Source organism: Ranitomeya variabilis, chromosome 2 (genome assembly GCF_051348905.1).
Source record: "Ranitomeya variabilis isolate aRanVar5 chromosome 2, aRanVar5.hap1, whole genome shotgun sequence".
In the NCBI taxonomy this organism is placed as follows: Eukaryota; Metazoa; Chordata; class Amphibia; order Anura; family Dendrobatidae; genus Ranitomeya; species Ranitomeya variabilis.
The window spans coordinates 361,767,490-361,818,831 of NC_135233.1; the positions used below are offsets into that span (position 1 = coordinate 361,767,490).

General features: G+C 44.5%; 2 protein-coding genes across 5 annotated transcripts; both read right to left on the reverse strand.

Annotated features, from left to right (window-relative positions):
- Positions 1–2,875: 2,875 nt before the first annotated feature.
- Positions 2,876–17,276, reverse strand: B3GNT8 (UDP-GlcNAc:betaGal beta-1,3-N-acetylglucosaminyltransferase 8). Of its 3 annotated transcripts, XM_077285704.1 has the most exons (3): positions 17,160–17,276; positions 3,930–4,320; positions 2,876–3,854 (listed from the first exon to the last, which is right to left on the reverse strand). In XM_077285704.1, exons 1-3 carry the CDS (start codon positions 17,253–17,255, stop codon positions 3,106–3,108), a joined length of 1,236 nt encoding a protein of 411 aa, XP_077141819.1. In that variant the 5' UTR covers positions 17,256–17,276; the 3' UTR covers positions 2,876–3,105. The 3 variants fall into 3 exon arrangements, with proteins under 3 accessions (XP_077141819.1, XP_077141817.1, XP_077141820.1); XM_077285702.1 differs by having other exon boundaries at positions 2,876–4,320; XM_077285705.1 differs by lacking the exon at positions 17,160–17,276 and adding an exon at positions 15,781–15,838 and having other exon boundaries at positions 2,876–4,320.
- A 5,148-nt stretch (positions 17,277–22,424) lies between these two features.
- Positions 22,425–45,387, reverse strand: DMAC2 (distal membrane arm assembly component 2). 2 transcript variants are annotated; one of them, XR_013221358.1, is made up of 8 exons: positions 45,273–45,387; positions 43,052–43,233; positions 33,926–34,006; positions 33,321–33,460; positions 32,504–32,666; positions 29,895–30,089; positions 28,528–28,577; positions 22,425–23,056 (listed from the first exon to the last, which is right to left on the reverse strand). XR_013221358.1 is itself a non-coding variant. In XM_077285706.1 (7 exons), the coding sequence occupies exons 1-6, from the start codon at positions 45,288–45,290 to the stop codon at positions 29,924–29,926; spliced, it is 750 nt and encodes a 249-aa protein (XP_077141821.1). In that variant the 5' UTR covers positions 45,291–45,387; the 3' UTR covers positions 28,598–29,803; positions 29,895–29,923. The 2 variants fall into 2 exon arrangements, 1 of the variants encoding a protein (XP_077141821.1); XM_077285706.1 differs by lacking the exons at positions 22,425–23,056; positions 28,528–28,577 and adding an exon at positions 28,598–29,803.
- Between the last annotated feature and the right edge of the window lie 5,955 nt (positions 45,388–51,342).

The following is a 51,342-nucleotide window of genomic DNA, read 5'->3' on the forward strand; positions in this document are numbered from 1 at the left end:
ATCTAATGATGGGCTCCCTTCAAGATACCTTAGGTTTTAAGTGTGAACACTGAACCAACCGAGCCTTCGATGCAGATGTGAACAGTGCCTGATATATACACACAGACCATGTATACATATATACACACACGTTCTTATTAGTGATGAGCGGGCGTGCCGGGATAAGGTGTTATCTGAGCATGCTCGGGTGCTAGCCGAGTCTTTATTGTGCTTGAAAAATATGTTCGAGTCCCCATGGCTGTTCAACAGCCCGAACACATGCTGGGATTGCCCGTGTTTGTAGGGCATGTTGTGTGGCTAACAGTCGGGAACATCTTTCAAGAACCTTAGGCCAACTCAAGTAACGAGCACTTGCGCGCATCACTAAGCGTGACCAATGATTGGTGAATGAGCATTCGTATCGCGCCATAAGAACAGGCCGGCACGCATCTAATGAATATGCAAAACGCTTGTATGATTTCGGTGTAAACAGGTGCTGTGCAGTGGATGGGATGATACGGTACCGGCACAGAACCATCGTAGTAGTCTGAGGTTTGTCGGCCTAGCGGGCCAGTAATGAGTCACCGATTTGTGGTCGTTTAACAGCATGGAGCAACTTGTGTAAAAGGGGCTATGATGGGGGCAACTGCTCCACTGATGAAGGGGGGGACGCCACACCGTTATGGCAGCACACAATCGGTGGGTCCTGACCTGTCCTCCGTACACTGCCATCGCCGGCCGCGCACCTCTCCTTCCTCATCCGAATGGAAAGAGAACTGCTCCTTACATCCCCACTACTCAAGAAAGAAGCTTTTGCAAAAATATTTTCTGAAAAATATCAGCCAAGCTATGGTTCTATTTTCTGACGACCCTTTTCCTATTAAACGCCACCATCTTGATATCCTTCACTCGTCTAATCCTTCGTTCTGCAGCAGTAGTTCGTGCTTCTCGCTGTTCTGTAATTTCTTCCATGTGCAAATTAACCCTCTTCTGCCCATAACCATTAAATGAAGCAGTGAGATTTTCATAATAAGACGTGTCCATTACGTGCCGTCTACAGTCGCCATTTTTGCTTTCAGTCAATTACCGGTCCCACAACTATTCTCAATAATGGCCTCCTAATGGCTCATGAGTGCAGAATCCTCTGCTCCCTATGAGCTACCAGCTGGGGTGCGAGGAGCACTGCTGGGAGTTGTCATGCTTTTAACTCGTTCACCACAATACATCAAGGTTTACTAATATACGGTAATGGCTCGGATAGCACCGTAACATAGAAAAGTACATTAGATAGAAAAGGAGAAAATGGACAAAAAAAATAATTGATCTCTGCTCCGTTTCCTGTGACCACCGCCTGGTATTCACTTTGTTCAGTGATCTCCATTATCACAGTACGGTCACTGACTCCGGCTTATGTGCTATTGAAAAGCGTTAATGGAACAGCAGTGAGCATGTGCGACCACTAATATATATACACCCATATGGTGGTCGCACATGCTCACTACTGCTCTACCCTTTTGGTCCTTCATTCTCACTATCTGTGTTGGTTTCCAGAGTCCCATCAATCATTCCGTTTTTCATCATCCCTGTGACTCGGTTGTATACACTGCTCAAAAAAACATAAAGGGAACACTCAAACAATACAATGTAATTCCAGGTCAGTCACACTTCTGTGAAATCAACCTGTCCAGTTATGAAGCAACACCAAATGTGAATAAATTTCTCCTGCTGCTGTGCAAATGGTGCAGACAACAGGTAGAAATGATTGGCAATTAGCAAGACAATGCCTGTAAAGGAGTGGTTCTACAGGGGGTGACCACAGACCATTTCTTTGTTCTTATCCTTTTTGGCTGATGTTTTGGTCTCTAGCGTATGGTCATTGCTCTCACCCATAGAGGTACAGTAGCATGAGGCAGTGTCTACAACCCTCAGAAGTTGCTCAGGTAATGCATCTCATCTAGGATGGCACATCAATGCAAGCTGGGTAGCTATGTCTGTCAGCACAGTGTCCAGACATTGGAGCAGATACCAGGAGTCAGGCCAGTACACCAGAAGACGTGGAGGGGGCCGTAAGAGGGCAACAACCCAGTAGCATGACCGCTACCTCCTTTGTGCAAGGAGGAGCAGTGCCAGAGCCCTGCAAAATGACCTTCAGGAGGCCACTAACAACCATGTGTCTGCTCAAACTGTCAGAAACAGACTCCATGAGGGCCTGACGTCCACAAGTGGGTGTTGTGCTTACATTCCAGTCCCGTGCAGGGTAATTGGCATTTGCCAGAGAACACCAAGATTGGCAGATTCAACATCGGCGCCCTGTGCTCTTCATGGATGAGAGCAGGTTCACACTGAGTAGACGTGACAGAGTCTGGAGATACCATGGAGAACGTTCTGCTGCCTGCAACATCTTCCAGCATGACCGCTTTGGTAGTGGGTCAGTAATGGTGAGGGAGGCATTTCTTTGAAGCCCTCCATGTGCTCGCCAGAGGTACGCTGACTGCCATTAGATACCGGGATGAGATCCTCAGACCCATTGTGAGGCCATATGAAGATGTAATGGGCCCTGGGTTCCTTCTGATGCATGACAATTAGGGATGGTCGAATAGCTTCGGATAAGAGCTTAGCCGAATAGCTGCATCGGTAACCTGGATACCTGGGCGCTCCCGATAGTCAGCTGCATGTCTCGCAGCTGTGTGACAGTGACAACACATGCATGGAGAGCCCAACAAACAGCCGTGACACATGCCCTACATGGGGTTGGCGACAGCGAATCAGAAGAACTGTACTACATTTCTAATTATAGGTATTTGCGAATATTATTATTACACCTACTACATATTGGGATAGGATATGGGAATACCCCTTTAAAGGTGAGTTTGAAGTAATTTCAGAGGACAGTGCAGAATATTAAATATGTATTCATATATCTGAACACTCACAATAGATAAACCCTTATTATACATAACATATTATTTCCTATAAGGAGAACATACTGGCAGTTAAGTTTTGCACCGAACCATGCCCCAAAACATCAGAATAACAATGTGCCAAGTCACGGGCATTGACTTCGTCCTCAAAGGTCGAGGCAGAAGAATTGCGAGTGTAGTCTGGTGTAAAAATAAATCACCGGTATCAGCAAGGTTGAATCAGTGTTCCTTTAAAATCATCCCCCCACATCTTCAAAATCTCTTGGGGGCTTTTCTGATGTACTAAAAGGAATTTTTTGTCCACGCAGTTTGAGGATTTTGATTTCTTTGGCGTATTGAATGTCTTAAATCCAGGATGCCCAATTGGTTTCACCCCCAAAACCATAAAACACATTCCAGTGTAGACATCATCGATTGGAAATGGGAACACAAAATGGGACGCCAAGTAAAGCCATGGGGTGAGAGATCCGGAAAACACATACCCTCCTCCGCCAGCGTAGGGTGGATACATCCCCATATAGTAAGAAGTAGGTATGTAGTATTTACTTTGAGGGTCTCTGTAAGGTTTGGCAGATTTTACAACATGTCCCATATAGAGTGAGTGATGCCTATAACTGCTAAGTGATGAAAGAACGCGCATTATGCTGGCCGTCCGGACAAAAACATCATCATCACCTTTAAGTATGTATTTTGCTTTTGTACAATATGTCCTCGCCCACCCCAAAAACAACTGGTCCTTCAATGTCAAGTTGAAGAAGGTGTCTTCAAAGTCCCACTGAAGAAGATCATGAGAGAGGTTGTTTTCATATTCCAAGAGAGGTGACAGGTCAAGCACTGGCACTGTGCCCAAGAGGAAGACCAGTCTGACGTACTTCCCATCATAGCTCTTCTCGGCCCCCCAGGTTTCCCTTACGGCCTGTCTCTGTGCAAAGTTCTGTGGTGAAGACTTGATGGCTAGAAGAAGAAAAGTACTATTGAGTGGACATTTGTATGGCTGGTTAATTATCATTTTATGGTTTCGGCAATTACCCTGTGTGAGGAAAGTCTTTAATAGGTCTGAATACGGCTCCTGTGGTGATATCCATGCCATGGACCTACTGCATGTCCATGCCCATGGTCTCCGTAAGTCCAGGAGCTGAAGTTGCTTCATATTCCAGTAGGCCTCAGCAAAAGGTACCATTTTTTTCAAGTTCTGTGCCAAGGAATGAAGAGCTGCCAAGGTTGCCTTCTCGTCATCTTGTAAGGACTCCAACATTATCAGTGCGCTGTTGGAAGGTTCTTGAGAAATAGATGAAGGGGTAGAGAATTCGAAAGGAGGGGAACTCAAGTCAATGAAAATTTTGATGACAACAAGAGCAAGAAGGGCGATGACCGATATGCTGAACTTCCGGCATCTCACCATGGCTGAGCACTGCATGGGCTGAAAAAAATGTCACAAATATAAATCATTAGTCCGGTACTCTATATGCACGAGAAAAGGTCTCACCTTCATTTCATTATGTTATATAATACAAGGATCTCCAACCAGTGGTTCTCCCGACTATTGCGAAACTACAACTCACAGCATAGCATGGTAACATCTTCAGTCTCACAATATCTGGAGACTCATAGGTTTAAGACCACCAGGATATGCAATGTTTTTTAGAGAACAAGTCTGAGCTCACAGATTCTACTAATTTTGCCACAAGGAAAACCCTACCAGTGCTGATTGCGCATCAGAGACTTGGGTAGAGGAAATTTTGTAAAGATGTATTCTCATCTTATACAGGTCCTTCTCAAAAAATTAGCATATAGTGTAAAATTTCATTATTTACCATAATGTAATGATTACAATTAAACTTTCATATATTATAGATTCATTATCCACCAACTGAAATTTGTCAGGTCTTTTATTGTTTTAATACTGATGATTTTGGCATACAACTCCTGATAACCCAAAAAACCTGTCTCAATAAATTAGCATATCAAGAAAAGGTTCTCTAAACGACCTATTACCCTAATCTTCTGAATCAACTAATTAACTCTAAACACATGCTAAAGATACCTGAGGCTTTTAAAAACTCCCTGCCTGGTTCATTACTCAAAACCCCCATCATGGGTAAGACTAGCGACCTGACAGATGTCAAGAAGGCCATCATTGACACCCTCAAGCAAGAGGGTAAGACCCAGAAAGAAATTTCTCAACAAATAGGCTGTTCCCAGAGTGCTGTATCAAGGCACCTCAATGGTAAGTCTGTTGGAAGGAAACAATGTGGCAGAAAACGCTGTACAACGAGAAGAGGTGACCGGACCCTGAGGAAGATTGTGGAGAAGGATCGATTCCAGACCTTGGGGAACCTGAGGAAGCAGTGGACTGAGTCTGGTGTGGAAACATCCAGAGCCACCGTGCACAGGCGTGTGCAGGAAATGGGCTACAGGTGCCGCATTCCCCAGGTAAAGCCACTTTCGAACCATAAACAGCGGCAGAAGCGCCTGACCTGGGCTACAGAGAAGCAGCACTGGACTGTTGCTAAGTGGTCCCAAGTACTTTTTTCTGATGAAAGCAAATTTTGCATGTCATTCGGAAATCAAGGTGCCAGAGTCTGGAGGAAGACTGGGGAGAAGGTGTGAAGGAACAAATTATGAAAGGTCCTCCATTTTGTGCTAGATTCTCCATTTTTGTGTTTTTGACTCCATTTTCTTGTTGCTTAAAGATAAATTCTGTTATTTAATTAGGTAAAAGGTTACAGCTGCCATGAAGTAACTTTATCTTGTTGTTCACAAGCCTGGTATTGTTTATAATTGGTATAAAGACCTTGAGTCTTCTGTCTCGAGCCAGATAAGAGATTCGGGGGTGTATTACTATACAAGACTGAGGCATCTGTTAGAAAAACACATACTGTGCCAAAAAGACATGACCATATCTGTAGTTTCCATTTTTCCTGTATCCTCATGGGTTAAGTTTTTCCTGCATTCTTATAGGTTAAGAACTGTGAGCGTGTTCTTATGCTGATTGGTTGAAGTATAATTTCTGTGACAATGAAAACTCATATACAAAATAAACGGGGGCCAGAGATCAGCTCGATCCCCCATACAGAGACACACGTCTCCGTCTGGTCATTTTCAGTTGCCGGCAACACCTTGTATATTAATTTGGAAATCACTGGGTTAACCGTGAAGGATCACTTTAAATCCTCCCTCAACAGTTGGTGCCGAAAACCCGGGATCCAAGCAGGAACGCCTCTGCCCCCCCCGGTGGACAACAAGACAAAGGACCCTCGGACCGGACGCAGGCACTGGAAAATTGGGACTGATCATCCCCCACAACAACCACGGTAAGTTGGCAGTTATACTGTCCAGACTGACCGTTTGGTGTGGTTTTCCTGTGTTTGTTGCTGCAAAGAGGATCTGAGGTTTGTCCCCGGAGGTGGGATGATTTTTGGGTGGAATCATATAGAGGTGTAGTTCCGTTGGAAGCCCAGTGCTCGAACCGTACCTCATAAGGGACGGACACCCCGGATTGACCAGTGATGTAATTCTCTTTATAGTCAAAATATCCTGAATTCCTGATCACTGTTAGAATCAGGCGCGGTGAGGTGATCGAAGATTGGGTAGGATGCGTAACTCAGGAATATATTGATTTAAATATTTCCAGGGGTGTCCGGAGGGTTAAGTCTAAGACGCCCTCCTCCTTTCACTGAGTACCGCGTTTTTGGGTTGTCCCAGCGGGGGACAGAGAGAGACCCAGTGGAATAAAACCGTAAGGCCGTCGGTATTATGCACAACTAAGAAGGATATTTAGCTCTAAAGGAGAATCCGTTTTTGTGGAAGGAAAAGAAGTCTTTGAAGTTGTATTATGAATCTGATAGTTAGCCCCAAAAAAACGGGGAAAATATTCTCAATTATAGGTTTTTCTAAGGTGTTCTGGTATGTGAATTGTGCGATGAAGATTTTGTAGAAATTAATTAAGTCTAAGAACTACTGTATTTCGTTTGTGTTTGTCTTTGGAATATCCGATGGGCGGGGGGAGTTGAACAGCTGCGTTATGGGTTTCTTCTGTGCTGAGGAATGCTGTGATTTTTCTTATCTGTTTCTGAAAAGGGAGGGCGCGCGCTCGTAGCTGCGCTCTTGAGTCTGTGTTTTCTTGGTGTAGATTACGCGCTGATAATTTTGTGTTTTGTTTAAGGCGACAATATTGTTTGAAGTACAAAGAAATATAATCTGGAATTTAAAAGTGAAATCTAGTGTTTAGTTTTAGAAGGAAATTTGTAAGTGATTGGTAAAAGCAAGTTGAGTGGTTGATATATAGCAAATTGAGGATCAACAGAGAAAATGAATTCCGATTGTTTTTTTGCTACGTTGAAAAATGAAAGCTGTCTACTCCTATGATAAAGTCTGGATGTTTTGTGGTGCAGGAAGGTATTGAGAAAGCGTTTGAGAATAATGTGTCAGAAAGACAAATAATTAAAAATGATGATCTGGAACAGGGGGTCTCCCTGCTTGATGATAAGGTCCCTCCCCAGCCCCATGTCAATTCTCAGATCAAGAGCTTGTTTTAATTAGAGTAGATGACAGACCCAATAAATATACTCTTATAAAACCTATCCCTGTGGGACCTTTCCCTGAAGTTACTGCTCAGTTCGTAATCTCTCCCTCATGTCCGGTAAATTCACTGGGGGCAGATTTATTATCACAGTTCCGCTCCAGAATACAATTTCAAGATGATGGTCAGATGGTCCTTGCGTTATATAACTCCTATGCAGATGAATATAAAGAGATCTGTATCCTACATGCCCTTCCCACAGTTATGATGGTCCTGATAGGCCCAGATTCTCCCCCAATAATGCCTGTAGAACCAGTAAAAGTGTTTCTCAAACCTGGTGCCCCTTTTTCTAAAGTCCATCAATACCCTTTGAAATATGATCAGGAGCAGTGTCTCAAGGGGCAAATACAAACGTTACTCGATAATGGTGCCCTGATACCCTGTGTTTCCCCATGTAACACACCCTTGTTTCCCGTTAAGAAAAACACCCCACCCGGCCAACCCCCTGTGTACCGGCTGGTACAAGGTCTACAGGTATTTAATGCGGTTACTGTTCCAGAAACTCCGGTGGTGCCTAAGCCACATACTCTTTTGTCCCAGATATCTCAGGATGCTGCTTGGTTCACAGTTATTGACCTTGCCAATGTCTTCTTCAGCATTCCATTACACCCAGATTGCCAGTTTCTGTTTGCATTCACTTATCAGGGATGACAATTGACGCGGACAGCTATGCCACAAGGGGTCCAAAATAGTCCCAATCAGTTTGCAAAAAATATGGGAGAGTGTCTTTTACCCTGGCAGTTAGATCACCCCTATGTCACGCTGCTTCAGTATGTGGATAATCTTTTGTTGTGTGAACGGACAGAGCAGGAAGCCATTGTTGCCACTGTTAGTTTTCTCAAGTATCTGGCAGATCTGAACTGTCGGGTTTCGGCCTCGAAATTCTGCCTTGGTCAAGTGATATTTTTGGGTCACTGTCTCCTTCAGGGTGCCAGACACCTCACAAAAGAAAGAAAAATAGCCGTCAGCTCCCTTCCTTTACCAAAAGATGAGACTGAACTCCAGCGTTTTCTTGGACTATGTACTTATTGTTGTCAGTGGATACCGGACGCATCCTGTATAATGCAACCTTTCTACAATGCCCTGAAAGACGGTTCAAGATATGCTGATGATTTGGCAGATTCCACACCAGATACGCTGTTACTACGGAAGATACTGTAGTGCACGCAGCTGCACTCCCTCCCTCCCTCCCTCCCTCACTGTCAGCACAAGAAGTAGAACTTCAGGCTCTGCCTACTGCATGTGTTCTGGCCAAAGACAGGCGGGCTAATATATACACGGACTCACAGTATGCATTTGGTATTGCTCATGATTTAGGAGCCCTATGGGCCAATCGAGGGTTTATTACCACCGCCGGGACTCCAGTGAAGAATGCTGAAGCTGTTAAAACCCTCATGGACTCAATCAAATTACCCACTGATGGTCCATACCCCACACGATGTATATAGTATCCCTAACCAAGTATAATCTAGCCACATGTCCATGGCTGGACAGCTGCGACTTTGGTGTGCTATTCTCATGCCTACTAATGTGACTTTGAAAAGGTGCACTGTCCTAAACCCCGCTACTCTTCTCCTAGTTCCTATGGATCCAAAGGGGGGAGGAGTAGGTGACATGAAAAAGGACTCTTTTTCTTTCTAAAATGGATCCAGAGGAACAAGATTAGGTTTCCAAACCACATGATTGTCTAGAATTGATGTCTCAGGAAACGGCTGGTCTCTAGTGTGCCTGTTCTAATGCTGATTTTGAGCTTTTTGTAGATGGATCCCGTCACCCAGATGACCAAGGACGCTTCTGTACCGGATATGCTGTGGTCTCAGAACATGAGGTAATCAAGGCAGACTCAATGCCAACTCATATGTCTGCACAAGAAGCATGCAAACTAGCAGAAGGTAAGACTGTAAATATCTACACTGATTCCAGGTATGCTTTTGGCATTACACACTATTATGGGCCTATCTGGAGAGCCAGGGCTTTCCTGACAGCAAATGGCCACCCCATTAAACATGCTGAGGCAGTCCAGCAACTTATGAATGCACTACAGATTCCCACCCAAGCAGGCATCATAAAGGTAAAGGCACATACCAAAGGCACTGATGGACGGACAAAAGGGTAAGCACTGGTAGACCAGGCTGCGAAGAAAGCAGCAAGCACTCCTGTAGCCTCTCAAGTACATCACCTAGACACCCCACCATCTCCACTTGTGTTGAAAGACATCTTAGCCCGGTTACAAGAACAGGCAAGTAAGGAGGAGAAAAATAGGTGGCAAAAGATAGGGGCTTGCTCTGATACCGTTACCGGACTATGGGGGAGGGGTGAAAAGGTCTGCCTACCACAGGTACTGTACCCAATGATGGCACAGGTTCTGCACGGGAATGTGCACCACTCGAAGACGGCCATGTGTGACACCCTACAGAAACAATGGATTGCCCCCCGGGGTTTTCCACCTGCGCAGAAAGGCAGGTACAGAGCTGCATGATATGTGCCACACATAATCAGGGTAGGACAGTGAAAACCCCATCCAAACACTCCCCGGCCCTTTAACCAATTCCAGAGACTGCAGATTGATTATATTCAGTTGTCTAGGGTAGGGACGTATGAGTATGTGTTGGTCTGCATTGATTTATTTTCAGGTTGGCCAGAAGCCTACCCAGTTGCCAAAGCTACGGCTAAGACAACGGCGAAGAAACTGATGGCTGAGATCATATGCAGGTATGGAGTTCCTGAAGTCATTGAAAGCGATCAGGGTTCCCATTTTACTGGAGAGATCATGTCAGAGGTAATGGCAGCACTGGGGGTAAGTCAAGCATTGCATACTCCATACCATCCACAGAGCAGTGGAAGAGTGGAGAGACTAAATGGAATTTTTAAGCTTAAAATCCAGAAGGCAATGACAGAGACTGGTAAACCACGGACAGAATGTTTCCCTCTAGCTTTGTTTTTAGTAACATATACCCCAAACAGGAAGACAGGACTGTCACCGTATGAGATTCTGTTTGGCAGGGGCCCCAATCTTGAATGTTTCTTTCCATAACAGTTGCAGCTCAAGTACCAGGACTTGACTAGCTATGTGCAGGCCTTACATGGACACTTTGCCAAAGTGCATTTAACCGTTTTCAGTTCTCTTCCAGACCCAGACAAGGTTCCTGGACACCATCCCTTTGTGCCAGGAGACCTGGTGTATGTGAAAAAGTTTGTGCGCAGAGATTGTCTCCAGCCGAGATTTGAAGGACTTCACACGGTGATCCTGGTTACCCCCACTGCAGTAAAACTCGAAGGAAAGAGCACCTGGATCCATGCCTCACACTGTAAAAAAGACTGTTGTTTTTGATCCTGGAACTGAGGGCTATCCTCGCCCCTACCTCTTTGGTCCCTATTGTAAAAATAAGAATTCTGGTCCCATTATTCTCTGGGTAAACCTGACAGCCCCGGCGAATATCTGGCGATTTGATTTCTGTGATGTAGTCAAGTGCCCCGAGACTGAACGGGTGGTAGAGGGAATCATCCAGTTTTATATGTGTGTTACCAGAAATGACAACAATAACTATTATTATCGGTCAGATGCTGCCTGGAATACGGGAGATGATTGGGGATATAAACCTAGCGAAGCCATGCTCCCTAAGGATAGAACGGGTAGGAGTCTTCGTGAGAGAATGCATCTAACAGCCCTTCTGCAACCACCTAGAGGCTGTAAATGGGGTAGAAACTGTCACCCCCTCCTCCTAAATCTCGAAAACCCCCAATCTGCTGATCTGCAGACGTATGTACTGGGAAGGCATTATAATTATGTATTTAGTAGTGGATATCATGAGAATTTAGGCCATATACAGCTCCAGGATATTAGCTTCAGACCAACCAAAGCCCCTGTTACCAGTACACCTAAAACAGGCCCAAGTGAGCGTTTGCAAAATGTAGTTAATGAAGTGATCCCCATTCCAGGTCTCAGTTGGCAAGAGGTTTTCTCCATAGAAACACAAACAGCCCCAAGGAAAAATCTATGGTTAGAATGGGTGAGATACAATGTAAGAGTCTAGAATATCTCTGTAGGATGTATTGCTTGTGCTGCTGCGAATACACACCTATACACACATGCATTGCTTTTCCTTGATGACAACACCACCGCCTGTGTCATGAATTTGTTGAAAGGTTTGAAGTCCACTGATTGCCCAGATTATGTCCCACTAATTCGTAAGGAACCCAGACTAAAGGTCCCAGGAGAAGTAACCGTATTAGCTGACAATTACACCTGCTATAATTCCCACGACACCACAGGTACACTAGTAGGGATCTTCGAGACAGGTTTCTGCAAAGAGAACAGTTCTCTAGATACTGATTTGCTAATTAAACATACACAATATATGTACGATATTTATTGGTTATGTGGAGATGGTAAGCTCCGTCCCAGGTTGCCTAATGCCTGGATAGGCCAATGCACCCTTGTTAAACTAGTTATGCAGTTCAAGATTTTATTTTTGGGATCCAAAGATACCTGATGAACCTACCAGAAAGAGGAGAAGTTTTGATCAGCTCCACATGAGTTATGAAGAAGATCCACTAGTATATATTGATGCCATTGGAGTGCCAAGGGGGGTGCCTGACCAGTTTAAAGCCCAGAACCAGATTTATGCCAGCTTTGCTTCTATAATCCCACAGGTGCAGATTAATAAAAATGTTGAATGGATCAAATATATATATTACAATGAACAAAGATTTGTCAATTATAGCTGTGATGCCTTTTAGGGTATAGTTGAGGATTTGGGCCCTAGCACTTGTATGACCCGTACTGCAACCCGACCTAAGAGAATCACACTGAATCCTGTCCAGACAAGATCACATGTAGTGATATAAGAAGCTGACACAGGATTGTGGTTGGCGGATAGTGGGGACATTAACTTTTAGGAGTAGGCTGACAGTAATCCTTTTGGGAAGGAGCTGTAGACCAGCATGTCATGTCGCCCCCACCACCAGAGAACCAACCACATCAGGTAGGGTAAGACAGATACAGGAGTATTATCCCTGGAGGCCCTCTGACTAGTTAGCTACGCAAAAACAATTGGCTGACCCTGAGAACCAACCTCTCTCATTTTACAAACAAATAATGATAATATGATGGACGTATAAGTGCACCTGGGCAGGCCTAGGTAGTTAGTGAGCACAAAAACAGGTGACGTGCTAGGACACAAATTAAGATCTTTTTGCAGATGTGACAAAAGGAGAGAGTGTAGAGCTATACTTTGGACGGTTACAGCTGAAATAGGAAGACATGGAGTACAGTCCCATAAACCCACTTGATGTTAAAGTATTGGTAAATACATTCATTGACGGTATGACCAAAGACATACGAGACGAAATATAGACAGCCAGACCTGAATGGCGAAATGTAGATCCAAAAGACCTGAAGGTTTCTAAAGAAGTTGAACAAATTAGGACAATAAGACGACGTGTCATGTATGCTGGAGTAGACACATCTTTCTTCTCCAGTTGGTTAGGTGGGATCAAGGGATTCCTTCAATAAGTTTGTTTGGTACTAATTGCCCTCCTTATAGTTGAATCGATAATTTTCTGTTGTGTTATTCTTTGTACAAAAAGGTTATTGCCAAAGTAACTCCGACTGGCACCTTCCTCAATCAAGAAGTAGACCCACCAGAGTACGATGGTACTGATCCAGGGGAGATCCCTAAGTATGTCCCCCTCAAGAGAGTAGACAGAACCCCCCATTCTCAGATGATGCTAAGAGATTTAGTTTAGGGACAGTGGGAGAACTCCATGTGAGGTTAGTGAAGGGTTCAGCTGCCTGGAGGCCTCTCGCTAGGGGAGAGTTTCTGAGGTGTCTGGATGAAGAAATCCACCTCCCCTTTTCCCATCACATGGACAGTCTCGAAGGATCTTTCTTTAAGGAAAAAAAAAACTTAGTGTTTAGGGAAGATTGTCAAGGTGAAAATATATTTTCTTATATACTTTTTGTACTGCTATATCTTAGACTGTGTAATAATAAGATTTTTCCCTCGCTTGTAGATATTAATGAAACTGTATTTAAAATGGCTGGTAGCATGGCACCAGTCATGTGAAGACCAGTACCCCTCGAGCTTAGAATTTGGGATAGTATCTCTGATGTTGGACATTAATTAACAAAATTTATCTAGGGGGGAATGTGAAGGAACAAATTATGAAAGGTCCTCCATTTTGTGCTAGATTCTCCATTTTTGTGTTTTTGACTCCATTTTCTTGTTGCTTAAAGATAAATTCTGTTATTTAATTAGGTAAAAGGTTACAGCTGCCATGAAGTAACTTTATCTTGTTGTTCACAAGCCTGGTATTGTTTATAATTGGTATAAAGACCTTGAGTCTTCTGTCTCGAGCCAGATAAGAGATTCGGGGGTGTATTACTATACAAGACTGAGGCATCTGTTAGAAAAACACATACTGTGCCAAAAAGACATGACCATATCTGTAGTTTCCATTTTTCCTGTATCCTCATGGGTTAAGTTTTTCCTGCATTCTTATAGGTTAAGAACTGTGAGCGTGTTCTTATGCTGATTGGTTGAAGTATAATTTCTGTGACAATGAAAACTCATATACAAAATAAACGGGGGCCAGAGATCAGCTCGATCCCCCATACAGAGACACACGTCTCCGTCTGGTCATTTTCAGTTGCCGGCAACACCTTGTATATTAATTTGGAAATCACTGGGTTAACCGTGAAGGATCACTTTAAATCCTCCCTCAACAAAGGAAATGCCAAAATGCCTGAAGTCCAGTGTCAAGTACCCACAGTCAGTGATGGTGTGGGGTGCCATGTCAGCTGCTGGTGTTGGTTCACTGTGTTTCATCAAGGGCAGGGTCAATGCAGCTAGCTATCAGGAGATTTTGGAGCACTTCATGCTTCCATCGGCTGAAATGCTTTATGGAGATGAAGATTTCATTTTTCAGCACGACCTGGCACCTGCTCACAGTGCCAAAACCACTGGTAAATGGTTTACTGACCATGGTATTACTGTGCTCAATTGGCCTGCCAACTCTCCTGACCTGAACCCCATAGAGAATCTGTGGGATATTGTGAAGAGAAGGTTGAGAGACGCAAGACCCAACACTCTGGATGAGCTTAAGGCCGCTATTGAAGCATCCTGGGCCTCCATAACATCTCAGCAGTGTCACAGGCTGATTGCCTCCATGCCACGCCGCATTGAAGCAGTCATTTCTGCCAAAGGATTCCCGACCAAGTATTGAGTGCATAACTGAACATTATTATTTGATGGTTTTTTTGTTTGTTATTAAAAAACACTTTTATTTGATTGGACAGGTGAAATATGCTAATTTATTGAGACAGGTTTTTTGGGTTATCAGGAGTTGTATGCCAAAATCATCAGTATTAAAACAATAAAAGACCTGACAAATTTCAGTTGGTGGATAATGAATCTATAATATATGAAAGTTTAATTGTAATCATTACATTATGGTAAATAATGAAATTTAACACTATATGCTAATTTTTTGAGAAGGACCTGTATAATGATGGTATATTGCTAGGATATGCCATCACTTTAGTTTGGGGGGGTCTGATCTTTGGGACCCCCGCCAGTCCTGGGAATAAGGGGGTAGAGGTGACACTTGTCTCGCTGTTGACAACAGCTATATGGAGCTGCCTCTCCATTCTCTGGTGGGGATGTGGTGGACACCTCACCAGGGAAGATGGAGGGTCCTCCTTTCTGGAGAGGTGGGACACAAATTTAGGGCACGTCTTTAAGGTTTCACAACATGGACCATGCTCAGATAACAATATCTGGCCCGACCACCGTGTCTCCTGACCTGATAATGAGGAAGCTAGCTCAGGTCAGGAGACCTAGAGGACCCCCCAGATATTGTGGTCCGAACACAAAGGGTCATTCACACAAAATCAATCACAGTTTAGTGGCTTAAAATCCTAACATAAAAATGCAATCTATTTCCAAATGTGCTCTCTGCTAAAGGTATCACCCCCTGAAATTTAGCTTGTCAGAGACTTTCGGTTGCCCATAGTTACGTCCTGCGGTTCTTTGAAGATAGGTCGCACATGCTCAGTAGACGCCTGATATTCTTCTACAACGGGTATCCTTTTCTTAATTTGCAGGGAATGGCGCATGTGTGATCCTCACTGCACAGGGGAAAAAATGGGCACCGTGCGCCCGCACCTCTCCTCTCCGCTGTGTGCTAGACGCAGCCGAATAAGCGCAGAAGTACCAGCCACTACACCAACAATGCTTCTTCTCATTAGAAGCATGAATATTTCTGTTCAGACTTGTTACAATGGCCCCGACATACCTATCAACACAATGTAAATACAATTAGGCCTTTATCGGTACCGTCTGTCATTGTTGCCCATAACAACCAATCAGAGTCCAGCTATTATTTTTTAAATAGCTCTGGTACAATGTTAGCGGCTCCGTGATTGGTTGCCATGGGCAATAAAGAAGAAACGCAGATATACAAAACACAGAGGATTAGAAACCTCTACACGGGGTGAGAGGGACAGACACAAATGATATTTATTACTATATTACACAGCGCCATGTCTCCTCTTGTCACTAGGAGATCACAGTGATGTTTGGAGGAGTTACTATGGGAGCCAGGGAGCCTGATGAAGAAGGTGGTTGTGGGATATGTAGTTCAGAGGGGGTCACATGGGTGGCACTAAAAGCTAATATTCCTTGGATAACCGCTTCCCGATTTTGGGTGGTGGCTGCGTTATACTGCCAACAACCCCCTCTAACGGCAATGGCTGTGGTTTAATGCCGTAAATGCCGCTGTTGATCCCTGACTGGAGCATTTAAGAAGCGCAATCACAGAAACAATCTTTCGGTTGCAGTTGCATTGACTGATGGAAAACGTAATCGTCTTTTCAAGTGCACCATTGCAATATTTCACTAAAAAATGCTGAACCTGGTTTACATTAAAAAAACGCATAAAAAGGGGAAAAAAGCCTAAAAAAATAATTTAAAAAAGCATGAAAAAGTTGTATCAAATCTGCCTCAAAAGCAAAATAAAATGGGAAAATTCAACATAAACCAGTGCTGATTGCTAGTGCGATACCTGAAGAAAAAAAAACATCATTTCCTCATATGGGAACAAGTCCATGTTCATTCATCTGAAAATCTGCTTATTTTTTTCCGCATCAAAATCAGCTCTGACTTTTCTCATTTTTTTGCTTTTGGTGCAGATTTTAATGTCGTTTTTTTCATGCTTTTTTTTTTTTCTTATTGCAGGACGCACTTGAAAACGCAATTGTGGGTTGTTGGGTTTTTTTTGCATTCATTTTTTTTTTTTCAGGTTCCCCATAAATGCCTTCAGGAAAAAAAAAAAAAATAATAATAATAAATAAAAAAAAAAAAAAAAAAAGAACTAACACGCTTTGCATCAATTGCTAAACAAAGATTTTTTTTCAGCACAAAAAAAAAAAAAGAATTGTATTTATATTACATGTGAACACGTCATTAGCCTTCTGGTTTGGCAGTTCATCACAATGGTAGCGTCCCATAGTGATGATGATCCGGCGGATGCTTAGTGATGACTAAACATTCCATAGCCGTTACCGTCAAAATCCTAGTCTGCATGGTATCCCTTGTGCAAGCATTGGCATAGATCCCGAGACGGTAACCCCATCTGCTCCATGTGACAGGCAGCGTGGCCGTCACCCGTCTTACCTTACACAGATGTGGCACAGATAATTCGAGCATCGGTACAGTGACTTGTGTCTTCACCACTCCCTGGCTGCCGCTGCCTCCTCCTATTTGCTTCATTACTCTATATACCCAGGCGTCTCTCCCTCCCTTTCTCTCCTCCTCTCCGTCTCATGAGTGATTTTATTCTCCTGAATAACCCAAGAGTCTCGGCAGCACTAAATAATTCAGCAAAGACTGAACCCTGATCATCTCCTCCAAGATCTGATCCGTGGTACGCAGGACCAGTGACAAATTTTAGGGTATGCTGACCCGGGCTGCATGGACAGCGCATCGTTCATGCAAAATTGCTTGTGTGTTACAGTAAGGCCTGGATCACACGAGTCTACATTCTTTCCTCTGATCGATTATGCAAATGACACTCAGATTAGAATTTGACCCGAGTGTCATCTTAGTGTGATCCGATACTACCGCATGAGAGAGTCGTAGTACAGGTGAAGAGAAGATTGAGAACAAAATTTCTCCATTGTGCAAGTCAGCGGAAATCGGACTGCACTCGGATGTCATTCGAGTGCAGTCCGAAGATTTTCATAGACTTGAATGACCGGGTGAGTGGCATGAAGCAATGGAATGAAAGTGAAAGGGAGAAGATACAGATTAAACATTTTGATAGCGAGGGTGATCAATGAGTGTAACAGGCTGCCGCGAGAGGTGGTGAGTTCTCCTTCAATGGAAGCCATCATAGGCTGGACAGACATCTGTCGGAGACGGTTTATTGACTCCTGCATTGAGCAGGGGGTTGGACACGATGACCCTGGAGGTCCCTTCCGGCTCTATGATTGATAAGGTAGACCCCAGCCAATCAAAGGTTTTATTTAGTGTAACGGTATTAATGCGTGAGATCTTCACCAGGTCGGTACACCATAAAGAGTTAATACAGACAGGTATGTAGAAAAGGAAAAAAAAAGATTCACCGGGTCAAAGTAATATCGGCCTTTCGTGCAGCGAACTTTATCTGCAGGTTAAAACCACATAAAGAACAAAACGATATAAAGTAATAAAACAAATGTGAACTTCCAAGAATATAAATAACACCATAGTGTATACATAATAAATTTGCTAGCTGAACGGTAATTTGAAAAAGAGGTGGAAAAAATGCTACAAAGTAAGAGTGCTTTCAAAAGAGAGGTGTTAATAATTTATCTTTTTTTATCAATTAACAGAATGGAAAGTGAACAAAAGAGAAATCTAAATCAGATCAATATTTGGTGACCGAACTTTGCTTTCAAAGCACCATCAGTTCTTCTAGGTGCACTCGTACAGGTGCTTCTCACAAAAATAGAATATTATCAAAAAGTTAATTTATTTCAGTTCTTCAATACAAGAAGTGAATCTCATATATTATATAGAGTCATTACACACAGTGATCTATTTCACGTGTTTATTTCTGTTAATGTTGATGATTATGGCTTACAGCCAATGAAAACCCAAAGTCATTATCTCAGTAAATTAGAATACTTTATAACACCAGCTTGAAAAATGATTTTAAAATCCTAAATGTTGGCCTAAAGAAATGTATGTTCAGTAAATGCGCTCAATACTTGGTCGGGGCTCCTTTAGCATCAATTACTGCATCAATGCGGCGTGGCATGGAGGTGATCAGCCTGTGGCACTGCTGAGGGGTTATGGAAGCCCAGGTTGCTTTGATAGCAGCTTTCAGCTCGTCTGCATTGTTGGGTCTGGTGTCTCTCATCTTCCTCTTGACAATACTCCATAGATTCTCTATGGGGTTAAGGTCAGGCGAGTTTGCTCCCGAACAAGCACAGTGATACTGTTGCTTATAAACCAGGTATTGGTACTATTGGCAGTGTGGACAGGTGACAAGTCCTGCTGGAGAATGACATTTCCATCTCCAAAAACCTTTTCGGTAGAGGGAAGCATGAAATGCTGTAAAATTTCCTGGTAGTCGGCTGGGCTGACTTTGGTCTTGATAAAACACAGTGGACCTACACATGAAGATGACATGGCTCCCCAAACCATCACTGATTGTGGAAACTTCACACTAGATCTCCAGCAGCTTGGATTGTTGCCTCTCCACCCTTGCTCCAGACTCTGGGACCTTGATTTCCAAATAAAATGCAAAATTACCTTTCATCTGAAAACAACACCTTGGACCACTGACAACAGTCCAGTTCTTTTCCTCCTTGGCCCAGGTAAGACGCTTCTGGCGTTGTCTATTGGTCATGAGTGGCTGACACAAGGATTGCGACACTTGTAGCCCATGTCCTGGACACGTCTGTGTGTGGTGGCTCGTGAAGCAGTGACTCCAGCAGCAGTCCACTCCTTGTGAATCTCCCCCAATATTTGAATGGCCTTTTCCTAACAATCCTTTCTTGGCTATGGTTATCCCGGTTGCTTGTGCACATTTTTCTATCACACTTTTTCCTTCCACTCTACTTTCCATTAATATGCTTGGAGACAGCACTCTGTGAACAGCCGGCTTCTATAGCAATGACCTTTTGTAGCCTCCCCTCCGTGTGGAGTGTGCCAGTGACTATCTTCTGTATATCTGTCAAGTCAGCAGTCTTCCCCATGATTGTGGAGCCTACTGAAACAGACTAAGGGGCATTTCTAAACGCTTAGGAAGCCTTTGCAGGTGATTTTGTTAATTATTCTAATTTCCTGAGATAATGACTTTGGGGTTTTCATTGGCTATAAGACATAATCATCAACATTAACAGAAATAAACACTTGAAATAGATCACTCTGTCTGTAATGACTAGTGATGAAGTGATGATCGAGTGTACTCGTTCTTTGGGTTTTCCTGAGCATGCTCGGGTGGTCTGCGAGTATTTTGTAGTGTTCGGAGATTTAGTTTTCCTCGCAGCAGCTGAATGATTTACATCTGTTAGACAGTTTGATTACATGCGGTAATTCCCTAGGAACCAGGCTACCCCCACATGTACTCAGGCTGGCTAATAGCTGTAAATCATTCAGCTGAGGTGATGAAAACTAAATCTCCGAACACTAACAAATACTTAGAGACCACCCGAGCGTGCTCGGGAAAACCCAAGCAACGAGTATATTCGCTCATCACTAGTAATGACTCTATATAATATGAGTTTCACTTTTTGTATTGAAGAACTGTAATAAATTAACTTTTTGATGATATTCTAATTTTGTGAGAAGCACCCATACTTGCATTCAGTTTACTCAGCCGGAGGTTGTTCCAAAGATTTTGGAGAGTTAACCACAGAACTTGGTCAGGCCTCATCTGGAATACTGGGTCCAGTTCTGGGAACCATATTTAAATAAAAAACATTGAAAGACTGGAGCGAGTTCAGAGAAGAGCTACCAGGATGGTGAGCGGACTGCAAAGTATGTCCTACGAGGAACACTTAAAGGATCTGGGAATGTTTAGCTTGCAAAAAAGAAGGCTAAGAGGAGACTTAATAGCTGTCTACAAATATCTGAAGGGCTGTCCAGTATAAAGGGGCCATCATTATTCTCATTTGTACATGGAAACACGAGAAGCAATGGAATTAAACTGAAAGGGAGAAGATACAGATTAGATATTAGAAAAACTTTTTTGACTGTGAGGGTGATCAATGAGTGGAACAGGCTGCCATGAGAGGTCATAGAATGCAAGAGTTGGAAGGGACCTCCAGGGTCGTGTCCAACCCCCTGCTCAATACAGGATTCACTAAAACATCTCAGACAGATGTCTGTCCACCATCTGTTTGAAGCCTTCCATTGAAGGAGAACTCACCACCTCTTGTTGCAACCTGTTCCACTCATTGATTAGCCCTCGCTGTCAAAAAGTTTTTTCTAATGTCTAATCTGACTTCTCTCTTTCAGTTTCATTCCATTCTCGTGTTTCCATGTGCCAATGAGAATAATGCTGATCTCTCTACACTGTAACAGCCCTTCAGATATATGTAGACAGCTATTAAGTAGCCTCCTGGCCTTCTTTTTTGCAATCTAAAAACATTCCCAGATCCTTTAACTGTTCCTCGTAGGACATACTTTGCAGTCCGCTCACCATCCTGGTAGCTCTTCTCTGAACGCGCTCCAGTTTGTTGATGTCTTTATTAAAATGTGGCTCCCAGAACTGCACACAGTATTCCGGATGAGGCCTGGCCAAGGAGGAGGAGAGGGGGATAATGACTTTGCGTGATCTATACTCTATGCTTCTCTTAATACTTCCTAGAACTGGGTTTGCCTTTTTTGCTGCTGCATCACACTGTTGACTCATGTGCTGAGGTGGTGAGTTCTCCTTCAATAGAAGTCTTCAAACAGAGGCTGGACAGACATCTGTCTGAGATGATTCAGTGACTCCTGCATTGAGCAGGGGGTTAGACACGATGACCCTGGAGGTCCCTTCCAACTCTAACATTCTATGACCTTCTGTGGATGTCGCTTGCACAGATCCTTCTATCTCTTCATGTGATCCCAGACAGACTGGATGATGGTGAGATCAGGGCTCTGCAGGGGCCAGATCATCACTTCCAGTACTCCTTCTTTAATCTGAAGATAGCTCTTAATGACAATGGCTGAATGTTTGGGGGCAGAATAAATTTTGAGCCAATCAGGAGCTCCAAAGAATTTTGAAAGCATCCTTACTTTGCAGCATTTTTTTTCTACACCTGCCTAAAACTTTTTCACAGCTCTTTATGAATATAAAATGTGCTGATTTAATCAGCAATAGAAGAAAGCATAAATAACAATAAAAAGTTCATACAACGGAGTCGGCGTCTAATTTAGACGGCGGGGCTCCACTATACTCAACTCAAGAGAAGGTAGACCACTTTGTAAATTGTATAGTGGCCCTGAGGAGTCAAGATCGTAACTGCACGATATAGCGTTTACACTTTCTTATCATCTGTTATAACAGTTCGATTACTCAATTTAGACTGATGTCCACTTGAACCTTTGATCCTACATTACATACAGGTCAACTATTTGAGAAGTCATTCCGGAAGGAGATCCGATACAGCGGCCAAAGTAGAACATCTTTTTTTTTTTTTTTTTTTTTTACCCTATGAACACCAACTTTTACATGACTTCCCTGAAAGAAGCCTTCTGGAATCTCTGCTTTTCGGGAGGATTTAGCATATTGGCCAAGAAGATTTCGGCAACTCTTCTAGGAGTCCGGGAGCCTCCTGCACAACCCGAGGAAGTCAGCAATTTTGCTACACTAGGAACACAGATCAGACGCTGCCACATCTAAACCAATCACAATTACATAAAGAAAAATAAAGCAGCGTAAAAACATTAAAAAAAAACAAAAACACATAAAACAACATATTTACATTTATTTAAGAAGTTACATAACAGCCATAGGCTATATAACCTCATAGCACAGCACCTGTTATAATCTCACTTTATTAACTACATTTTATTATTAACTACATTTTAAAGGACCACTTCCTCTATTGAAACAATTTTCATTACCTTTTATTGGTTTGTTATCGCTTTATAACCTTTCATTTTATTTACATCACATTTAAAGATCGTCCGCCATTGATGTAAACCATTACAGGGCCCATAGAAGTGGTCGCCATGTACAGACTGCGAGTTGTAAATACGGTACATGGACGAGGATAGGCAGTTAGAACTTTTCCCTCTTTCCCCCATCCTATCATCCATGTATGTGAGACATAATACTTTTAACAGTTTTATTGTTCTGGCAATGCATCAGGTGGCTCAGGATGAACAGTGCTGAAAATTCCTTTGAAATAGAAGAGTGTGGGCCTGCACGGCACCGATCCGTAACCTCAATATTGTGCTCGCCCTCGGTTTGCCAAAGTAGCGTCATGGTTGCTCTGCAACGATCATTTTGCTCAGTTGTTTGTATCAGAGCCATAGACTTTGAATCAAGCAGCGGAGACAGTTTTTTCACACTCCTCTTAGCCATGGATAAATATCGGATTACTCACCGGTAATGCTCTTTTATAGAGCCCACGACAGCACCCACTGAGAGAGGGGATCCGCCCCTAGGAACAGGAAACCTACAGAGAGATAAAAGGGGCGGCCCCCCCTCGCTCCTCAGTTGTTTTACAGAGAAAAAGGAGGAACCGCCGCCAGGTTTTTTAGTTTACCAGGTTTAGGCATATATATATATTTACAACTTCATATCATATTACTCTATCATATACATCTCCCTATTAAGACACCACGTGCAACTAAATAAAGAAAAGGGAGGGAATCGAATGGGTGCTGTCGTGGGCTCTATAAAAGAGCATTACCGGTGAGTAATCCGATATTTTCTATTCGCCACGACAGCACCCACTGAGAGATTTTCAGAGACTATATAGTGGGTGGGTTAACTGAATCAAGAACCGAAACCCCAAAGGTTAGGTCAGAAGCAGCAGATAGATCTAATCTATAGTGTCTATAGAAGGTGTTTGGTGAAGACCAGGTTGCAGCCTTACATATAAGGTCTATCGGCACATTCGCCCTCTCTGCCCAGGAGGTCGACACGGCTCTTGTGGAGTGTGCTCCCACATGCATTGGAGGATCTCTTCCTCCAGCTTTATACGCCAGGATTATGGCATCTCTAATCCAGCGTGATAGCGTGTTCTTTGTAACTCTGGAACCCTTGGTTTTCCCCTGGAAAGAGACAAAGAGAGCCCTACTCTTCCTCCAGTCCCTAGTCCTTTCTAAGTAGGCTAGAATAGTTCTCTTAACATCTAGGGTATGAAGCCTGGCTTCTTCTGGAGTCGAGTGGTCTTCATAGAAGGTAGGTAACAAGATCTCCTGGGATCTGTGAAAACTAGTGGCTACCTTAGGGAGATAACAAGGGTCCGTCTTTAAAATTATTCTATCAGATGTCACGGATAGATAAGGAGGGTCAATAGACAAGGCATGGAGATCACTCACTCTTCTAGCGGATACTAACGCTACTAACAGTATTGTTTTTAGCGAGATGTTCTTTAATGAGGCCTCATGTAGCGGCTCAAACGGGCTTTGTGTCAAGGCATCTAGGACCAGAGATAGATCCCACTGAGGCACCTGTGGTATATGAATAGGTTTTGATCGTTCACATGCTGATATAAAACGAGAAACCCATCTATCTCCCGCCACATCATAACTAAAGAGGGCTCCTAGAGCTGAAACCTGGACTCTTAGAGTATTTACAGACAGTCCCAATTCAAGTCCTTTTTGTAAGAACTCCAATATTGCAAATATAGGAACTTCAGCGGAAAGTTGTGCAGTATGAAATTGAAGGAATTTTTTCCAAACTCTGACATAGATTTGGGTAGTGGAAGGCTTTCTACTCTTCATAAGAGTATCTATAAGCCCACTGGAAAAACCCCTTAGAGTTAGTAAGTGCCTCTCAAATTCCATACCGTCAGATTCATGCCTTTTACCCGAGGATGGAAAAACGGTCCCTGAGACAACAGGTCCTTGGTCTGAGGCAGGATCCAAGGGTCTGTAGTCGACATCGCCCTGAGCCAGGAGAACCATGGCCTTTTGGGCCAGAATGGGGCTACCAACAGAACTCTTGCCCCCTCCTCCCTTATTTTTCTTATTACTATAGGTAATAGATTCCATGGAGGGAATGCGTAGGCCAGGTCGAATGTCCATGGCACCTGAAGGGCATCGAATATGTCGGGGTTGTCCAGTCTGCAAAGGGAAGCAAATGTTTTGACCTGACGGTTGGACCTTGTTGCGAATAGGTCTATTTGTGGCACGCCCCATCGGTCTGTTATCAGCCGGAAAACCTCTCTGCTGAGCATCCATTCCCCTTGATGAAGGGTATGGCGACTGAGGAAATCGGCACGAAAGTTGTCTATACCTCTGATGTGCACCGCTGACAAGGACAACAGATGACTTTCGGCTAACATCATGATGTCCGAAGAGACTTTCATAAGATTTTCTGACCGTGTACCTCCTTGATGATTTAAATAGGCTACTGCCGAGGTGTTGTCTGAGAGGACCCTTGTGTGAGAGCCTCGTAGCTGGGGAAGAAAGTGGAGTAGGGAATAATATATAGCCCTTAATTCTTTTACATTAGAGGAATTAGCTAATTCTGACCTGGACCAAAGGCCCTGAACTACCTGATCATCAAAATGTGCTCCCCAGCCCTCCGGACTAGCATCTGCTGTCACTATGGAAGAAGGGGTAATGACCCATGGTACCCCCTCTGATAGATTTCCCCAATCTAACCACCATGTAAGGGAGTGTACTACCTCTGTCGTTAAGAAAATTGTTCGATCTAAATGTACCCTATTTTTTGTGTCCTCCTGTAATACCAATTTTTGCAGCTGCCTGGTATGGAATTGAGCCCATTTAACCGCAGGGATACATGATGATAGTGAACCTAACAATGACATGGCATTTCTCAGTGACATATAACGATTTTTGATAGCTAAATCTACCTTACTAATGATCGAATGCTTTTTATCATCAGGCAACCAACATTTTTGGTCTACTGAATCCAAGAGGAGACCTAAAAATTTCTGACAAGTGACGGGTTGGAGTCTGGATTTTTCCCAGTTAATAATCCAACCCAGCCTTTGTAAAGAGGATACCACCTCCTCCAACCTTTGCTCACACTGTAAGAAATTTTTCCCCACAATTAGTAGGTCGTCCAGATATGGGATGACCAATGTGTCTTTTAATCGTAGGAAGGACATTACTTCCAAAAGTAACTTAGTAAAGACTCTAGGAGCCATAGACAGACCAAAGGGCATTGCTCTATATTGAAAATGACGAACTTGACCGTCTATAACTACTGCTACCCGAAGAAACTGCTGGTGCGACTGGTGTATGGGAAGATGATAAGCATCTTTGAGATCAAGTACTACCATGTAACAGTTAGGGAACAAATTTTTAATGGCTGATCGAATGGATTCCATCTTAAATGTTGTGGGTTTTATGAACATATTTAGTTTTCTTAAATTGAAAATAGTTCTATAGGATCCGTCGGGTTTTGTAATCAGAAACAAGGGGGAGTAGAACCCCTGCCCCGATTGAGATGATGGAACCTCTATTAAGACCCGTTTTGCAAGAAGGGACTTAACTTCTACTTCCAATGCTTCTTGTTGTAGTTTGGAGTTTAGGGAGGTGAGCCGAAAGGAATCCGGAGGTTTTCGGATGAAGTCTAGGGTGAGGCCTGAGGATATTAATTTTATGGCCCATGGGTTAACAGTTATTTCTCTCCACTGATTGATAAATCCCAGTAGTCTACCGCCCACTGGTGGAATAGGGTTCCCGGGATTTTTCGGCCGGTTTGAAGGGACGTTTGTTAAATAAATTGCCTTTCTGCCTGAAGTCTTTGTTCCTCCATTGCTCTTTAAAGCTTCCCTTTCTGCCAAATGCTGGCCTCCTAAATGCCCTTCTGTAAGCAGGAACAAAGGGATTAGGAAAACCTTTTTTACGCTCACCCGCCTTAGTGAGTATCTCATCCAGAATAGTTCCAAAGAGGTACTCACCCTGACAGGGTATGGCACACAACTTGGCTCTGGACTGGGCATCCCCCTTCCAGTTCTTTAACCATAAGGCTCGGCGGGCAGTATTTGCGAGGCTGGCTGTCCTGGCCGCCAGGCGGAGAGAATCCACGGAGGCATCGGATATAAATGCCGCAGCGCTCTTAATTAAGGGGATGGCTGCCCTCAATTTCTCTCTAGATATACCACTCTTGATATTCTGGTCCAGCTGGTCTAACCAAACCAGCATAGATCTACTGGTACATGTGGTGGATATTGCCGGCCTAAATGCAGTGACACAGGCCTCCCATGATTTTTTCAATAGTGCATCCGATTTCCTATCCATGGGATCAGATAAGGAGCCTGAATCTTCCACTGGTAGGGAAGAACGGCGGGAAGTGGATGCGACAGCCGCATCGACCTTTGGAACTTTAGTCCAGGTGTTTAAATCTTCGTCCTCAAAGGGGTAACGTCTCTTACAGGATACTGGTGTAAACCCCTTCTGCCCCTTGCTCCACTCTTTTTTAATGAGGTCTTTTATAGTCTGGTTTACTGGGAATACGTGGCCCTTTCGCTGAGATAGACCTGCGAACATAACCTCCTGGGCCGTTTGGGGTTCTTTAACCTCCGACACCCCCATCGTTTTCCTCACTGATTTAACTAGACTATTTACTCCCTCAGTCGGGAAACAGACATATTCCTCTTCATCTGAGGAACCAGACAAGTGGGAGACGTCTGAATCAATTTCCCCACTTTCCGCCGACGTGTCAGCATTAGGTGAGGATTTTCTCCTACTTCTTTTCTCAACACTGCCTGAGGGACCACCACTCAACGATTGGAGTTCCTCCCGAATCATGAGCCGTATTTCGTCCATTTTAACGGACTCCTCCTGCCGCAGGGTATTATCTATGCATGCCTGACATAACGTTTTTGAATAAGAGTCAGGCAGGGGCTCAATACATATAGCACACTGCTTGTGCTTGGTCTTCTCCTTGCTTTTTGCCTATAGGGACATGAGCAGAGGAGACCAATGTAAGCTCTGAAGGAGCTGAATACCCAAACATTCTGAAGCATACTATACCGATTGTTGGGTGGATCGTCCGGTCTGGGATGTGGAACGGGATGATCTCCTTCCTGATTTTTCAGTGGAATCACTCTTCCTGGAGTGTCCACTATTCTTTTTTGCAGCATTACCACTTTGCTTTTGTGGCTCTTCTACAGGGTGCTCACTGACTTCCTCGTGGGACGACATAATGCGCACTGTTTTTCCCTTCCTATCGGACCTTTATAGTGCGCCTATCAATCCAGCCCCCCAGCAGCTGCAACCCATTTTTTTTTTTTTTTCATTACCTGCCTCAGGACACCTGCGAACACCGCCAGGAGGAATCCAAGATGGCGGTTACCCCGGAAATGCAATGCCGACCTCCTGGGGTCGGCCATACTACATCCGGGATTCCGGACGCACTGCGCATGCGCCGGCGTCTGCCGCATTTTTCCGGCATTACAACCCCACACATCGTACCTGAGGGACCGGGGGGAGCCACCGCTGTTCCGTGCCACACCTTCCAGACCGGGATTGACCAGGTAACCATACCGCCATGGTCGTCCTTCCACAACGATGTCCCAGCAGGGAGATCGTTGGACTTTGCAGGCCCCACTATTTGGCCGCTGCAGACGAGGAGGGAACCAGCAGGAATCCTCGACTCTGCTTCCACTCGCTCTGGAGCCCCTGCCGCTCAGCAGAGACGTACAGGCGGCGTCCAGGCGAGTTTTTTTTTTTTTTTTTTTTTCCCAGACACCGCTGTTCAGTGTCTACAGAGATCTTCTCTGTGGGCTTCCTTCTAGGAACAGGAAACCAACTGAGGAGCGAGGGGGGGCCGCCCCTTTTATCTCTCTGTAGGTTTCCTGTTCCTAGGGGCGGATCCCCTCTCTCAGTGGGTGCTGTCGTGGCGAATAGAAAAGAAGTCTTTCCACAGAGATTTGGTTACAGTCTGCAGCCCACCGAAGTCTACGGAGGAGAAATAAGTTACTTGAGGGAGACAAACACAATGCAACTGATTAGTAGTAATTTTATCTCTCTCCAGTGCTGGATTCATAGCTACACTGCTCAATACAACAGTATAATGACCTCCATGATGCTGCTGCTGCTGCTGCCTTCCAGTGTGTGTTTTTATCTCTCCCTCTAGTGCTGAATTCAAAGCTATGCTACTCAGTACAACAGTATAATGTCCTCCTGCTTTGCACTAGGTGTTTTCTTTCACTACCAGTGCTGGATTCACAGCTACATTACTCACAACTGATGGACAATAAACTTTCATTCTGCTGCTGCTTCTGAGCATGTGCTACGTGGAGAAAGAGGAGCAAGAATCCTCATGTATGTGTTACTTCTTAACACTAGCTCAGAGACAACAGCAAATGAAAGATAACATTAGAGATAAAGCCTTCAGTTGGGAAATTTGGTGTTATTGCAAAATACAAGTTATACCATTGCCAGAATTAGTGCGAATCCTCGTGTATATACATATTCTAAAAACTCACCTGAAAGGAAGATATTAAAAGGGTATCCCAACCTGAAGTACCGTACTTTGTACCTATATCTGGTTAAGGACAAAAAAATGCCAGATGGATGGGGGTCTTGCTCGGCTGTTACCAAAAGAATAGGAAACATGCTGGACCGCTCCTTTATTAACACTCCTCCTAGCCATGGTCTTGCAACTGATGATCAGATGAGGACCCCCACTGATCTGGCATTAACTATTGGATAAGTGCTAGAGTAAGCAAAAGGATTTGCAGAGCCCTGGTCCATTGGCCTTGTCGGTAGTCCATAAGAACCTTCTCCTACCTGCCAACGTCCTCGGCGCCCATTCTCATTTGTAGGCTCATCATAACGCCATCATTGATGCATGGCATACGCAAAAGAGGCGCCGGGGATACCGGCAGGAAGAAAGGGGGTCTCAGGACTCTTTTCCACAGTCCCGCGGGGGAGGGGAGCATGTCGGGCCACCTCTCCATTCAGACGGTGCTTTGAAAAAGCTACATTCTCACATCAGAAAGGGTCTTGGAGATCAGACTCCCACCGATCAGCAAGTTATCACTCTTGAAAGCGAAACTCCAGTGAAAACCATAGTTTATAGAGAACAAGGAATGCTGGAAGATCTGAGCTTGGCAGAATTGTGAATGCAGCTCTGGACTATAATAAAGGCTGACCAAAAAGCATTTACAAATGTTCTCAAACTGTAAAAAAAAAAATTAATAATTCACAGATGAACATACACCTTAAACTGAAGATTTCCAAAAGATCAAAGCAGTAATGTGATCTGCTCACCTTAGCGGCCGGGTTTTCCATGACCAGATTCAATTTGTACACTCCGAGCTGGCAGCAATCTCCTCTGTATGAAGCCCATCCGTATAGTCAATCCCCACAATCTCACAGGCCGGCAACATTTCCTCCAGGAGGATTCGGGTTAACCCCTTATGGCTGACGGCAGGGAGGTCCGTCAGATCCAAATGCTTCAGATTCCTGAGGAAAGCCCCTCAAATTAGGCCACACCAATATCAGACTTATACAGTGCCTTGCGAAAGTATTCGGCCCCCTGGAACTTTTCCACCTTTTCCCACATATCAGGCTTCAAACAAAGATAACAAATGAAAATTTTTGGTGAAGAATCAAAAATAAGTGGAACACAATTGTGAAGTTGAACGAAATTTTTGGGTTATTTTAAATTTTTGTGGAAAATCAAAAACTGAAAAGTGGGGCGTACAATATTATTCGGCCTCTTTAACTTAATACTTAGTTGCGTTACCTTTTGCTGCGATTACAGCTGCGAGTCGCTTGGGGTATGTCTCTATCAGTTTTGTACATCGAGAGACTGAAATTCTTGCCCATTCTTCCTTGGCAAACAGCTCGAGCTCAGTGAGGTTTGATGGAGATCGTTTGTGAACAGCAGTTTTCAGCTCTTTCCACAGATTCTCGATTGGATTGAGGTCTGGACTCTGACTTGGCCATTCTAACAACTGGATACGTTTATTTGTGAACCATTCCATTGTAGATTTTGCTTTATGTTTGGGATCATTGTCTTGTTGGAAGACAAATCTCTGTCCCAGTCTCAGGTCTTTTGCAGACTCCAACAGGTTTTCTTCAAGAATGGTCCTGTATTTGGCTCCATCCATCTTCCCATCAATTTTAACCATCTTCCCTGTCCCTGCTGAAGAAAAGCAGGCCCAAACCATGATGCTCCCACCACCATGTTTGACAGTGGGGATGGTGTTTTCAGGGTGATGAGCTGTGTTGCCTTTACGCCAAACATATCGTTTGGTATTGTTGCCAAAAAGTTCGATTTTCATCTGACCAGAGCACTGTCTTCCAGATGTTTGGTGTGTCTCCCAGGTGGCTTGTTGCAAACTTTAAATGACACTTTTTATGGATATCTTTGAGAAATGGCTTTCTTCTTGCCACTCTTCCATAAAGGCCAGATTTGTGCAGTGTACGAGTGATTGCTGTCCTATGGTCAGACTGTCCCACCTCAGCTGTAGATCTCTGCAGTTCATCCAGAGTGATCATGGGCCTGTTGGCTGCATCTCTGATCAGTCTTCTCCTTGTTTGAGATTAAAGTTTAGAGGGACGGCCGGGTCTTGGTAGATTTGCAGTGGTGTGATACTCCTTCCATTTCAATATGATGGCTCGCACAATGCTCGTTGGGATGTTTAACGTTTTGGAAATCATTTTGTATCCAAATCCGGCTTTAAACTTCTCCACAACAGTATCACGGACCTGCCTGTTGTGTTCCTTGGGCTTCATGATGCTCTCTGTGCTTCAGAGAGAACCCTGAGACTATCACAGAGCAGGTGCATTTATACGGAGACTTGATTACACACAGGTGGATTATATTTATCATCATTAGGCATTTAGGACAACATTGGATCATTCAGAGATCCACAATGAACTTCTGGAGTGAGTGTGCTGCTCTGAAAGTAAAGGGGCCGAATAATATTGCACGCCCCACTTTTCAGTTTTTGAATTTCCACAAAAATTTAAAATAACCAATACATTTGGTTCAACTTCACAATTGTGTTCCACTTGTTGTTGATTCTTCACCAAAAATTCACATTTGGTATCTTTATGTTTGAAGCATGATATGTGGGAAAAGGTTGAAAAGTTCCAGGGGGACGAATACTTTCGCAAGGCACTGTAAGTTATTCACGACTGTCATCTAAGAGAACATAAGGACACACAACCCTCTATCCAACAGAATGCATCGTCAATCTACTGTGTTTTGACTGATAGGCTGCAGCGCTCACGTGACCGGACAATGTCACACAAAAGAAAGCAGAAAGAGTGCAGGGGCTGATAAAATAGGGGGCTGATAAAATAGTAGACAACCCTTTTAAATAACTACTAGGTGGTCCACAACCCCTGGGAGATGTGCTGGTTGACTGGTCTTATGCTGTGCAGGTGTGAAGAGGGTGCAGTGCTGTAACTCTATCATTCTCAGGATTGGAGTCCTGGAGGTTGGAAGCCCTAAAATCAGTAAGTGGTCAGTTTCTGCTTTTCATTTTTTCTTTTAAATCCTCCATATTATACCAGATATATGGGCACTTTTATTTAGTGCCAATTTTTATGGTCTTTACAAGGGGGCGTGCCTCATAGGATCCTCAGGGGCGTGCCTCACAGGATCCTCAGGGGCGTGTCTTTAGGCTGCAAAATTATCCTTTCAGCCACAGGTTACTTGCGTCTTTTTCACATTTTTTGATGCTGCATTAAATTAAGCTGCTTTGCTTTCGATATTTTATGGATACAGCCATGAGCGGATTACATGCGCTTTTTACCTGCCGATTTTTACTCATCTAATGCGAATTGTGTGTATTCTAGGCAAATGTCAAATTTATATTTTGATGGTCACATGGAAAAGTGTTTTTTTTCGGGGGGACACTCACTGCAGGTGGTGGAGGGTTGCCAGCCCTCGTTCCGTCACTTGCCGGCATCCAGCCAATGACAGGACTTCTAATGAATCCTTAAAAACGTGCAGCCGACTTAGAGCCCAGTCATCCAGGTGATGGCAGCGACTGAGGTTCAGCTCCCGCAGCTCCGACAGCGCATCTGTGCGGCAGAAAGACATCCACGTCAGAAAACCCATCACACGACGCTTCGTTTATCAGCTTGTCTGGTAATGTCTGTTCATGGATCGTATTCACGTCTGTTTTCAATGTATTTAAAGGGGGTGGTTCCATTTTTATTTGAAGAATGCATAAAGGGGTTGTCCAAAACTGGAGAACCCGTTTAAGCATTTTTCAACTAAAACTAGAACACCAGCTGTGGTTTGTGCTTTCCTCACCCTCCCCAGGTCAGGTGCCAAATCTCAACCAGAACTGGAAAATCCCTTTAAGCATATTTCAAATAAAATTAGAAACTGAGCTGTGGTTCGCGCTTTCCTCACTCTTCCCAGGTCTAATGCCGATACAGGAGAAACCATGAAAATTATTGTCTTATACATGATAGATATATATGAGAAGAGGACAGGGATTTCTAGAATAAACTGGCATTTTCTTCCAATCCTGGACAACCCCTTTATCTATAAAGATAGACTTAACATGGTATGATATACCCAAAACTGGGAAAGTTTCTGATCTTTGAAATTTCCTATTCACTCACAGCAAGCAGAGGTCTTGGAAAGTGTGACAAACTGAAATATTAGTTGCAGAACTTTCCATTCTCCATTACTCTACAGTGGTGCCCGGTCATCTGCGCTCTCACCGATGTTGCTCAGCCCCGTGTAGGTCACCATGCTTCCGCTCAAGTCCAGGCTCTCTATAGGAACGTCCTTGTGCTGCAGGAAATCCCAGGTGTAGCGCCTCCTGTGGTCTGGCCGAAACCACTCAGTGTGACCCTTGAACCTGGAGGAAAGAGATGGTGATGTATCAATGTAAAGGATGTAATGATATTAAACGGGGGTTGTCCCAAACCTGCAAGTTATCACACACAGGGGTCTGACCACTGGGACCGCCACCGACCCCAAGAACGGGGCTCTAAAATGCCCTGAGGGGCAACTCATTGCCTATGAGACTGCATGCTGTACTCCGGGTCAGTGGGGGTCCCTGCGACCAACAAAATATTACCCATCTTGTGGATAGGCGATAGCCTGTCGAATTGGGAAACCCCTTTAAGTTCTATCTTGGAAAGCTGGGTGGCAACCAATATGGGGGGTAAGAAAGTTCCCACAGGGGTTGTCAGCCATTGTTATTTATGCAATTCTCTAAATAAAATTTTTAAAAAGGGGAACCCTGACATTTGGTCATTTTAATTGTTCCCCATAGAAGAAAAGTTCTTCTCCCGTGCCATGTAGGGTGCGGCGGCCGTACCTCACTCCTCCGCTCTGCTCCAGGGTGTAGTATGCAGCAGCCGCGTTCTTTCCGTACAAGGATTCTGTGAGATAAAAGCGTCTGAAAAGAACAAAAAAATTAATTAAAAAAAAGGAGGGAGAAAATGTAAATCAGCAGAAGTAGTAATTATGAAACCGAACGTAGATTTATAGGATTTCCATACAGGCATTTTGGGGGTCGCAGCAGTCAGAATCCCGCTGATCAGTTATTGAGATCAATCAGAGATGATTTACCCCCTTAGATGTCGCAGTCAGTAGCATCTAAGTGACTAACAAAGGAAAGGGGCTCGCTCTGTACCTCATCGCCCGCCTCCGCCAAGATTGTGGGGCGCTGCTGGTTGCTGTGGCAGCCTGAAGCCAAACAAAAGCTTCCAGGTCTGTCAACGAAAGAAGCCTGACCATTGCAGGTTCAAGCCCTTTGGCTTGTCTAGGTAAAGGAGTCCAAAAACAGCACTTATTGCTTCTTTCTAAGCCCAACCATGTGCCCAAACGGGAGATTAAACCAACATATAGGGCATTCCGCTCTCCCCCCCACCCCCCGGGGGACCCACTTAACAAGTTATGGGGTCCGTGTCTCTGGTGGCACTGAAATGGAATATTTGTAGAAAAATCATCATTTTTATTTTGTGCCTTCCCCAGTGCACTAAGTTTCGGTAAAACACCTATGGGGGTCAAAATGCCCACTAAACCCCTTAATAAATGCCATAAGGGGGGGCGTTTCCAGAATTGGGTCACTTCTTGGGGTGTCTAAAACCAGAAGGCCCATAAATAAGAGAGCCGTCTCTTCACAGTTGGCACAACACAGATAACGAGAACATATTTTTGGGAAAAATGGCAATTTTTTTTTTTATTTTTTTTTTTTTTTACTTTGAACCATTCAAAGCACATTCATTTTTCTAAACACCCGTGGGGAACCAAATGCTCACTAGCCCCAAAACCTTTCCAGCTAAAACCATTAGGCAACTCCTTGCCATGCGCCCAAACAGTAATGTGAGACCATATATAAGGTATTGCCGTACCCCAGAGGAATTTTTGGAGTTCTAGTTTTCTTATTAGTCCTTGTTAAAAAAAAAAAAATGTATGACTAAAACTAAAATTTTAGTGGAAAGTTTACATGTTTCATTTTTGTTACCCATTTGCTTTAAAAAAAAAAAAAACCTATGGGGTCAAAATCCTGATTATATCTTGCCGGAGGCCGAAATGGTCTTCATAACTGGAGGCTAGGTGGGTACATATTAAGAGGTCCTTTTGTTTCAAAGACAATCCTGAATATCTTGGAAGAACCTCCGCACATTTACATATTAAACAACCTTTATCTCCCAAGGAATGGATCCAAGATCAAAGCTGGACTACAATGTCTGCAGGTTGTGAATGCAGGACAATGGCGCAGCCTCGGGGGTTGTAGGACCAGTCCAAGGTAGTCATGATGGGACCTTCTAAATGACCCTTTGAAAATCTTTTTATTAGAGTTTATAATATATTGTAATTTACAACATACATTTCCAATGATAATGCAGTAATATGGCAAAATTAACTATATTATGTCCCCAAACCCTCCCAACCCTACTTAAACCAAAAACATAAACCTCTAGACTCTGCGTACACCCAATCATAGAGGTGTCTCAAGGAATTGGTGAGTCACCACCAATCCGCTGCAATAAGTACCATTGGGTATTTTCAAATTGTGCTCTCAATTTCTCCCTAGTTTCCAAAGGGAGCGAAGGAATAAAAGCAACCCATGTAGAAAAGAATTTGCTTACTTGTCTTTCTTTGTTAGTCAATGCGTCTAGCCATTCCATTCTGAATATAAACTGTATTTTTGTGCGAATGAAAGGGAGTGAAGGAACTAAAGGATTCAACCACTGATGTAAAATACTCTTTCTAGTTGCTGAGGCCCATATTATAAGTGTTGCCTTGATATGTTTGGGTAATTTTTGAGATGTTTCATCTAGGATATTAAAGATAGCCCATTGTGGGGTAAGTGTGAAACCCACTCCACAAATGTTTTGCAGTTCTTTGTGTACCTTTTCCCAAAGTTCCCGGATTAGCGGGCAACTCCATAAGTGATGGTATAAGTCAGTATTATGGGCTTTACATTTGGAGCATGAGTAGACAATGGATGGGGACATCTTAGATTGCATGCTGGGTGTGATATAGGCTCTATGCAATATTAGAAGTGCCATATCAGTATAGCTGCTATATGGTAAAATTTTTCTTTGTGTCATGGTAGCCTCAAAAAGGTCACTCACCTCCAAGTCAGGCATAACCCTCAGCCATCTTGCCACACCCGTGGATTTCCCTTCCCCCACCCATTTTTTACGCAATATTGAATAGATGCTACTTATAGAAGCCGGATTAGATTTTGCATTCCGAATAAACCCATCCAAGTTGGCCCTCCCCACTGTCGTCTCCCCCAGTGTCTGACATTTTTGTACCAGGCTACGCGCTTGAAGAAATAAAAACGGTTTATTATTAAATAATGGGTATTGTTGTGATGCCTTTTCAAAAGATATTATTGAGAAATTAAGATCCAAGAGATCTACCACCTGCCTGCAACCCTGAGAGGCCAAAATCCTATAAAAAGACGGTGTGGAGCCCTCCAAGAATTTCGGGTTTCCCAAAAAAGTCTGGAATGGAGATAAATCATATCTCAAGCCACCAATCTTCCTACACAGTCGCCAAGTCTGCATCGTTTGCCAAAGTGATGGGTGGTCATGTATTCCCTCTGGGAGTTCCTCCCCACTTAAATGTAATAAAGATGGTAATGAAATGTGTGGGTAAAATTGTTGCTCTATTTCAACGTTTGCAAAATGAGAAAGACCCCTAATCCAGTCAATTGCATATCTGAGGTTAGCCGCTAAATTATATCTTCCCAAATCAGGAAAGTTAACACCACCCTCCAACTTAGTCGCTTGTAGTTTTGCGAGACTTATGCGTGATCTACCTCCAATTCCCCAAATGAATCTTCGAAAATTTAGGTTCAACAGATCCTGATCCGATTGAGTCAGGAGAAGGGGCAGAGTCTGAAAGGCGTATAGCAGTTTAGGAAAAATTATCATTTTAATTAAATAGCATCTACCAGAGAATGATAGTGAGAAGTGTTTCCAGGAGTGGAGGAGGTCAACTGTGGAGGAGATCAGCGGTCTATAATTAGCTCTATATAAAATAGATGGGTCTGCAGGCAACCGTATCCCCAGGTATTTAATGGATTCTTGGCACCAGTGGAAAGGGAATGTGGGGTCACTTAGCCTCCCGGATCTGAAAACTGCCAGGGCTTCAGATTTACTGTAGTTGATTTTGAAACCAGAGCATTTACCGAAACTCTCTAAAATAAGCATTATGGCCGGGATTGCCTTAACTGGGTTGGCAATAAATAAAAGGACATCATCAGCAAAGGCCGAGATTTTTACCGATGTAGTTCCCACCTTCACCCCCTCAAATGCCGCCTCGTTTTGTAATCTTCTCAGAAATGGGTCTAATGCTATGTTGAATAATAGTGGAGACAAGGGGCAACCCTGTCGGGTTCCCCTCTGAATCTCAAAGGGTTTGGATAGTACATTGTTCACGGACATTCTGGATAATGGTTTCCTATAAATTGTTTTGACCGCTTCACTAAACCACGGACCAAACTTCCGGAATGATAACAGGTCATATAAATAGTTCCAGGCTACTCTATCAAACGCCTTGTCCGCGTCTAGACTTACCACAATGGTTTTCATATGTTTATTAGCTCTACTATAAGATATGGCACTCACCGCTGTCCTAATGTTGAATGTAATGGATTTTCCGTGAATAAAACCAGTTTGTTGTGGTGATATCAATTTTGGCATTATTTTCTGTAATCTGTCTGCCAGAATTTTTGTGAAAATTTTAAAATCTGAATTTAATAATGAAATAGGTCTATAACCTTCGACCTGAGCAAGATCTTTACCTGGTTTTGGGAGAACAATAACCACCGCCTCATTGAAATAGTCCGGCATGTGACCAAGTCTAACTATCTTATTAAATAATTCACTCAAATGGGGAGCTATACATGGACCTAAGATCTTATAGTGTTCATTGCTGAACCCATCTGGGCCGGGTGCCTTGGATACTTTAAGTTTAGTTATAGTCTGTACAATTTCTGAGGGTGTTATTGGGGAATTAATAGTCTCTCTCTCTTCTTCCGTAAGCGCCGGGGCAAGGTTGTCTGTGAGGAATTCCCCGCTTCCTCCCCCTATTTCTGACTTATACAACTCACTGAAAAAAGAACGGAACTCATCCACTATCTCTTCATTTTTAAATAGGGTGTGACCACTGCATTGTTTAATTTTGTGTATTCTCGTTTGTTTCCTATATGGTTTTGTGAGAGATGCCAACACCCTCCCCGGTTTGTTACCCCATTTAAAGTATTTTTGTTTTTGGTAGTCTAAGTTAAATAAAGCCAATTCATGTGCTAAAGTGTCTGCATCTTCTTTTGCCCTCAAATATTTTTCCTTCGTCGATGGAGTGTTATTTAGTTTGAAATCTTTGTATGCTTGGGTTAGTGAATTCTGTATATCCCTAGCTTTATTCATTATTTCTTTTTTTTTATGACTGACATAAGAAATAATTTGACCTCTCAACACGGCCTTAGAGGCCATCCAGAACAGGTGTGGATTATCACAGTGGACCTGGTTATCATTTTTATATACTGCCCATGACATTTGTAGGTATTTTTTAAAATCGTCTGATTGGTATAGACGGAAAGCGCCACCTCCGTTCCTGATGAATTGGGGATACTAATTTGGTCTGAAATGTCACCGGGGCGTGATCCGAAATATGAATGTTTTGTATGTTTGATTGTGTTACTAAGGGTAACAGAGATTCATGTATCAACCAGCAATCAATCCTGGCATGTGTATCATGTACATGGGAGTAATGAGAGTAGTCCCTCTCCAAAGGATGTTGTAGCCTCCATATATCAATCAAATCAAAGTGATCTATTAGTAGTTGGATGCCACTATTCTGCAGTGAACGATGAGTGTCTTTAGGGTTAGATCTATCCATGAATATGTCTGCTACTTCATTGAAGTCACCTCCCATGACCACCCGTGATGTATCCCATCCCGCCAGTCTCTCTCGTAATTTAACTTGAAACTGAACCTCAGGTGTATTTGGGGCGTAAATGTTGGCTAGATTGAAACACATTCCCTCAATCATGATTTTGACTAGCAGAAATCTGCCTTGAGGATCTTCTAAAGTGTCTAGTATTTCATAGTTGAGGCCTTTATATATCAGTATAGCTACCCCTCGTTGTTTTTTTGTATATGAGGCCTCAGCACAGAGTGTATATTTCCTGCTAAACATAGAAGGGTGTTTACCCTTAACCCAATGTGTCTCCTGAAGAAAAATAATGTGGAAATTCTGTCTCTGCAGGAAATGTAGAACCTTTTTCCTTTTGACCGGGGAATTAAGTCCATTGACATTCCATGAGCACCATTGTAAAGAGCGGATAGTGGTATCTTTGGTGCCTGCCTGATCAGTCATTAACCTATCCCTTTTCGGGTGATCATCAGACCCACCTGTATAAGTTGTAAATGAGATCCCCACCCATCCCAGCGAGTAGGTGTAAGATCTCCCTGAACCCAAGATATAAGTGTACATAAGCAGAGCCCATCCCCCCCTCCCCAATTCTCTCCCCAATTTAATTCTATAACAATAACAGGTGTACTCAACCTTAAAGTGAACATAACATAAAAAATAAACACGCCGCTTAGGGGCATAAAAATGTTAGCACAAGTAAGATATCACTTAATGACATATTAAAGTAGCTTTCGTATCATGAATTAACAGGACTAGAGTGAGCCTGAGATGCTTCATGAAGGAATTCCAGGGCCTTTTCTGGATCACTGAAGGACCTGCTTTTCCCCTCCATAACGAAGCGTAGAATTGAAGGATACTGCAGATTGAAGCGAATATTCTTATCCACCAATATTTTGCAAGCGGGATTGAAAGCTTTGCGTTTAGCTGCCATGGCCGCTGAGTAGTCTTGGAATAGCAATAGTTTGTGGTTTTCATACATCAGAGTACGTTGTTTCCTGAATGCTGCCAAGATACGAATTTTATCCTGAAAGTCCAGGATTTTGAAAATGACCGGGCGCGGCCTGACCCCTTCTCCCCCTCTTGGGGGTCCTAGTCTATGTGCTCTTTCAATGGCCACAACGCCTGATGTTGGCAATACTCCAAGGGCTCTAGGCAACCATTCAGATGTGATTTTAACTAGTTCTGAGGAAGGAATCGACTCTGGGAGGCCTATAAGTCTCAGATTGTTACGACGGGACCTGTTTTCAAGGTCATCTACTTTGTCTATTAAATCCGAAATAATCTTTTCTTTATCATCTAGTTTGTTTGTGAGAGTTATGGTAGAGTCCTCCAGGTCTGAAATTCTTTGTTCCGCATCTGTTATGCGTGCTCCCTGGGTATTAACTTGAGAGACTATCGTGTCCAATGAAGTTTGAAAAGCTGCCAATCGATTGTCTATCTCAGGCATCAACCGTTCTATGATAGCGGTTGCTATTGACTGTGGGTTGTCTGTGTTAGTGTCTGCAACTGATGATATCGGAGATGTACCTGCCTGGTTACGTGTAGAACTTCTGCCAGCCTTGGTACCCTTGCCCACATATTTATCCATGGTGAGATGGGAGCCCGAGATATTTGTTAAGTTGTTAGTGATATCTTTGTGCTTGATAGCTACATCTGTGGATGCCTTACATTATCACAACAGGCAAGCATTCACCTAGATCGCTGTGACATCCAAACATGGTGCAATGATGCTGTGGTTACTATAGAACTATGATAAAAACCAGTTCTGGACTTTTGCTATACAGATTGAGAAAATCACCCTGTAACAGGTGTGTCTTCTTACAGAAAAGACTCTCTCCTTGTGGCTGATTTAGACCAGGGGCGCTGCATCCACTCTCCTACATCAGCGTTGCTGCTTGCTACAAGTCTCCACCAGACCGTGCTCACAATATGGGGGGGGATGTCTAGTGCACCTTCCTCCCTGGGGCTTCAGGTCTCGTTACTTGCACCAGCTCCCCTTGTGCCAGGATAGTTTATATGTCCCCTGCGCTGCTCACCTTGTCCTTGTAGCAGCAGTTATAGTTGCGGTTCAGCGGTGCAGCTCACCTCTCCTCTCTGGCTGTGTGTAACGAGCTGTGAGGGCTGGCGCGCTTTCTGGCAAGATGGCGCCGGCTCACCTCCTTTTTCCCGCTCTGAGCTTCTGCGCCTCTCCGGAGCTGTTCACCGCTCCTGCACGTCTCCGGTCCTCCTCAGTGGCTCCTGTTCTCCTCACCAACCTAGGTTAGTGCCTCTGCGTGCCGCTCACTTCCTTTCTCCGGTCTCTCAGCCGCCTTCTCCGCCGCCGACCCTGCTGGCCGGGAACTGTGCAGAGTGCTGAGTGCTGCACTGTATGTGGCGCTGAATGCGCCTCTTGACTCCCGGGGAATCCGGAGAGCAGGGACCACCGTCGGTACCCCTTGTCCGGTCCTTATCCTGATCTCTGGGTGAGATAAAGCGGCGCTTTGGATAAAATTAGCGACCTTAACCCAGGAGCTCTGCTAAGAAGCGGCCATTCACTAGCTCCGCCTCCCGGAAGTCCCCTAAATGACCCTTGAATCTCGAATTCTTCCTGGATCTAAAGGTCCCCGTACACATTAGACCAATGTCCGAAGCACCAACCGACCGCGAAAGCTTCAGCACACCGCGACAGCTTCAGCACACCGCGACAGCTTCAGCACACCGCGACAGCTTCAGCACACCGCGACAGCTTCAGCCAACAGCGACAGCTTCAGCACACCGCGACAGCTTCAGCCAACAGCGACAGCCGATACTTTAAAATGTTTCATCGTGTTGGACAAATCGATCGTTGGGGGAGATAAAGATCCGGCATTTTCAATTTCGGACTGCAGATCCTTTTGTTCTTTGGAGATGTGTTCGGGGATGGCTCTCTTCTAGAGAACAGAGGAGCAGTCGGCAGAATGAGCGCGCCAATATGGCCGACAGCCACCTAACTTATGGGGCCGGCTTAAGAGTACCAACTTCAGGAAGGTGCTGAAGTCTGGAGATTTCAAGTCAGTGATGTCATTGGATGGGGGACCGGCATAATACGGGCTATACTTGGCTGTGTGGGGCTAATTAAGAGGTGGCGCAGGGTAAGGGCGCGACTACTCTTTCCAATGGCGGCCGTTAAATGACGGCCGCTCGACTACACGTTTGCCAATCAGTGGTCATTCAATGGTCTGTGTAGACACGATGACCACGATTCCAATGTGCACTGAACTAGTAATAGATTGTATAAGCGGTCATTACTCTCGGCAGCACAGATCCTGTTTACATAAAATGATGTGCTGCCGAGAATAATGATTATTTTATTTTTTTTAAAGCAAGCTTAAAAAAATCACTTCCAAAAGAAAAAAGAATGGTCATTTCAGGCCCCAAGATCCAGCATTATAGTGTGTTCACACTACCTGTGTCCTCAGAGACGAGCCCGCACTTCCTTTTATGGGGGAAGGGGAAAAGGGAAGTGATTCCAACACAGTGCAAGTGACCATTATCAAACCCCTTTAAAGATCCAGTTGCTTTTATTGCTAATTTATTATTACCTGGCACCTCAAAACACACCTGTAAGTACATTTTCAGAGGGGTGTTGTAAAAAAAATAAATAAATAAATAAAAAATAGGGGGATTTGTATGGTTTTGGTACCACTGTAATAAATTCCTGCTAATTCTACAGTCCAAAAGTTAAAGAAAAGGAAAAACAAAAGTGTCGGCGGACCAGCACACTGGGGCTCTGAGCAGAGTTAAAGAGGTATTATACACCTTTGTAATCAATTTTTTCTTACTTTAATACTTACCGTACTTTTTTTTTTTTTTGTCTAAAAATTATTTTTGTAATCGGATTTTATTAAAAATGCTGCCCCGTTCACCTTCTATAGCCTCTGTGTCGCTGACTGCAGAAGGAGTTAACTGAGAATCAGTCAGTGAGCTCGTTCTGACAGTCCTATCGGGGAGTTTCTATGGCGGACCACCACCTTCTCTATCTATAGGATGATGCGGACCCCCATCTCTAGCACAGAATACTTACTGATTCTTCTTCTTCAGGCTCCAGAACTTGTAGCTGAAGCTCCACTTCATTAGAGCCTGGACGGAGGGAGAGTGAGTTAGAAGATACTGCAGGACCGTCTCCTTGGTTTGAGAAGAAGAGGTGGACGATTGGTAGCATCGGATCCCATGACTGATGGGTGGCAGCGCTCTGACACTCTGCACCTGAGACCAGACAGGAGAGACAATTACAAATTATAACCCAACATTCCGAATATTTAACCCCTTATTGATGCAGCCATTTTTTCGCTTTCTATTTTTCTTTTCCCTCCCCATTTCCCAAGAGATAGACCTTTTTTTTTTTTTCAACCCCTTCACGACATGTGCCGTACATGTACGCTGCATGTCGTGTCTCTCCCTTTGAGGTGGGCTTCGGCGCTGAGCTCACATCTTTCCTGGCACATGTCAGCTGATTTGAACAGCTGACATGTGCCTCTAACAGCCGCGGGTGGAATCATGATCCACCAGCGGCTGTTAACCTGTTAAATGCCGCTGTCAATCTCATTTAAATGTGATCGCATCGGAAGCGCATCACTAACCCGGGGTCTGAAGGAGATCCCTGTGGTTGTCTGCTACACACCGGCAATCTGATCATCGCAGCTTCTAGCCTCCCATGGAGACTATTGAAGAAAGTGAAAAATTAAAAAAATGTTTTTAAAAAATAAAAAACTATAAAAGTTCAAATCACCCCCTTTCGCCCTATTCAAAATAAAACAATTAATAAAAAATTAAAAATACACATATTTGGTATCGCCAAGTTCAGAATCGTTCGATCTATCAAGATAAAAAAAGAATTCATCCAATTGGTAAACAGCATAGCAAAAAAAAAAAAAAAAGTCAAAACGCCAGAATTACATTTTTGGCCGCCGCAACATTAAAATGCAATAACGGGAAATCAAAAGATTGTATCCACACCTAAATGGTATCAATAAAAACGTCCGCTCGGCACACAAAAAATAAGCCCTTAACCGACCCCAGATCACAAAAAATGATGCAATTTTTATTTATTTTTTTTAATACAAACTTTGGATTTTTTTTTTTTCCACCGGTTAAATTAAAAAAGAATCTAGGTATGATTGATAACTACGAACCCGTAATGACCTGGAGAATCATAATGGCAGGTCAGTTTTAGTATTTTGTTAACATGGTGAAAAAAATCCAAAAAAAAGTTGTGGAATTGAACTTTTTTTGGCAATTTCACCGACATTGCAATTTTTTCCCCATTTTGCAGTATAGGATATGGTAAAACCAATGGGGCCGTTCAAAAGTACAAGTCGCCCTGAAAAAAAAAAAGCCCTCACGTGGCCATACTGACGGAAAAAATTAAAAAAGTTATGGCTCTGGGAAGAAGGGGAGCGATAAACGAAAAAACTAAAAAGGGCTAAAAAAAAAATAGAAAAATTAAATATATAGAATTCCAGATTTATTTTTTTATTCTTTTCGTTATCGTAACATTCACTGTGTGATAAAAATGATCGGGCAAAACAATTCTCCAGGTCAGTTAAAAATATTATAACAATAATTTATTATTTATATAACACTACGGTTAACACCATGAGCAAAGAAAATAATTTAAAAAAAAAATTATATAGAAATGCCGTTTTGCATTCGCCACCCCGGACCTAAATATTGAAATAAAAACCAATCAATACCGCAAAAATTGCATCAATAAAATGTTCAGCTCACCACGCAAAAAAAAAAAAAAAAAAAAACAAGCCCCCATTGCAGTTAGGGGACTTAGCAATTTATTTTATTTTTTTTTGTTAAGAAAAAATAAAAAAATAGAAAAGTTTTGTTTTTTCAAAGTAGGGGACAAGAAAAGAGAAAAATAAAATGAACCAGTCACGAGATGGTTAAAGAACAACTTCAAAAGGCAAAAACTAGTCACCTGCCCACAACAACCAATCAGATTCCACCATTCATTTTTTCCAATAACATTTAAATAAAAGCAGCGCCCCGATTGGTTTCTTTTCTCCACCGCTCCATAGAGGAAGCAGCTGCTACCGTATTACACTAAGTATACGGGAAGAGAGCGTCATACCACGTTACGGTAACTCTGCAGCCCTGATAGGCGGTAACTACAGCAGACTCGCTTAGCGTGTGACCCGTGTCCATAACAGCGCGCACATATACCGGTATATACGCAGGCGCCGGCGCTCTGCACGGGTTTTGTACGGCAAAGATCTCTCTCATCAGTGACCTACCGCTCTGGACGCCGCCATGTTTGACGTAGACCACGTGATGAGAGCTCACTTCGTTGATTGGTGGATATGTTGAAGGTGGGTGTGGCCTACAGCCTGGTTCTATATAATGCTGAGAGAGGCCGAAGTCGCCTCAGTTGGATGTTGGTGGCGGGTTTTTCTGTGTGTGAATTTGGCGCCTTGATCCGTCAACATATTTAACCCTTAAGTTACCAGACTGTATACAAACACACATTTTTTTTTGAGGGGGGAGTGTGTGTGGCTCAGCTTGTTAGTAACCGGCTTAGAAACGCTTATTGCCAGTCACTAACACAAAAACTGAAGCAAAAAATACATTGGTATCGCTTTAATTGTAACGAATGAGGTATTTTGACTGCACGATTAATGCAACCGGCCGTTTGTCTCACAATGTTAGGAGGCCGCCGGTCGTCTGACGAATGAGCAAAATGCTCATCCAGAACGTGAAATTAAAAAGACACATATTGTGGGTGTAGGACATAGTGTTCTCGGCAGCACATGACGTATTTACACAGGAAGGTGTGCTGCCGAGAACACGATGTCCTACGCCCACAGAACGATCTTATTCACCAGCGGTCCGTGAGATGGGCGGTCGGCCGGTCTATTATTGACGGGACCACCGATTGACGAATGTGCAGCCAATCATCGGTCGTCTAATGCAAGTTGTACGGACATGACGGCAACGTCTAATAATAGAGTTAGGTTGTGGAAGACACGGAGGAAAAGAAATGAAAAATGGCTGGAGGCGAGGGGGGCCGTAATTAGAGATGGACTCAGAGGCAGAGCAGGCGTGGCAAGTCACCGAAGCAAGGAAAGTCTAATAATTCAGATATAATGCCCCCCACCCTTGTGTCACCCCCTCCACAAAAATAAAGTTTATACCCGCCTAATCAATTACCACTGTTGCTTTGCAGCGCTGGGGTCCTGGGTTCAAATCCCACCAAGGACATCATCTGCCAGGAGTTTGTATGTTCTCTCCGTGTTTGTGTGGGTTTCCTCCTACATTCCAAAGACATACTGATAGGGAATGTAAATTGTGAACCCAATGGGGACAGAGTTGATGATGCAATATGATGGCGCTATAGAAGCAAGTATAACAGTAGCTTAGCTACCGGGGGGGGCAGAAGGTGCAGGCACCCCGGGCCCGGAGCTCAGAGGGGGCCCACCCGGAGCTACGCTACAGTAACTATCGGTTTGCACAGCGCGCCGGTACAGTTACATTCTGCGGCAGAGCAGGGAGAACCGATCTCCCTGCTCTGCCGCTGGCCATTATGGGGCCCCAGACCAGGCGGGGTGCCTGGTGCCAGCAGTGGGCCCCTCGCCCATCACCGTAAGGTCAGCTGTATCGACATTTAGCCGACAGCGCTCCTTCTCCCATCACCCCCTGTCAGCGTCTGATGTCACCGACGCCGACGGGGCGCGATGACATCACTGCCCGGCACCCGCGGTCCGGAGGTGAGCAGGAGCAGGGAGCAGTGCAGGAACCAGGAAGAGGAGAGGTATTTATTGTTTTTCTTCATGGGATTCTGCCTTATAATACAGAGTCTGCCTGTGGGGAGGGGGACTGCCTTACAGAGTCTGCCTGTGGGGAGGGGGGCTGCCTTATACTACAGAGTCTGCTTGTGGGGAGGTGCTGTCTTACAGAGTCTGCCTGTCGGGAGGGGGGCTGCCTTATACTACAGAGTCTGCCTGTGGGGAGGGGGCTGCCTTATACTACAGAGTCTGCCTGTGGGGGGTGCTGCCTTACAGAGTCTGCCTGTGGGGAGGGGGGGCTGCCTTATACTACAGAGTCTGCCTGTGGGGAGGGGGGCTGCCTTATACTACAGAGTCTGCCTGTGGGGAGGGGGGCTGCCTTATACTATAGAGTCTGCCTGTGGGACGGGGTGCTGCCTTACACTACAGAGTCTGCCTATGGGGAGGAGGGGCTGCCTTATACTACAGAGTCTGCCTGTGGGGAGGGGAGGCTGCCTTATACTACAGAGTCTGTGGGGGGGTGCTGCCTTATACTACAGTCTGCCTGTGGGGGGGTGCTGCCTTATACTACAGAGTCTGCCTGTGGGAGGCGCTGCCTTATACTACAGAGTCAGCTGGGGGGTGCTGCCTTATACTACAGAGTCTGCCAGGGGAGTGCTGCCTTATACTAGAGTCTGCCGGTGGGGTTGCTGCCTTATACTACAGAGTCTGCCTATGGGGTGCTGCCTTATACTAGAGGGTCTGCCTATGGGGTGATGTCTTATACTACAGAGTCTGCCTATAGGGGTGCTGCCTTATACTACAGGGTCTGCCTATGGGGGTGCTGTCTTATACTAGAGGGTCTGCCTATGGGGTGCTGCCTTATACCAGAGGGTCTGCTTATGGGAGGCTGCCTTATACTGCAGAATCTGCCTATGGGTTGCTGCCTTATACTGCAGAGTCTGCCTATGGGGGTGCTGCCTTATACCAGAGGATCTGCCTATGGGGTGCTGTCTTATACTGCAGAGTCTGCCTATGGGGTGCTGCATTATACTACAGAGTTTGCCTATGTGGTGCTGCCTTATACTACAGAGTCTGCCTATGGGGTGCTGTCTTTTACTGCAGAGTCTGCCTATGGGGTGCTGCCTTATACTACAGGGTCTGCCTATGGGAGCTACATTATGCTATAGAGTCTGCCTATGGGGGTGCATTATACAATATACAGTAGGCCTATGGGGAGTGCATTATACTATATTGAGAACTATCTGATGCATTATACTATATGGAGGCTATCTAGGGGGCCATCATGCAGTGTGGGGATTACATTGAGGGGGTCATCTTACAGTGTTGGAGCCAAACAGTTTGGGGGCTACTAAGGGGTCAGTATACTGTGTGGGTGGCAATATACAGTGAGGGGGCATTATACTGTGTATAAAAGAGCATCATACTGTGTATAGGGGAGCTGTACAGAGGGGAGACTCGGGACATTACTAAATCTAAAGTGGGCACTTATTGTTAGAGGGGAACTCCGGTTACTGTGACTGTCAAAGGGGGACACAGGGCATTATTACTTTCTAGGGGGCAAAACATGTGCACTGTTTTCTAGGGCACTTGCGCCTGGCATTACTATATTATAGAGGGGTGCTTTAGAATTTAGAGGGCACACAGAACCGCACAGCAGGTGCAGTGATAGGGACACATACGGCAGCAGCGGCTCAGTATTGTGGTATCAGGTGCAGTGATAGGGACACATATGGCAGCAGCGGCTCAGTATTGTGGCATCAGGTGCAGTAATAGGGACACATACGGCAGCAGCGGGTCAGTATTGGGGTATCAGGGGCAGTAATAGGGTCACATATGGCAGCAGCGGGTCAGTATTGGGGTAGCAGGGGCAGTAATAGGGACACATACGGCAGCGGCTCAGTATTGGGGTATCAGGGGCAGTAATAAGGACATACTACAGCAGCAGCGGCTCAGTATTGTGGTATCAGGTGCAGTGATAGGGACACATATGGCAGCAGTTGCTCAGTATTGGGGTATCAGGTGCAGTAATAGGGACACATACGGCAGCAGCGGCTCAGTATTGTGGTATCAGGTGCAGTGATAGGGACACATGGCAGCAACGGCTCAGTATTGTGGTATCAGGTGCAGTAATAGGGACACATACGGCAGCAGCGGGTCAGTATTGGGGTATCAGGTGCAGTAATAGGGACACATACGGCAGCAGTGGCTCAGTATTGGGGTATCAGGTGCAGTAATAGGGACACATACGGCAGCAGTGGCTCAGTATTGGGGTATCAGGTGCAGTAATAGGGACACATACGGCAGCAGCGGCTCAGTATTGGGGTATCAGGGGCAGTGATAGGGACACATACGGCAGCAGCGGCTCAGTATTGGGGTATCAGGGGCAGTACTAGGGACACATACGGCAGCAGAGGCTCAGTATTGGGGTATCAGGGGCAGTAATAGTGACACATACGGCAGCAGCGGGTCAGTATTGGGGTATCAGGTGCTGTAATAGGGACACATACGGCAGCAGTGGCTCAGTATTGGGGTATCAGGTGCAGTAATAGGGACACATACGGCAGCAGTGGCTCAGTATTGGGGTATCAGGTGCAGTAATAGGGACACATACGGCAGCAGTGGCTCAGTATTGGGGTATCAGGTGCAGTAATAGGGACACATACGGCAGCAGCGGGTCAGTATTGTATCAGGTGCAGTAATAGGGACACATGGCAGCAGCGGCTCAGTATTGGGGTATCGGGCAGTAATAGGGACACATACGGCAGCAGCGGCTCAGTATTGGAGTATCAGGCAGTAATAGGGACGCAGACTGCAGCAGCGGCTCAGTATTGGGGTATCAGGTGCTGTAATAAGGACACATACGGCAGCAGCGGCTCAGTATTGGGGTATCGGGCAGTAATAGGGACGCAGACTGCAGCAGCGGCTCAGTATTGGGGTATCAGGTGCTGTAATAAGGACACATGCGGCAGCAGTGGCTCAGTATTGGGGTATCAGGTGCAGTAATAGGGACACATACGGCAGCAGTGGCTCAGTATTGGGGTATCAGGTGCAGTAATAGGGACACATACGGCAGCAGTGGCTCAGTATTGTATCAGGTGCAGTAATAGGGACATACGGCAGCAGTGGCTCAGTATTGGGGTATCAGGTGCAGTAATAGGGACACATACGGCAGCAGCGGCTCAGTATTGGGGTATCGGGCAGTAATAAGGACACATACGGCAGCAGCGGCTCAGTATTGGGGTATCGGGCAGTAATAGGGACGCAGACTGCAGCAGCGGCTCAGTATTGGGGTATCAGGTGCTGTAATAAGGACACATGCGGCAGCAGCGGCTCAGTATTGGGGTATCGGGCAGTAATAAGGACACATACGGCAGCAGCGGCTCAGTATTGGGGTATCAGGGGCAGTAATAGGGACACATACGGCAGCAGCGGCTCAGTATTGGGGTATCAGGTGCAGTAATAAGGACACATGCGGCAGCAGCGGCTCAGTATTGGGGTATCAGGGGCAGTAATAGGGACACATACGACAGCAGCGGCTCAGTATTGGGGTATCAGGGGCTGTAATAGGGATACATACGGCAGCAGCGGCTCAGTATTGGGGGATCAGGGGCAGTAATACGGACACATACGGCAGCAGCGGCTCAGTATTGGGGTATCAGGAGCAGTAATAGGGTCACATACGGCAGCAGTGGCTCAGTATTGGGGTATCAGGTGCAGTAATAGGGACACATACGGCAGCAGCGGCTCAGTATTGGGGTATCAGGGGCAGTAATAGGGACACATACGACAGCAGCGGCTCAGTATTGGGGTATCAGGGGCTGTAATAGGGATACATACGGCAGCAGCGGCTCAGTATTGGGGGATCAGGGGCAGTAATACGGACACATACGGCAGCAGCGGCTCAGTATTGGGGTATCAGGAGCAGTAATAGGGTCACATACGGCAGCAGCGGCTCAGTATTGGGGTATCAGGTGCAGTAATAGGGACACATACGGCAGCAGCGGCTCAGTATTGGGGTATCAGCAGGATGAGGAGTTTGTGCAGGTTGGGAATAGATGGTGATGAGGCTGGAATATGAGAAGTGAACTATGTCTTTGTTGTATTCTCTGCAGACAAGTTGTAGCTGGAAGAAGTTGTCATGTCTTTCTGGGCCAGATGGAAAAGACGGGAAAAGTGATGACTCCATCAGAAAGGACGTCAGCCGTAAGACATTATCTGTAACTGGGCAGTGATCTGTTACATAGGACTGTGTTATATAGGACCTCTGTTCTGTAGGACTGGTATCTACCACTGACCATATGGCGGTAATATCCATGTTGGTCTTTATATAGAGATTATCTTCAGTAATAGCGCGGTCATCTGCTGAGATTCTCCTCCACTATTAGGGCGCTTCACCAAGTTATAATCAAGGTTACCTGGTTAGGGGCCCACTAAGAAGCTTCGCCCCCCTGAACCAAAACCCTAGCTACGCCTCTGAAGTACAATAATCACTTGCACAAGCAAGTAACCATGCAGTGACATGACTGTGACACGTTGTGGGATTCCAATCCTTCCCCGCATTTGTGTCCTGGCAGAGAAC

Bases quoted from the DNA above. Each gene is read 5' to 3' on its own strand.
- B3GNT8 (XM_077285702.1), bottom strand. From the start codon at position 17,255: ATGAAGCAAATAGGAGGAGGCAGCGGCAGCCAGGGAGTGGTGAAGACA. The intron at 4,321-17,159 runs GTAAGACGGGTG...CATTTTTTTCAG, and splicing joins CTGTGCCACATCTGTGTAAG to CCCATGCAGTGCTCAGCCAT.
- DMAC2 (XM_077285706.1), bottom strand. The intron at 33,461-33,925 runs GTACGGCCGCCG...TCTTTCCTCCAG, and splicing joins GAGCAGAGCGGAGGAGTGAG to GTTCAAGGGTCACACTGAGT. The intron at 32,667-33,320 runs GTGAGAGCGCAG...TCTGCCGCACAG, and splicing joins CACGGGGCTGAGCAACATCG to ATGCGCTGTCGGAGCTGCGG.